At 38.5% G+C, this 68010-nt stretch overlaps 2 protein-coding genes and 1 long non-coding RNA gene across 10 annotated transcripts; 1 reads left to right on the top strand and 2 right to left on the bottom strand.

Annotated features, from left to right (window-relative positions):
* Positions 1-23825: 23825 nt before the first annotated feature.
* On the bottom strand, positions 23826-30029 carry LOC138132620 (ovochymase-like). Of its 7 annotated transcripts, none has more exons than XM_069050192.1 (17): positions 28643-30018; positions 28567-28591; positions 28267-28472; positions 28010-28216; positions 27798-27956; positions 26897-27021; positions 26658-26840; positions 26453-26609; positions 26193-26394; positions 26018-26149; positions 25766-25968; positions 25501-25707; positions 25253-25420; positions 25077-25201; positions 24838-25023; positions 24618-24777; positions 23826-24531 (listed from the first exon to the last, which is right to left on the bottom strand). In XM_069050192.1, exons 1-17 carry the CDS (start codon positions 28686-28688, stop codon positions 24326-24328), a joined length of 2697 nt encoding a protein of 898 aa, XP_068906293.1. In that variant the 5' UTR covers positions 28689-30018; the 3' UTR covers positions 23826-24325. The 7 variants fall into 7 exon arrangements, 5 of the variants coding, with proteins under 5 accessions (XP_068906293.1, XP_068906294.1, XP_068906295.1 ...); XM_069050193.1 differs by having other exon boundaries at positions 26018-26143; positions 28643-30017; XM_069050194.1 differs by having other exon boundaries at positions 28267-28463; positions 28643-30017.
* A 7210-nt stretch (positions 30030-37239) lies between these two features.
* On the bottom strand, positions 37240-49780 carry LOC138132631 (uncharacterized). Its single transcript, XM_069050220.1, has 5 exons — positions 49646-49780; positions 49190-49246; positions 47994-48374; positions 40891-41206; positions 37240-37492 (listed from the first exon to the last, which is right to left on the bottom strand). The coding sequence occupies exons 2-4, from the start codon at positions 49242-49244 to the stop codon at positions 41103-41105; spliced, it is 540 nt and encodes a 179-aa protein (XP_068906321.1). The 5' UTR covers positions 49245-49246; positions 49646-49780; the 3' UTR covers positions 37240-37492; positions 40891-41102.
* Positions 49781-50088: 308 nt separating this feature from the next.
* Positions 50089-61420, top strand: LOC138132637 (uncharacterized). 2 transcript variants are annotated; one of them, XR_011160140.1, is made up of 5 exons: positions 50089-50225; positions 50577-52479; positions 52538-52727; positions 52794-53217; positions 58919-61420. It is a non-coding gene; the product is annotated as an uncharacterized lncRNA (long non-coding RNA). The 2 variants fall into 2 exon arrangements; XR_011160139.1 differs by having other exon boundaries at positions 52538-53217.
* Positions 61421-68010: the final 6590 nt, after the last annotated feature.

Raw genomic sequence — 68010 nt, 5'->3', positions numbered from 1 at the left:
TTGACCTTAAAAATTATGATTTCACTTTCATATTTTGCAGATCTAATTCATTATCCATAAGGCACAAAATATCAAAAAATGAAATTTATAAGTTAATTAGGTCAAATTTTACCATTTTCTCAATTATTAATTGTTTAATTTATTCAACCCTGTATCATATGCACACTCAGGTATTTTCACACAATTTTACCATGCTAAATTAATTTTAGCGTATGGTATTATTGAAATAAACGCATTTTGATATTCAAATTTGTATTTGCTTCATGATTTACGACATAATGTCCAAATATCTTAACAATAAGATTTATTAGAGGATTTTTATTACCACAGCAGAGGGTCCTTTGTGCAATCGAAGAAATTCGCCTAAGCAGGTCAGTTTTACAAGGTAGTCATTGTTAGAGAAAATTTACAACACTAAAAGCCAACAACCATCAATAAAGGCAACTTTTCCATTTAATTCAAAAACTATCAAACATTTTTCGAAACGGATTGCAGATATTGATTTTATACGCCATTAGCCACATTTTGATGCAAAAATTTGAACATAATTTTTTTTTGAAAAACAGTTTTTTATAAATATCTGCTCAATAAAAATTTTTTTTTGAAATAAATTATACCGGTCGAAAGTAAATTTTTCGACAAATTAACTCTGTAAATTTTATAAATTTTTCTCAATTCTTAAGGGTCATTTTGCCACCGGCGGTAAAAGATGAATCAGCCTGTATTTCGGCTGTGAACGTTCTTTTTCGGTCTCTGGTACCTCGGCTTCGCCTCATACACAACCATCAGCTGTAAAAGTTTACTTTCACAGCCTTGACATACAAAGAACTATTTTATTAAACAAATGAAGTACTATATTGCTCTAGTCTAAAGTTGACCAGTCACTCTATCAGTAGTTTCATAAACTTCTATTCCTGACTCCCGATTCGTTGAAAGTTGAATATCTGTCGTTCGAAATACATAATTTTAAAATTGTTCAAAAATAATAAATAACTACCACAGATTATACCGTGTAACTACGTTAAATTGAATCAGTGATCAACCATAAGGTATGTGATTGACTATAAAGTACATACATAATAGTGTGTTTACGGCATCCACTTTTCGTTATATTTTTACGTATAAAGGGCTAGTTGCTTATAGATGTCATATTTCTGAAAATTTGATTGGCTAATCATAAGATTTTTTCTTTATAACATATGTCTCCTATGTTGGTGAAGTTTTTCTGTTCCTAGCTGCAAGGTAGAAAGCAGTACGTCCATTGTTATGGGTATGACTCAGCGTCTATAAATGTCACTTCGGGTGTACCACAGGGCTCTGTTTTAGGTCCTTTGCTGTTTCTGGTTTTTATTAATGATATTGGTGACAAACTAACTGTAACTTTTTTCTTGTTTGCCGATGATGCCAAGTTGTTGAAACAAATTAGCGAATGGTCTGACTGTGTTACGCTACAGGCAAACTTGGACGAAATAATGAACTGGTGTACAAGAAACAAGCTCAGTCTCAACATCAACAAATGTCAAGTGATGTCTTTTTCTTTGAAAAAGGAAAATATCAGATTCGATTACACCTTAAGTTTGAATCTCTTGAACAGGCCAGAAACAGTAAAGGATCTTGGTGTCATTTTTGACCGTAAGTTATCGTTTACAAGCCATATTGATCATGTGGTGTCTGATTCTATGAAGCAGCTGGGTTTTTTGATTCGAAACTCGCGGGATTTCCAAAGCAGTCGTACTCTCACAATGCTTTTTAATGCATTTGTAAGAAGTAAACTTCACTATGCTTGCGCCATATGGCAGCCACATCATAATATTCAAGCAGTTAGACTTGAGCAGATCATACGGAAATTTCTAAAATGCCTTTATCTTCGGGATGTTGGTGAATATCCTCCCATTGGTATTGCGCAGACATATCTTCTAAATCGTTTTGACTGTGTCACCTTTGCTACTTCTTGCAAAAAGCGTTAGCAATATTTGCTTTCTAATATGCTGCATAATATTTTAGACTGTTCGGAAATCATCCCAGTTAGCATTTAATGCTGGATCTCGAGGCACGACATCGCGGCATTATAGACTCTTTTATCTGCCATCTCTTAGAACTGACGTAGGCAAATTTTCACCATTGTGCAACATGTGCAGATTGGCAAATGACCTGCATTGCCAATTGGACCTATTTTCTTGTACCTTGAACTGCGTCAAATCGAGAAATTTTAGCAGTATCTGATACATTTGCATATGCAACTGATGTCAATCTAGAGCATTTAGGCTATACAGATACTTTTCTATTCTCTTGATGTCATTAAATTTTTAACAGAACCCTATAATTGGAATTTTTCTGTTGGGTTCTTTGAATAATAATAATAATAAGGCAGAATATAGCCTAAGGGAGTCCGTTTCGGTTCAGGGACGCGAGGGTCGCGGGTTCGATTCCGACCCAGGGCGAAATAAAAAAAAAGGCTATATTCTGTCTCGTGATTCGGAAGTCACGTTAAGCCATTGGTCCCGGTCTATTGAGTTGGTCATCATGCCCCTCATAGATTTGTAAACCAGTCCTAGACTGTGTAACAAATTTTTGTTTATAATAATAATATGAAAAGTGTATTTCCGCAAACACACTGTTCAGTCTTTAGTTATTTCGTTCACGTTCACAGTTTATTTTTCGATATTTTTCACATCCTTTATTTCGATCTGAGTGAATCTAGGTTCAAAACCAAATGCTATGAAAAGTTATTAGAAGCATTGGCTATGAAAACCCTGATAAAAGTGATATAAAACTATAATTCGCATTTTATGTTTTAACTCCGTGTATCTCGACAACCAAACGGTTTGAAAATTTGTTCTTAGACTTTTTTGTACTACAACTTTGATTTTTGCTTCACACCCCCTTTAAGTAGATACCTCTTAATCCTCTGTAACGATAGGGATTAAAGAATTTTACCTATTTACCTATCCCCGTTGCAAATAATGTTCGTTAATTTCTAATCGGTTTTTCTTGGGACACGAAAGTGATTATCATCGAAATGCTTAGAAAACACTACTTAACTCTTCTTCGAGAAATAAAAAACCTACTTCCCGTTGGCGTTGCACAACCACAGACCATCATGACAGATTTTGAAATAGCAATGATAAATGGCATACTAATTGAGTTCCAACAAACCGCACATCGTGGATGCTTCTTTCACCTTTGTCAAAGTATTTTCCGCCACATTCAAGAAAACGGCTTAAAAGGGGAATACGAGCCAAATCCAGAAGTTGCGTTGACGTTAAAATTGCTTCCAGCCTTGGCATTCGTTCCAACGCAAGATGTAGTTGAAGGTTTTGAGCACCTTTGCGATCAAAATATTTTTTCCCCTGAACTGCAAGTTATTATTATTATTATTATTATTATTATTATTATGATCAGCGATCGGGCAGAGGCAGAAGCCTGTTATGCCCGCGTTATTGGTATAGGCAGCGCTTAGCGTTATGGTCCATCTGGCGGTCTAGACTTTAAGAGACTGTCATATTTTGCTTTAAAGGAATCAGTGGTTTTACAGTTGACAATCTCTGGTGGAAGAGAATTCCATTGGTCAAAAATTCTATTTGTAAGAAAGTACTGTCTTGCAGTTGTCACGAACCTGTCCTTTAATAGTTTCAAAGAGTGTCCACGTGTGCGACCCCCTTCGTGCAGAGTAAACAAATGCCTAATAGGGGATTGTTCAGAGGACAAGGCGCGAAAAACTACCAGGAGGTCACCTCTCACACGCCTAGCTGACAGACTCGGAATGCCCATCAAAGAAAGCCTGGCTGTATACTGGGGTCTGCTTCTGCCAAACGGCACTCTAGTTGTTCTCCGTTGAACCGACTCAAGCAATTAATATCCCGCTGTAAAACAGGAGTCCAAACACAGTTCGCAAATTCCAAGACAGGCCTGACATATGTCTTGTACAGTTTCGCAAATATTGCTGGACTACTTTTGCGGAAGACTTTGTTTAGAAGGAACAGCATGGAGTTGGCCTTCTTAGTTATTTTTAGAATATGACTGGACCAAGACAGATCAAAGGAGACTGTAACACCCAGATCACGATAGTTGTCAAAACTGGCCAGTTCCTTGCCGTTGATGCGATATATATGTTTGGGGTTAGTGTTACCTATGTGCAGTACGCCACATTTATCCGAGTTCAAGGGGAGTAACCAGTCACAGGACCAGTCATGAATGGCCAAGAGATCCTGCTCCAATGCCATACTTTGGTTGCTTATGTTGTATACTTTGATATCATCAGCATACATTGCAAAAGGCGATCTCAATATGCATCCAAGGTCAGCAGTATAGGCTATAAAAAGCAGGGGTCCCAGCACTGAACCCTGCGGCACCCCACTGTGTACCCTGACAGGGCGACTATATGACTCGCCCACCCTTACACAAAAAGTACGTTCGCTTAAGAAAGCGTTGATCCACGCCAAGAGATTTTCTGATATTCCCAGATGCTGTAGTTTGGAGATTATCCGTCGCTTAGGAACCCGATCAAAAGCCTTGGAGAAATCCAAATACAGTACATCCAACGAGTTGCCATTATCAACCTCCCTAGTCCAATCTGCCAGACAGGCGAGAAGGTTAGACTGGATAGATTTACCTGGTAGAAAGCCATGTTGCTGCAATGGAATTAAACCACAGTCAAGAAGAAATCTAACCACCTGGTCGTAGATTATCGACTCCATCGCCTTGACCACTAGGGAAGTTAGACTAACAGGTCTATAATTTGCAGCGTCGAATTTGTCACCTTTTTTAAATATGGGACGCACTATTGCCGATCTCCAGTCCGGAGGTAGAACCCCCGACCTAAACGACTGCTTCATCAAAACAGACAAGTGGACACTGAGTTCGGCGGCACAGTTTGAGAGAACCTTGGCTGTGATAAGGTCCGGCCCTGGAGACTTAGACACCTTCAATTTCCTGATTTTCTCGCACACTATTGTTTCAAGAAAATCGATATCCGAGAGAAAAGTGGAATTGGGCGGGCCAGGGACAACGGGGATCCGGTCCCGTGATTCTTTCGTAAAAACTTTAGAAAAAACATCGGCAAAAATGTCGGCGACAACATCGCTGTTGTCTGTCACGGAGCCAGTAATATCTCTGACCTGTGGAGTTCCCACTGGACCCGACAGTTGAGTGCAAATGTGCTTGTGAAAGTGTTTGGTATCTTTGGAATTAGCAATACTCGCCTCATATCTAGTTCTAGCCTCCTTAATAGTGGTGGAAAGTTTATTAGAGAAAGCTCTATGGGTCTTATAATCAGCTTCAGCCCCAGTCCGCCTGAAGGTACGCCACAACGATCGTTTTTTCCTAATCAACTTTAGAATCTTGGAGTCGATCCAAGGCTTCTTTGATGATCTTTTAAAAGTTACTCTCGTAGTGTGCTGCGCAATCGTGTCTTGCAAAGTGGTTTTGAAAACTTTCCAGTTATGTGTCATAGAAGTATTAGAAAGTAATAAATTCCAGTCAACAACTGATAGATGCTGATTTACCGCAGCCCATTCTACCACTGTTCTCTCAAATGAAACAGTCTTCAATCTGGGACAAGAATAGATCTGAAGCTCGATTCCCAGGGTCACGTGATTTGAGATCCAAATTGGACTCAGGTATTTTAAATTTGTGAGCGAATTATCATCTGAGGAAATGATAAATCCAGAGTGGATGGTGTCTGATTGAGTCTGAACCTTGTGGGTTCCGATACAAGTTGACATAGGTGGCTGTTAATAATTAGATCAGCCATTAGTTGAGATGAGTTGCTGAATGGCCCGCTGGAGTCCAAAGGCCACAGCAAGTCCGGCATATTAAAATCACCGAAAATGAAAATCTTTTGTGATGTGTCCGCCAGAGCTTTGATGAAATCAATCAAGATTTTGTCGTCACTGATAGACGACGAAGGTGGCCTGTATACGCAACCCAAAACAAATGATACAGTTTTGCTGTGCACCCCAAGAAACAGTGCTTCAATCCCGCGGAAGTCCCCGGATATTGGTTGTATCTTAAAGTTGGTCAGAACTCTGTTCGCAAAGTACATACAAACACCACCACCCCTCCTGCCGAACCGATCCCTCCGGAATAGTGTGTAACCTCCTATGGAGACCAAACTGTCGGGGATAGAAGATGAGAGCCACGTTTCGGTCAACAGAATGATGGACGGCTCGTCCCGACCCACAAAAGCACAAAAATCATCGTATTTTGCTAAAAGTGATGCGATGTTGGTGTAAGCTATACTACAGGATAAATAATTTGCGTCTGACGTGAATGTTGTTATGTTAAAATAATTGCCCTTACTAGAATTTACGGCTCGCCAACTATGGTACTCAAGTTCAGGTCATCGGCGCTCACCGAATCCTTAGACAATAAGGCTTTCCGGATTCGCCTCTGTATTTTTCGACACTTGTTTTTGATGCTCTTGTGGGGGACCACGTTGTAAACATCATGCAAGAGGTTAATTACGCCTTGAGTATCATTTGTGAAAGATCGTACCAGAGCAAGTATATCCGTTTCACCGCTGACTTTCTCCATGAACTCGACCATTTGGTCGAAGTCAATTGGATACTGCTCAGAGTTATTAACAGCGTCTTTTGCAAGCATTAACAGTTCAGAAGTAGAGGTCAGGCTTTCCACTGAGTCACTGGATCTTATCTTTTTGGATTTACCGGTGCTATCGGAATTCGCGTTCGTAGGGTTTGAAGGGCTTAACTCTGTCTCGTCGTCATCCGTCATTTGCCGCTTTGCTGCCAGAGTGTCAGCCGTAGCATGCGTTGTAGGGTTGTTATTAGGGGTAGATGTTTCAAGGTCAGCATCTCTGTCCTGTGGACAGTCGCTCGCATAATGGCCAATCATCTTGCACTTAAACATATATCGTCGAAGGTCATAAATATACGGTAATTTGTATTATCGAACTTTAACACGACCGAATCTGGCAGCCCGATAGCGTCATCCGGCTGTACATATATTTGTCTGCGAAAACTAAGGACATGTGAATATTCATCATCTAGTATTCTTGCCCTGACAAACGACATTTGCGAAAGTACAGTAAATCCAAGAGCTCTAATTTGATTCTCGAAAACATGATGGGGAATTGATGGACAAACATTTGACAAAATAATACGACGCGCAGGGTTTATTAACCGACGTACCCCAACGACCTTGTCGTTGATGGTGATGGATGAGTGGTTTAAGACCACGTCATCAACCAAAGACTTACTACTTAAATAGATGCAAATTCGTTCGTTAGAGATTCTCGATGCAAATAAAACGTTCTTGGGAGATACTATACTACCTATAGCTCTCACATAGTCCTGTAACATTAGTCCGTCGGTAGCATTACTACCGCCTGCTCTTTACCAGGGAAAATTGTTGGCGAGTCGCTCGCCATCTTGCAATATGATTTGTATTAGCGCTCCAACCCGGGGGCGAATCCCGGAGCACAAAAATTTAATTTGAGGCGAATACTGCGAAAGGACGTAGTCATTCGCCTCCCGGCCTGCCGTTAAAAGAAACTTATCTCCGGTGAACAAAAACTCGGGCGATAATACCAGCAAGTAAACGCCACCAATGTCATGAATCAATTAACTGCTGCAAATCACAATTGCACCAATTTGGGTGTTTCTTATGAGACTCACGAGGAATCGACGATATACGAAATTAGATGTAAATATACTTGCGTAAATCACAGTATGAGCGCTAAAAACGGAGAGCACGAAGAACACGTCTTCGATTGAATTTGACTCATACATAATCCCTATTGTAGACTATTTCGAGGATACCTGGATCGGTCGCACTCAACGGCGTGGGCGTCAGCGCCGCCCGCCTCTTTTCGCGCTCAACATGTGGAATTGCTCTTCAATGGTGTCCAACATGGACTTCCTAAAATAAATAATTCAGTGGAAAGGTGGCATCGAGGTTTCCAAATGCAACTATCTGCTGAACACCCGAACATCTGGAAATTTATTTCGGCATTAAAGAGGGAGCAGAGTTTGAACAAATTACGGATAGAACAATATGTCAGCGGTCAATAACACACCCAAAGTCGAAGAATATATGATGATAGTGCACAGAGACTTTTAAGATTAGTGAATGATTATGGACGTCGCAGAAAAATATATGATTATGTCGGTGGAATAGCCCATAACATATCATATTAAAAGCATGTAATATTTGTATTTCATAATTTTTAACTTTTTCACATACCTATACCTATTTTTTGTTAATAAAGGTAATAATTTATAGTTTCTGCTTTTTTTATTATTCCTGTTACAAATTACAGAACTAAGGGATCGTGAACTGAGGAATAGTGTTACGGCTAGTCCATGTTGTTTCCTTGTTTTAAAGCATATTTCCTATAGGTTACTTCGCATTGGCCTACATTTTATAAAACATGATATACAAGGGTGTATTTTTACAATGTGCCGAAATTTTACCTACGAGGTTGTAGGACAACGTAGAAAACTAAAAGCAATTTAAAAAAATTGTAGCTCAAAAAATAAATGTCATTTTATTTTTTGACATAGAATTTTTTAAATATTTTTTCCGAGTTCTACATGAAGCCAGTAGCTCGTGATTAAAATATCTGCACAACTTTCAAAATCACCCTGTATATATAGGGTGTCTCAAAAATGGCGCCAATCTCTTGAGGGGTTAAACTATTTGAAAGTTGCGTTCAATTTCGTTGTGAATTTTTTTTCCTTTGACTATTTTCTAAGTCATACACATTTTAAAATAAGCAAATTTGGCAACATCGGTTGGTATGCACAATCAACTAAACCAATTCTCCTTTGAGGTCAATGTTGCCACTGTTATTTTAGCGTATTTTGGTAGGTCATTACTCATTACTCTAAAAAGAATTACTTCGGTGTTGTTCCACTACCTAAAGGGGTCTTAGAAAAAGTAACATTGTAAAGTAATTTATAATTCAGCTGTAAAATTTGGTAATAAAGGAGATACATCTCTTTGAAATTACCATATTTAAGAGCAAGTTATACAAAATCTGTTGGTCCGATCAAATTTTGTATTGAGATTTACCTTCCCAGACCCTTAAGACCTTTAAGACCCTTAATAAAATTAAATGGTATAATGGAGGATTTTTAGGAGGATTTTTTGAAACTCCTTATTTTTCCGTGAAAAATACTATGTCTTGTAAAACAATAATTCTACACCCGGTATGTAGAAGTTATGTAGCTTACGGCCGGTTTCATAATGCATTTTAAAAGCGGTTTTAAATTTAAAACCACCTTTAGCTAAAAATTGTGTTTCATATTCATTAAAGGCGTTTTTAAATCCTTAAAATCCCCTTTAACTTTAAAAGCTCGTTGTCGGCCTTTTATCTCGTTAAAGGTGGATTTAAATAGGGAACATAACCTCAATTGCATGACAAGTGACATTTCTCTACTGCATTGACACAAATTGCTGCATTTTTTTGTGAATTATTAGGTACCCAATAAGTCAATTGATTATAAATTAACATAAAGTCGTTTTCAACGACATCGGTGCTGTCAGTGTCATTTTGAATATGTTGGTGCAGATTGTACACACAAATTCATAACCAGTATATACAGAGTATAAGAAAATCCTAGTTAAAAAAATGTCAAACAAGAAATTGAGGCTATGGTAAAAGAAAATTTATATTTCGTGAAACGATAAAACTCAATCTTCAACATGGTGTAAAACATGGTTAAACGAAGTCATCCTCGGAATCCGAATCAGACTACATTTTTTATCGGAAATGATATATAATAATTTGAATTTATCAATTTGCCGCGTCATGGTAAATTGCCAAATTAGGAAATTCAAAATTACTAAACTGAAACAGCAAGTGATGCCAACATACTGTCATACTGACAGCACGGGTGTCATTGAAAACGACTATATCGGAAACTTGTAGGTATTTAGAAAATAAAGATATTCCATGAATTCATTGCTCAATTGTTTTCTTACTAATTCAATCTGTAAGTCTAATACTTAACAGATTTTTCCTTTCATGTTCTTCTCTTTCATCTGTTCTCTGTAAGTGTAAGATCTCATTTTATACAAGTTTTGCTTTAGATTTATAAAATTCTTCTTTCACTTGAAAAGTTGGATTTGGCATCTTTGGTCGCAATCTTTTATTAATCTGCTGTTTTAATCTGGCGCTGCTCCCCTAGCAAAATGTAAAATGCAGAATGTAAACAAAAATTAAAATAGTCGAAATACAGTTCAAAGTCCGAGGGAAACAGTTGCGAGTTACCAAAACTTTTAAACGTTTACTGTAAAATTCCCTAGAATTCCCTAGGAAAATGGCTACGTAAACACGGTGGATGATTCGTTTTCGAACTAATGCAAATTTTAACTAATGTTTCGATCGTGCGGGTTTATGAAACGCAGTCTCCTTTATTTTAGATTTAAAGTCGCATTTACCTTAAAGGCGCATTTTATTAAAGGAGACTTTAGGGACGGATTCTGAAACCGGCTGTTACATCAATTACAATTATAAAAACAGTACTTGAAAATGTGTTTAGTTTTTTTTCCTGGAATTTTCTATAATTCTTCAATTTCCCTAATTCGTCATCCACCCGGTCCGGGACGTTACGAATTATCGAGTTTCTACTGTATATCATCTATTCATTTTAATTGTGACCACTCCCTAGTAACTTTTTAGTTGCTAGGTTATTGATAGGGAATTTTTGATAACACTAAATCTAGTCGCAGTTGGCAACTGTCGGAGGCGCCATTTTGACAGAAACGTCACGCTCACAGAAGACAGAACGGAGAACGACTTGCGCAAACGTTTTTCGACGTACACTGTGCGCATATCTATAAAACTGAATTTTGGTACAAAATTTTAGAATTCAAAAAGAAAATGCCACGTTGTCTTCTCAAAGTTGGGACCAAACGGTTAATATTGACTTGTTTCGAGACATTTATTGAAGCTAACGGGAAAACAACTCACAAAGAGGAACATCACCAATAAAGTTAACTCTATTTGTGCTTTTTTGCTGTAAGTGTTGTAGTTTAATACCTTCTGCCTTTTCATCCCCTGTAAATCATTTTTTTGAATTTTCTGTCTGATAAGTTTTTATCTGAAAATATTTGTATTAATCAATGCTAATTGAAAGTTCTGATTACCTTTAGTAGGTAATCCCCAGGCATTTTTCGCGTTTGTCTTACTGCCAAATGACCATTTCCTTCGTTCTTCATTAATATCGAGAATTGCATGAGGTGATTTCCAAGTTTTTACGTTAAATAATCTGTACCTGGATATAACCCGTATAACGCCACTGTTCAACAGACGTGATCACAGAATCAGACAGACGTTTTTAGTTTCTCCTACTTCAAATATTGATTTCCGTTATTAATATTGATAAATACATTAAAATCATTGCTTTACTACCATGGTCAAGTTTTGACAATTCTGACATTTTCACATCATATTCACACCACACAAATATTTAGTGTAAAACGTATGCAGCACACAGCTAAACAGCGCCTACTATATTTTTCGTTGTGGTCACAATCAAAGTGAATAGATATTAGGTACCCATATCATTGGTGCATTCGTGATGGAAAGGATAAAATTTGTGTTGCTTTACATGGGAGATACTTTAAAAAACTGGAACAACCAGAAATTAATATTCAGGCTTCTCATGCATGGCTTAAGAAATCAAATATTCACCCTGAGACGGAGGGTTTCATATTTGCAATACAAGATCGTGTTATAAATACAAGAAATTATAAAAAACACATATGCGGTTTGCAATCGGTCATTGTTAATGTAGGATTTGCGGAAATGAAGGGTAAACAATTGAACACATAATTTCTTCTTGCACCTTTTTGGCTCAAAGCGAATATAAGAAACGTCATGAATCATGATATATTCGCTAAAACTATACACATGAATTTAGCAGTTAAATTCAATTTATTAAAGGATACACAACCACATGATAGTTATAAACCAGAAAGTTGCTTGGAAAATGATAATTACTTACAAATTATATTTTGATCGAACAGTTTTAACTGACATTCATATTAAGCATAACAGACCAGACATTATTATTTTAAATAAACAACAAAAGCAAGCATATCTTTTCGATATAGCTGTTTCAAATTCACACAATATAACAGACATATAACACAAAAATTAATAAATATTTAGAGCTCTCCGTTGCTATGAGAAATCTTTGGTGTTTAGAAAAAAAATCGATTTTACCACTTATAATTTCAGCAACGGGAATAGTACCGCAATCTCTTTTTAAAACTTTAAAAATTCTGGATTTAGGAAACACATTGGTAGTTGAAATTCAAAAAGGTATATTATTATACTCATGTCATATCGTGAGGAAGTTCCTTAACATTGACACAGAACATAATATAAAAACACAACAAAGTCAAAATGTGGAGGCGAGACGCCGGTAATTATGTTGATTAGCACTGCACTATTACTTGATAATAATATCCGTAATAGTGTATGTACTCCGGCAAAATTGCCGTGCCGCCGTGTGGTGGAGAGAAATAAAAATAATAATAATAATAATAATAGCTTTTATTAACCCAAGAACAAAACTGTCCACAAAGGGTAAGAAATAATAAATAATGTATATGTATATTCATAGGCATATACATAAATAACAATAAAAGAGAAAAGAAAAGGTAAAAAAAAAACAACCTAGAAAATAATATAATAGAGAAAAATTAAATAAATAAATAAATAAATAAATCCCCAACATAACCAGCAAATACATCAACCACATCTAATTCAACAAAGACAATGCTTCAGACACAGATTACTCATATAAGCAGATAGTGCACTTGACCAGCAATGCATTTATTGTAGCGGTCCAAGATTCTTGCCGCGGTAGCTTTCGTTTGGTTCGCGCGAATTTAAAATGTGAACCGATCAACGCGGAATTCTAAAATTGTAAATAAAGCAAATAAAACCAATATATGAGTTCTAATCAATTCTATTGATGTTATGTCCATAAAAATGATACAGAAAATAAAACCAGAATAAAATATTAACGTAATATATCTTTCAGAAAGAAAAAATAATAAAAAAAGGAATACAATTCAAACAAATCAATTATTCTAAATAAAACAGTCAAAATGAAAACGGGCTAACCCATACAGATTTAATTGTGGCATGAAATAAATAAGTTTAAATTTTGTTGTAGTGAATTTAAACCACAGTTTTATTTATACCAATTAATTGTAAGTTATTATTAGGCTTTGGTTCTAAAGATATTATGTTATAGTCAACTATAACTATTATATTAAGTATATATTTCTCTATTTTCTGGGTTAGGCCGTTTTATCTTTTACACTACCTCAAATAAATGCTTCACAAAGTCACAAATGCGATACATTCAATAACTTTCTGTTTTTAAGTGTTGGACAATTTATGTTGCGGTTGTAATATTTTAATGCATAATAAATTCTCATGTGGACATACAGTTTTAGAGAATAATCTAAGGGAAAATTCTTCTTTATCGTATTTATTAACAAAACCAACTAAATAGGTTTTTAAATTCGTGCGAACCAAAACAGAGACTTGCGCACTGAAACTGGAAACAATTCCAGGTCCGAGTGCACTATCTGTTTATATGAGTAATCTGTGCTTCAGATATTCGACGACGGAATGTACCAGCATGATATTCAAATATATCAGCAAATAGCTGCAACTGGTTATACAACGTACACATAGCAATAATTGGTGAATTTTGATGGTAATTAGTGATTGAAAGTTGATTGCAGAATGTAGCACTATAACGAATTCCCAATTTTGGGATTCTAAACTTTAACATTTCAACTAATTCCGAACAATCAATCTTGCAATGCACGATTCTGTGTAAGTACAAAACAGATGTAATCTGACGCCTGACATACAAGGGTTCCAGCTGAAATTCATTGATTAAACATGTGTAGGCATAACCCCTAACTGGATAAGCACCAAATTTAACAAGGTACAAATACTTTAAAAATTTCCTTTGTATGGACTCAATGGAAGAAACATGAGTTTGATATCTAGGGTTCCATACCACACAAGCATATTCAAGGTGAGAGCGAATGAAAGCATAGAATAATAGTTTAAGGCAATCAATACTTTTAAAACTCTTAGTGTTCCTAATTATAAATCCTAACATTTTATAACATTTAGAAGATAGATGTTCATAATGTTTAATAAAATTTAATTCTCGGTCAAAAACAAAACCCAAGATAGAAAAAAGATAAGTACATATTGTAATGGATCACATAGGTTCGCTAAATTATTTTTTCCACGATTTCAATGAAATGTTCTTAAGAGCTATACAGGGTGTTACGGAAGTCCACGTAATAAATTTAACCTCCAGTAGGACTCGTTAAAATAAACTACTATTTTATTTATAATTTTTTCTAAAAAATTTTAAAAACAGAGTTAAAATTAAATATGATTTGACCCTAAAATTCATACCAGCTGATGTGTTTACACGTCCATTGCCAACGAACCACGAAAAAAGAATTACTCGATTAAAACACTCGAATGAAAAACAGTAAAAACTGTTGGTATTAGAACAGCGATCGTTCTTTTTTCAAAAAACTGGTATAGTATATTTCAAACCAAGGTAAGAAAATGGTTTCTTGCAGACCGCAGGCAAAGATTATAAACCGAGTCGTAGACGAGGTTTGTAAGTGCCTAAGGTCTGCAAGGACACTTTCTTAACAAGGTTTGAATACAATTTTTTTCCCTACCGGCACAACTTTGTTGAAAAAAGTCAAAAAAGATGGTTATATTCGTGATTAAAACGAAAATTTTGAGAATTGAATAGTAGGCTGTGTTATTTGTTTAATTAACTTGTCATCGCATTTGAAGATTTGAGGTTTGTTCGAAAATTTGATATAAACAGGGTAAAGTAATCTACCTACCTAGCTTATCTGTTTATTTTAGATTATATGATTGACCTACCAACTTACTTCATTGAATTGGCTTTCATTTATCAATAACTTATTTCACTTTTGACACTTTTGACATTTGTATTTTGGTACAGTTTTACCATAAACATTTCATGATTAACTTTCTTACCTTAGCGAGAAAGTTGAATTTTCTCACCTCAAATGAGGTATCCTGGTATCCACAGCCTACATTTCCAACCGGTAGGGAGAAAAAGTTTTTTTCCGCACAAAAACATTTCCACTCTGTGTTTCGTTTCAATTGATGATTATCCCATGAGCGAAGTGTCAAATTAGGGGTTAGAAAAACGTATTACATATTGAGATAGGTTAATAATAATTTCACTGACCTGATTTAATCATAATAAATGTTCAAAATGGCGGCCTTCATTATTCAAGCAGACTTGTGACCTTCGGGACAACTAACATTTCTGGATTTTCACGTATGTTGTCGGCCGTTTGCATCACACGGGCAGTTAATTCTTCAATGGTATTAACCGGATCATTCAGCACATTTTTAAGAAATTTACCTATACAAGTTTTTTTCCGTGAACAGGTCGTATCAATCGAGTGAAAGCCGCAAGTTATTATTTGCATGATTTATTGTAGGTAGGTACACTTGAATGCGAACATTTCAAAAATTCCTGTGTTTTAATGAGTGATATTGATATTACATATCAAGACAGGCGGAATTTTGAAAACACCAACTAAAAGCTGCGCGCTGCCTCCGCGAGGCGGCGCGACAGTCTTCAGAAAACGATATCGGGCAAGCGTATAGGATGCTGCAAGACGGGAAATCGACGCTTGAGTTGAACAAAACACCCCTAAATAATGACGCGTTCTGTTTTATGTAGGTTATTGTAGGCCACTTTTGCAGGAGTTGCAGGTTCTTTATGTGGTGTCCTGGATCACTGAGAAATCTTTAAATAAAATAAATAAATAAAATATTTGCATCCTGTCGTCTCTTCGTTATGTTCCAGAAAGTGTTCCCCTAACCATTGTACATTTTCTTCGCTGAAGCGATATAACTTGTGATAATCTCCATTGCGACTTGTAACTCTTGGTGGATAATATTTTTGAGATCTTACATGTCTGAACGCTGCCACTTTCAGCATGACTAAATTTTTAAGCCAGGGGGAAACCAGACCTAAAACTTTTAAGTTTTTACCTTATTATGTTCAGCTTTTACTTGTTTTATTCACACCGTTTTCAGTAAATGCTGGAAAAATTAGTTTAAGCTTAAGGTATAAGATTTTGCTTTTTAGTTTTAGCAAACGCTGAATTTTTATTCAACCAAAACAGCTTTTACTTAAAAATTTTAAGTAAAAGTACTCGCTTAATTTTTATTCACACTGCCCAATGATAACATTGTAAAAAGCGGTCGTTCTTTTTTCAAAAGACACTGTAAACTTATTATCGCGCAAAAACATTTCACTTTCGCTTTCGTTTCAATTGATCCCATGAGCGAAGTGTCGAATTAGGGGCTAGAAAAATGTAAACTAGTATCGTGCGTTCAAATAAAATGAAACCATTTAGAACAGTGTAAAGTTCGAAGTTCCCGCCGTTTGACACAAATGGCATTTGTTTACGTTTAATCGGGACATAATTGAACATGTTTGTTTTCAGCAAAGGGTGCCCCTATACAGGATGTCTTAAAATTATCGTATTCCGAGTTCGAGGCTTAGTAGGGGACATCCTGTAGACCAAGTAAAAATGTTTAGAAAAAAATATCAAAGTTGTCAATATTTGTTCAAAAGTACCTGATTAATATTCTAGCTATGTTGTACTTCCCTTTTGAACAAAAATTGGATAAATAAAACTTTTATTTTTTCGAGATAAAGCGGTTTTTTCAAGAAATGTCTTTTCATTTATATTTTAATATTTTACATAATCATCCTCACCATATTTCAAAATGAATGTCAACCATTTATACACTGAGTTTTTTTTAAGTCTGGCCATAGAGTTTTACATGCTAATTTTTCAACCCCCTGTTAACTTTTGTTCCGATAAAAATATTCAAACCATTTTTGGAACAAAGTTGGAAGATTTTTTAATCTATAGGATAGATTACAATTTAATATCCCAAACTGTCGAAAAAGTTGTGAAAAAAATATTTTTTAGGGCGCCGAAATAATAGTACGTCGAGCGGCCGCCAGAGTAGCACCATTGTCGGCTCAACCAGCACCTGACGATCTCCACTTTTGGACGCTTTCGGCGCGTTAAAAAATATTTTTTTCACAACTTTTTGACAGTTTGGCATATCGAATTGTAATCTATCCGATAGTTTAAAAAATCTTCCAACTTTGTTCCAAAAATGGTTGAATATTTTCATCGGAACAAAAGTTAACAGTTGAAAAATTAGCATGTAAAACCCTATGGCCAGTCTTAAAAAAAAACTCACTGTATATTTTATTTGAAGAAAACATAATGAAAAGTTTGAACCTTCAGACCCATATATCTTTGTAAAGACCCCCCTTAGATTCCTGAGATTTTTCCCTACAAAACCCCCGACTTGGAATACGTTAATTTTGCGACTCCCTGTATATTTGCTTCGAGAATAGGATTCGTTAAGTTATTCTATTTTTAATGTAAAACATTGCAAAGAAAGAAACAAAGAAAAATTGTTTTGGCTCTAAATTTTCGGTTAGCTGTCAACATGCTACGCTTTAAAAAAGCACAACAATTGGCGGTTTCCAACGCCTTCCCAGCCTAGGATTTTATTTGAATGCGTGATATACAGAGTTATTCTCGAGAGGGGTACTTCTGAATTTTTATTTTGCCGCAACCAACAATACAATGGCAGTGACTACTAAATCAAATGTGTTATTTCTTTTAAATTAGAAATCAAAGTAAGTTGAATAGATTTGTCAGAAATGTCAGATAACCTGTATTTAATCAAAATTCAACAAATAAATTAACAAATTAAGTTAATGTAAAAGGTGTTCGAAGTGTCTACCATCGGCTTGGAAACATCCGCAGCGGCGTCAGAATTCCTTCCACGCTCTCCAAAATGAGGATCATATCAGTCTTTTCGTCGTTATTGTAAAAACATTTTTTTCGAATTGACAAAGATTTTTTGCTTTAACGTCAAAGAGACAGGACTAAGAGCCGTCGTGGATTCAGTTATAATTATTTTCAAAATTTGAAATCAAGATATTGTTGCAATGTGTATAATGGGTTGCGGCAAAAAGAAATTCAGAAATACCCCTCTCGTGAATAACCCTATATTATATTGGGTGATTCAAAATGAGTGTGGATAAGTATGGCAACTATGTACGAAAATTTAAGTGAGAACTCTGTAGGTAGGATATAGTTGACATTTATTTGGCAGTTCATAGTCGCGCACTTTTGAAAATTGTGAAATCAATATGCAATGATATAAAAAAATCACATGCACGCTAATGAAATGTCATACAAATGTCAATTCTACCCCACCCACACAGTTGCCACATAAATTTTCGTACATAGTTGCTATACTTATCCACAATCATTTTGAATCACCCAATATCATAAAGAGTAGAAGTGAGTCTTTTTGTGCCAAGCCCAGAAATTGAAGACCGAGACGCTGTCGAGGTCCGCGGCAACTGGGCGAAGCATAAAAAGACCTTCTACTCTGAATAATATACTATTTTATCTTCAAATGGATCACAAAAAAAATCGAACATGAACTCATTTATTTTTTTTTCCTGCAGTTGCATTAATATTACAATTTTCAAATTTTAAGGCAACAGTAATTCCTACTTCCCTTGTAATATTATTTGTACTATTTTTATAATATTAGTAAAGTCTACAACACCACCTAAATTACTCGATGTACTTCCAACAAATTTCCAGGTAATAAAAACTTTCTCAAAATGGTGAATGATCGCGATTTGCAATTATTAGTATCCTAAACTTTAACTAAGATAGCAGAGCCCAAATTTTCGATATCTCTCATTGAATTCTTCGCATCACAAGCGCCGGTCAGATATAACCTACAATATGTAATATTTATAATTCTTCCTCTAGGGAACTCAGAAATTTTACCTTTTTAGCCAGATACTTTTCATCATGAGCATTATGTAGCAATCATACTTTTCGGGACTTTGGTGGGACTACATCCTACATAGTTTGCCGCGATCCGCGTCAATTATTTTTCTGGAGGCGGAATGTATATCGGAAATCAGTTATTCGCTAAATATAACAAAAATTATCGAAATGTGAATAGCAAACGATTACAATTTACAGCTGTTTACTTTTTAATACTGAACGGTAATCTTGAGTTATTTTTTAATTTTGACATCATGACATCTGACATATACAACGTGTCTCAGAAATAAGTACATTAATTTTAACCAGTGACAGTTCTCGTCAAGAACAACAAAATTTTTATGTACCATTTTTTCGAAATATAATTTTCATTTCAGTATTTTTCCCTTCCCCATAAATTAACGAGCTGTCTATTTACTCACATTTTCTATTTGACCCAATGACAGTGACCGTGTAATACTTTTTGTAAAATCAATGAAAAACATTGTGTGTTTAGAATAGTTTTTCCGCTCTGCGGCCGAGGTGTAGTTTTTAGTTAGTTTTGTGAAAATGGCGAGTTTATTTTTGAGTAGTGAATACATAGATATTGTGTTGGTGTATGGTGAAACGTCGGGAGTGCTCCTCGAGTCTAAAGAATTTCCGTGCTACTTCTCCTTGTGGGGTACATGAAGGACTTGGTATATTTGGTCCCAATTGATACTACAATTGAAGTTTTAAGAGAACGAAAAATGCTGCCCAACAATTCGCAATAACAGCTGGAAAAAGTGGAAGAATCATTTCGTCGGCGCCTTCATTATTGTATTCACAATTTAATTCATACACTAAAAATCCCATAAGCAGCGGTGTTTTTGTCATTATGACAGCGAAAAAAGTTTGCCCTAACTTTTCCAGCGACAAAAATTGTCTTACCGAATTACACTCAAGCTTTTTTTGTGTGTCGAAGTAAACTTGACATTTATAATTCGAGTTTTGTTGTCTGGCAACAAAATTCTCATTGAAATGTCAAGTTTACTTCGACAAAAAAAAGCTCTCGGGTAATTATAAGTGACAATAACGGCGGTCACTTTGAACATTTCTTGTAATGGTTAGTAATTACTAATTAGTGATTACTGTGATTACTCTAATTAGGTACTTCATGAGAATTTGTACGGATTAATACACTAATTTCAGGAAACATTTTGTCATTATTTGGGTATGGTCGATTCATTAGGGTCAGTTTAAAAAATTTATTATTAAAATTGTTTTCATTTAATATCTACCATATAATTCTCTTTTTTCTCTTCCACCCTTGTCAAGGGTGCAAGGGGCGCAGCAATTAGCCGCTGTACTTAAGTTCGCAAGAAACATGTGAAAGGTTTCTTGCATTTGTTTTTTGTTCTTCGCTTATCGGCATCGGCGAAGCAAGTAATCCCCATAGGCAGGTAACGAAATTTGTGCCAAATCTTTCAATAATTTTAATTGAATAACTATAAGGTTTAGGAAAAATAGTATATTAAGTATAAAGAACGATAATGACAATGTACCGATCGAAGACAATTGTTTGGAGGAGGAGCGCAGCGACGACTCCAAATATTGTCTGAGATCGGTACATTGTCCTTAACGTTCGTGATGCTTATGAGATTTTTTGCGCGATTGAATTTTTATTACAAAACATTTATATCTAGAATAGGCCCAATGCGATACGTGTTTATACCCTTCACATCGTGTTGCCATAACGTCGATTTTTGTATCGCGTTTCTAAGGCAATCTACAAACAGTTACCGCCATTGCAGTTTTTGTGCGCAAATATCCCCAGTCGTGTTGAAAAAGAAGCAGTAAAATGAGTGATATTAGTCATTCCGAAAACGCAGTAGATGTAGAAGAAACTTGGAATGTGGGATGCGTTCAACTCTGATTTCTGAGAAATCCAGACAACGCTAGGACTAGGAGTCACTCGTTTCCTCGAAGTTCAGCTACATTCTTAGCTAATAAAGATGAGGACCTTCTTGGACTGAAAAGACACAGAGGCTGGAAATCTTCAAGTAGGTACAGCTGAAGGCTACATTGAAAATTGTGCGAATATCTGTTATGTTGGCGGTGTTGGTAGATGGAGGAAAGTTACCTCCTTTTATCATTTTAAAGAGAAAAACTCTACCGAAAGAAGAATTCCCACCTGGAATGAACAAAATGTCTAATAGTGGATCGTGTAAATTACCTTCTGATCGTTTTGGTTGCGTTTGTGGACAATTTATATTTGCAAAAAAAGGAAGACCAATGTCAGAAGCACTGAGATCAGGATATCTGCATTAATTTGGTTTTGCAATAACAAATCACAAGAAGAAATGGGTTTCACACGTTTTTTTGTGAAAGCTGCAGGATAACTCTAATATGATGGGTATCTGGAGAAAAAAAAATATTTCTTCGATTTGGAGTTCAAGTATTTTGGCGAGAGCCCGTGAATCATGCAAACGACTGTTATTTATGCATGAAACGGACTAAAGGTGTCGGGTGTTCATTTAATATTCTGGTAGCATCACCTATGGAAATCTGTTGTTTTGAAAAACGGATGTCGCAGCGTTAAAATACGACATAACCTCACTATAAAATAACAGCATGACACGAATTATGATAAAAATTAACACAATTACAATTCACGCACAAATTAATCAATTTATTAAATGAGGTGCTTCGCTACACTTTAATGTTCGCATTTTTAATGCATTTATTACATTTTCTAACATGTTCGGGGCGTTATTAATTTCTTCAATTTTTCCTCTAATTTTTCCATCCTGTTGAAAGTATTCTTCCTGCAGTTCATCAAAAAATGGTTCCAAAATTTTCTGTCGATACTTTGCTGCATTTATATTGCCTAAAACCAGCAATTAATTTAAAAAAATTGATTTTGAAATCATGAAAATTACCTTCAATTACCACTGTCATACAGTAAGGATACAACTGTACATCTTTTCGTAACAATTTGTGGCACGTTCCTACTTTCCTACACAAGGTTCAGTTTGTTGCGATAACTGACGTATTGAAGTGTGGGGCGCATTTTGCATTATTTCCCTTGCAGTTTCAATACCTGCAGCAGTGCCTTTTAGCGGCCGACCTGTGGTTTTTCTTTGGTAAACGCCTCGAGTTTCACCAAACAACTTTACACACCGGCTCAGGTTATCTTCGAAGGTTTTCCGTCAACAATAACATTGGGAAATTCGGCGACAAACTCTTCTAAGCAGTTTTGTACGGAGTAGATCCATGAACCATTCACTTTCAAACCATTGCGATTGCGAAAATAACTTTCAATCAAAAACGTTTTCTGCTCTAACGTGAACACCAGCAAAAAATAAACGTCTCTGAACGGAAATGTCAAAATGTGACAGTTCTACTCTAATTTTACTAACCGGAAGTTCAAACGACGACGTGCCTTAACAAAAACAAAATATTTCCATAGGTAATGCTACCAGAATATTAAATGAACACCCGATATACATTCCAAAAACAATAATAAAGTTCTTTGTCCTGATGTTCTGTTTGTTACAAAGTCGATTCTACGTTCGGAAATCCTACCCTATCCTGTTTGTCTTTGAAAGAAAAAAATGTTTGGATATCCTTTAAAAATTTTGGCAAAGGATTTTTAAGAAATAGAAAAGATGACTAATATCTGGAAATTGTCCCAGAGTTATTGCAAAATTATCACCAGATGGGTGTAAATATGTCTCTTAAAATACATTTCCTTCACTGGCATTTGGACGAAAACTTAGTTAGCACGAGTGACGCGCAGGGCGAGCGGTTTCATCACGATGTGAAATTTTTGGAGATCGACACGAAGGCTTTTGGGATGAAGGTATGTTAGGGGATTACTGTTGTTCTGTTATAAGGGAAACTGATGCTGAAAATTATAAGAAACAAAGTAAAATAGGTCATTTTTAATTTTGTTGATTTTGGAATTACGCTTGTATTATTATTGTTAATGATTAAATAGTTCTTTAACCTGACGTGATAGAATTTTTTGAATATTTTTTCTGAACTCAGTGTCCCAAAATCTACAAAAAATTACAATTTTCAGCTAAGGCATATAAACCGTATAAACCAGTGTACTCGTATTAGCAGCCGTAGATAAAATGTGCATAACACGTGGGCTAAAACATATTACAGTAAATTCGTGTGATTACAGATGAACTCCGATTACGCCCACGTCATCTGCAATTTTCACACTCGAGTCCTGTGATAATGCTTTTATCCTACCAACTATGTAAATAAATTTTCTATTTCAGTGTTATAATAGTTATTTATGTATTAAGGGCGTAATGAAGGCGTTTGTGGCCCGCGGCGTGACATTAACACGCTAGCGTCACAAACGCTAATTATGCCCGTGGTACATACAAAATTTTATGTCCGGTCGAAGTTTTGAATTTTATAATAATTTAGGTAGATTCAATTTTAAAATAACGACACAAAAATCAGGAAGGTGGAATAAGCCAGTTATTGTTATTACTGTAGTAACGGCATAAACAAGGGCGGCAAAAACTTTTACAGCCCTGGGCCATAATATACTGAATTACGCCCTAAAAACTAGTCCATAAGTAGGCAAAAATCGCCCGATCGGATATAAAGAACATTTTATGACACTGTTTTCAACTGAAAACAATTGGATAAAGTTCAGTTTTATAGCATCGTTTCTGGGGATTATTGAATATTGGGTCGGTATTGATAGTAAATGTCACTGTTAAATTAAATGTGATGTCATTCGAATCGGAATCCATGTTTTGGATCAAAATATGTAAACTATTAAAGGGGTTGATTATTATCGTAACAACATTTGGGAGACAATTTGAAATTTAATTTTCAAGGAAATGACATTGCTTCATCAGTACCAACCCAATTCCATTGAAATAAAAGTCACTAAATAATTACATATTTTATATTTAAAAAATTAGGGAAGCCGAAATAGAAAAATTACGGTCGTCGTGCCCTAAACCCTCTTGTTCGATAGTCTTGTGCAACTTATATAATAATATATTGGGCGATTCAAAAGTGTTGTGTGTGTGGGGTAGAGTTGACATTTGTATTACATGTCATATGCGTGCATTTGATTTTTTTTTTGTTCGACACTGTCAGAATTTGAGAATTTTCTCCTGTGTGAACGGATTTTGATAAATCACAACTTGTCAAAACGAAACGTCAAGCTAATTTTAAAGAATTTAAGCGATTTGGAGCCTTTAAGGGGCTCGTCGAACAAAAAAACCTTGCATTCAACTATGTACATAATTGCCATATTTATCCACAATCATTTTGAATCACTCAACCTACCAGAAGTCCCTTAACGACTCGTCCTAATATTTGCTTACTCGTTCAGCAAAACCTCACTTTCCGGACTAGATACGTAAACTATTATTAAATTAGAATTCTATAAAATATTATATCGAGCGATTTTTTCTAACAGGAAGTTGTCAATGTAAAATTTAACATCAGTATACAAGGTGTACTCATGGGTGACACAATCTCCTATTATAGTCCCTGGAAAAAAACACAAAACTCCCAAAATGTAGAATCTGTTGTTTATATGTTTAAAGACAAGTCCTCCTCCACCATCGTTTATGCAGACAGAAGTTTCTAAAATATATCTGGTCAATTAATTAATATCCAATAATAAAATTATCTATAATTGGTAAAGAGCAATATCTTGCTCAGCGCATTACCATTTTGGTAGCCAGCACATAGCGTTTCAGATGTTAAATATGTTTCGAAATTGGGCGGAAGATGCGAAAGGCAATTTTGACGGCTCATTAAAGGAACTCTCATACTTCTTAGTTCACCTGACAGTTTATTATTTTCAATCGTGTGACCCCAGGCGTTAATCTACAACAACGCAGTTTTATAAAATATAACCGATTTTCATATGAACAGCATCAAACCTACATATCCAAATTCCTTTTTCTCAGAGCTCGAAAAATTGTCCAAAATTTTTGTCCAGTCAACACAGACCGGTTGAACCGTGAGTGAAAACTTGAAAACCTTTTTTGACACCATTATTGCAATATCTCCCGAATTGGAGTAGTTTTGGGATATACCCTTGTACTGCACAGGAACGAAAATATCTTCCACCTTAAACAAAAAATGCAAAAGCGAACTTTTTCAATTTGTTTAACATAATCAACCTCAGAGAACTGCGCTTGATGGGCGTCGCGAGGATCGGAAAAGCTACGATAATATTTTCCAACTGCAAGTGTGTACTCACTTTTGGGAAGCAATTTACCATCATAATCTGTGACACAGTACGCAGCTAAAAAATATTACAATTGCCCTGATAATCGGCGGATTCGGAAATAATCACCTGTCAAAATAATCCTTTCACTTATTAAAGTTCCACTGCAATATAATTTGCTTGTTCCTGGACTTTCCCCTCGTTCATAAATAGCTGCTTGCCAAGGAAATTCTCCTTTTAAGGCTGTACTTCCGGTCACGATTAATGCGGCGCTGGAATTGAATTTTTGACCGCACACTACAAAATTATTCTTAACAAATTCTCTTTATCGATGCCGTAGATGTTTCTGTTCAACATATTTTTTTTAAATGACTAACCTGGGACACACTTAGGAGCAGGTCTTGACCAAGTGCCATCCACACACAGTAGAGGACCAAGATTTAAACTTTTTTCTTCATAAAATGGGGCACACTTGAACTTCGCAATTGTACCATCCTCGGGATCCGTGCAGTTGTCAATCTCTTTGCCTTTAAACTCACAAACCACTTTGGTTGTGACCGTATTCTGTATGGACGAGCAAGTCTCTGAAGTAAGGTTGTCAAAAATGTAAATTAGGTTTAAAGGAATGGTTTCGATATTTACTTAGACATTTGACAACTTTTCCCGACCAACTTCCAGAACGGCATACAAGAAGGTCATGTCCATCCAGTTTATGTTTCTCGTTGCATTGTACTCTCAGAATGGTACTTTTCTCGACAAATTTTCCTGCTGAAAGCAGTTGAGAGGAGTTTCCCAAAACTGACCAGCGACCTGAATCAGGATGTTCCGGCAAAATACAACCACCCCTTAATCATGTTTATCAATGTGTTCTTCCAAGTCGCAATTTTTACTTACTGTGGTCGTTTGGTTGGCTCAGTGGGTTCAGTTGGGTCAAGGGTAGATCCAGTTTCATCAGTAATGGTGGGTGGTGGAGTAATTATTGTTGTGCAATTTTCACACTTGCCATCGTCACCAATAGATCTAAAACTAAAAGGTAATCGAGACATTTCTCTGACTTATTTCAACTCACAGTTTGAATCGAACTAAATTTCTTAAAATAAAATTGTCAGAGTAATTGTAGACTACAGTGTAGAAGCCGTACTGGTGACTGTTACATCTTTTTTCCTCAGTGTCAGCTAGAGGCGAGAAGCTTAAAACACCAGCAATAAAAAATCTGTTTGAATATTTAAAAACTAATCCCCCACCGCCGTTTCCCGTGCAAACCGAAGAACCTGCAACCAGTTTCGAAAATACTACCGTGCCGTACACGGCCGATTGGAAAGTAATTACCATTTTTCATGTAGCCTGCACATAATTTATCATAAGTTACAAATCTTTTATATTCTTTTGATACCTCTTTTTTACACTTTTTCTTAGGGATAGATGGAACTCTTAGTTGTCTGAGAACATCCGAGCTGTTTTCTCGAGTGTAACCCCAACCGCTTACCTTTAATATAGCATAAGAAAACAACAAATTTTAATGCGTAAATCTTACAAATCCCTTTTTACTTTGATCGGAGTTTAATATGGCACTTTCATAATTTCTTGTCCAGTCAATGCAGACAGGTTGAACTCTCACCGAGAGTTTGAAAGTTCTTAACGTAACAATTACAGCAATGTCTGCCAATAAATTCTGAGCATCTCCTTCGTATCCGTCAGGGACGAACATGTCTTGGATCTCGGTAGAAAATAAAATAAAATTAATGTTCCCTCTACGTTCTTAATCCAACTTACGACAGAGGTTTGAGAATGACTTGAGTCGCGAGGATCGTCATATGTAATGTAATGTTTTCCAACTACCACAAGGTAATCTCCCTTGGGAAGCATTTTTCCGTAGATATCGGTTATGCAATGTGCGGCTAATAAATTAAAAAATACAAACGGATAATATCAATACGTAAATGACAGATACAGGGTGTTAGGTAGATCTCCTGTCAAACTTTATAGAAAGCATCAGAATGCTGATCAGATTTAAAAAGTCGTCAGTCGTTTTTGTCTCAACTGCACAGTTTATTTTAAATCTGTTGACAAAAAAAGTACACCAACTCGCCGAGAACCACTGAAAATTGTATTATTGCAGTCACTACTACCGTAAAAAATGTAAAGCAATATCCTTGGAACCGAAACTTTTTCTTAATTGTGATTCTCAAACGATGGGGTACCTTTTTTCCGCAACCCATTGAGAACGAAATTAGCATCCAAATTAAAAATGGTAGAGGAAAAATGTTGCCTGATAATGAACTGTTTACATTTTGGCAGATCATTTACCTAACACCCTGTATGGTTAAGGAAGAACAGGTGAATTCTGATAGTAACTTAAGAGATATGATGAAAACGTATTGGCAAAGAACAAAGAATATTGTTAATTGTCGTAGTAGATTATAAAGCAAAATTATAAATAAAAATTGTAGAAAGAGAATTAATTTGAGAAAAAGCAAAGTCGAGAATTTATTGGAAAAAATTGTTAGTGGAAGAACACTGTGAAGCAGAAAATATTTCGACGTGTGACGCCGTAGATTTAGAAGAAAAGGACTGGATGAAATAAATATGAGGACTCTATAGTGATTGCAGAAAAGAGGAAAGAAGTTTCACTTTCGCTTCGAATGCGGCAACCCCTAAACCGTGAAGAACTTACCAGTCAAGATCACTCTTTCGTTTAACAAAGTTCCTCCACAAAGCAACGATTGATTTACAGAGTGATACAAAGCTGCTTGCCACGGAAACTGTCTTTTCTTGGAAACCCTTCCACCAACGATCAATGCGGGGTGTCTCGTTTTCGAGATCTTGCCGCACACTACAAGAAATCGCAACATTTTCAAATTGCAAATTTAATGACCACGATCGAACCTGGACGACAATCGGGAACGCTTTCACTCCATTTGCCAGCGGTGCAGACCGCTGTAGGTCTGGCAAGACGCGAATCCTCGTAGAAGGAAGCACACCTGAAGTGTGCTATGGTGCCGTCGAGGGCGTCAGTGCAATTGATCGTCTCTTTACCATTCGCGATACATTTGACCGTCAATATTGAATTGGAATATATTGGAGGACATATTTCTAGAAGCGAACTTTGAATTTATTTGGTCGTGTTAAGTCAACTAATTTACTTGAACAATGACCAATGTCTGGTGTCCAGCTTCCGTTTAGACAAAGAGTAATTATACAACCTTCCACTAAGTAAGTTTCCTCACATTCTATTCTTAAAACTGTATATTCTGACACCATTCCTGGTATCAATCTAGATTTGTTGTTTAATATTGACAACCGACCGAAGGAAGGCTGCGGTGGTGGAAGACACTCGCTCCTTAAACAACTCAACGAGTTAAGTTAGGCGGTAGTCATGATAAGCTGACTTAAAAACTACAGTCAATAGCAAACAACACTTGAAAATCTAATCCAGGACTTACCTAGCATTGATTATTTCTTGGATAACTGAAAAAAATATCTGTGTGGAGAAATTATTTTATTTTTTTGCAGACTCACCAATGAAACACAAATAGAACAATTTAATGAGACTCGTTGTATACATATTTGGTGGTTTAACTTGTTTGTGAAACTGTTTCGGTCACTCGATAAATAACAAAACGTCTCTGTTTACCATTTATATCTTAACTAAGTAACGTATCTGACATTTTTTAAATTTATCGTTGATTATAAGGTCACGCGCGTGGTTTTCCGTCACTTGATATCCTATAAGTTCACCCAAATGTGAGATTAAAAATTAAAAATAATAATTTACTTGGAGATTACGTTTCGAAATTTTATTCGTCATATGTACGAATTTATTTCACTATCGAACCAGAACATCTAGGAATAATCGAAGAAAGTGGAATCACCGATAATATTCAATTTTCAATTATTCATCGAAGGGACACCAGATGAAGATGGTGGTACCGACCGTTTCATTGTAATTTTACCTTAAAATATTTTACCATAAGGGTCATTTTTGTCTCATTCTTGTCAAATCAGGTAGAAATTCCAACGAATATCATAGAGTCCGCACACTAAGGAGAACACAGGGAATCCAAATCTGTCCGTGAAGTTTTGTCCAGTGGCGTATCACTTGCGTTCAGAAATGGGGGCATCAGTTTTTATTTGAATGATTGTGATACCGCTTTAATCAAAAGTAACCTCGCTCAAATAAAGAAATAAAAATTATTTCGTTTTGAAAAGAACTGATTTTAATGCAATAGAAAACAACCCTGAAATCATGAAACAACGAAACGAACACTAGCGAAACAGATCACAAATGAACGTACGCCTCTGACGCCGCATGGTCGGTAAGCGGTTCTACTTTCCCACCCTAGAATTCGAAAAATGGACTCGACCAACGTAGTTGCGCCTGCCGCGCAACTTTATTGGTGTGTTCTCCTTAAAGTGTTGGCACTCTAACATCTACAGGGAGCGTTCTTAGTAAATTCAGATTTAATCGTAATACTCTAGGAAATACAACTACACAATGCCGCTCCCTGCATTTGGTGAATATTATAGTTTTATTAGTCGGGCATTCAGAGTCAGAATAAAGCCCTATAGTGTCAAGGTCCGTCGGACAGCAGAAAATGCAGCCACGCCACACTCAATCGGAAAAGGATCTTTGACAAACAGCTGACACGTGAAAGGAGTTGCTCATAAGTCTGATGATATCTTTCCTTTTTACTGTTCCCGATAATGTTCCAATTTTTTTTATTCACACGTCACTGTCCAAATTTTTAGCGCAATCAATTTTTAAAAAATTAATTATTCTCACCTCGAAACGTTTTCTCAGGGTCATCACTGTCTTCTCCTAAATTAAATTAAAACGTACTGTATTAATTCCTTGTTTATTACACTGTTTTTCGTTTGGTTTTCCTCTTTTGTCAATTGTATTTCACTATTTCTCAAAACTAAAGTCCATTCAAAAATCAAAAAAACACCACCTGTTGCTTTGGGCTGGCAAAATTTAAAAAACTCTAGGTAGATATTTTTTCATACTATGTTGGTAACTATAAATTATGACATTTATTTGATTCAAAATAAAATTCAATTGCTTTGAATTTCGTTCATATTGTTTTATTAGTAGCACGTTTCATTTATTGATTCTTATTATTTTTGCTTAAACATGCTCAGAAAAACAAGACACTTAACATTTAATCTCAAAATTACAAGTCTCACCAAATTTTACACTAGACAGCGTTGCCGATAGTAATTATCGAAGAAAATGCGACGTTGGTGGTTTTTTGATTTTTGAATGGACTTTATTTCCTATCTCTATTAAATGTCAAACTGACGCAAATATGAAATAGTTTTGAAAAATAGCGAAATACAATTGACAAAAGAGGAAAACCAAAAGAAAAACAATGTAACGTCCACATTTTTATTCAGACCATTAAAACTAAATAAACAACTTGTTGACATAACAACTATGCTTATGCACCATCAAAAAGATCAGCAAGGGAAACTCTGCTTAAGAAATTGTTGAATACAATTCCGTATTTCTCAGCATGAGAATCTCCATGGACGAATGCGAGATTATCGACAATTTCTTTTTCGCGTTTCGTCATCGCTGATTAAATTTGTGGGAAAAAATTGCCCTTTCGTTTAATTCACAAACAATAGAAGGCATTAATCGGGATGCAAAAGTGTTAAAAGAAAAGTGGACCAATTTGAAACGTGTGACGGTGAAAAACCACGCTTCAACAAGACCAATTTGTATTATGTTGGATATTTTCACGACTTTCCTCCAGTAACAGAACAACCGTGTTTTTGGAAAGTCTAAATCTAATGTAAAATTCTTTGTCGTTCCAATATTCTAAATGATTCCTTCTAATTTGCAGTCGAGAATTTTTACGAATTCTTCCCAAGTTAACCACAAAATCTGCACCAAATTAACACAACTGCCAGCTGAGCTATTTACGCCCCCCCGAATTTCAAATTTTTAACCTGAAAATCTAATACGCACGTGATTGCGCACAAGCAATGTTACCAATGTCTCGAAAATAATGGTTACTTAACCAACATTTATCTAATCAAATATTTGGTACTGAAAAACGGCATCTCGGTTAAAATATTGGTTAACTTTTAACCAGTGTTACTTAACTGGAAAGTTAACCAACCACTGAACAACTGGCTGTAAAACATCGGATTTTTAATTTCATAAAAATCTGTTGACAAATAACCGAGATATTAGGCTCGAAAGTCTAAGATGCTTAGATGGTAAACCTGTAAAGTAAACCTCGTCAGTTTTTTTTGTTCGTTTGTTGTGGTAGTCCTTCAGTGAAGGTTCCCATACCTATACTGCACCTAAAAATGTAGGTAGCACATGATAACCTGATTACATATTTAGAATTTTATGAAGTTTACCTTACAGGAGGTTACAAAAACCTGTTTGTTTTTTCAAAATATTCTAATTGACATATTTACAAATTTATACAGGGTGACTGACGAAAAACCTTTGATGCTGTATCTTGCTTATTTTTTATCCGATTTGAATAAATGACACGTCAAATGAAATAATTTTGAAGGCACTTCAATACCAACTTAATAAAATAAAAATCTTGTGTCCAGTTTTTGACAGATGAACATTAACTTCTTTTTTTCAAATAGCACTGTACATTTTTTTCTATTCAGTATTATAGAGATTTATCTTCTGAATATAAAAATGTAAAGAACTATACCCATTCATTAAACAAAAGTCGAGAAATTAAAGAGTGAATGTACAAAATTTAAAAATCAAATGACCAAAACAAACAAGAGCGAAGATTGTTCTAAATGCTCGAAATGACTAAGTAAGCTGTGAATATTCATTTGTCAAAACAGTTTGATAATAATAATGTTGCTGTGGAAGAAAATTTCCAAAGACGATTTAGTGTTAACGTGTGGTGTGGCATTTTTGGAGACAGAATGGACTAGTGGGTCCCTTTTTTATTGATAGGAGTCTCGATCAAAGAAAATATCATATTATTTATTATCAAACGACATAAGCAACTTTCTAGATGAGATACCATTAGCAGTGTTGAATAGAGTCGTGTTTCATCAGGACGGCGCCATACCACGTAATGCACGCATGAATTTTGTATTTTTAAATCATTTAAATCATTTTGGTGAACGATGAATGGGTGCTCATGGAGCTATTCGATGGCCCGCTACATCCCCAGATTTGAATCCATTGGATTTCTTTATCTTCATTCGAAACTTTCGAGAGAATGTTTATTTGACCCCACCAGGTACCCAAAAAGAGTTAAGAAAGTGGATAGTGCCAGTATGTCAGGAAAAACCCCGAAATTTTTTACTGAATGCAAAAGTGGGTATTTCTAGAAGGTATCGACAGTGACTGCAACAGCATTGAGGAAATTTTGAGCAACTAGAATAGATTTTGTATTGTTTACAAATTTGATTTCTTGATTTTTGATTTTCAATTTTTTTCAATTAAAATACATTTTTTGTTTTTTATTTTAATGCACGAATATTCAGAAGAAGATTCTTTATAAGAACGAATAAAAAAATATATAGAGTGTAATTTGAAAAAAAAGTTGGCTATCGTCTGTCAAAAAATAGATGTCGAAAAAAATATCGAATAGGATAATAATGAAGTGTTTTTTGAACTATTTAATTTGATGTGTCATTTATTCAAATCGGATGAATAATAAGTAAGATACAGCGTCAAAGGTTTTTCGTCAAACACCCTGTATGTATGTTACATTTCAAGAAGGCGGAACAATAAACTAAAGTATACAGGGTTATTACCATGATTGTAGTCCAAGCAGGCGTAAAAACTAAATGTGAAATTTATGGTTGCCGCTCCATATAAAAAACCTTAAAATGATGTGAATAAGTGAATATACACCGTTCACACACAAGGGGTCAATTCTTGACCGTTCGTAACTATGCGAACATTCGCAAAATTGCGGATTTTTTTTAAATCCAATTTTTGACTGTTCGTTTTGTTACGAATTCGCAAAATATTATTAGTTTTTTTTGCGAGCGGAATTATAAATGGTGTAAAATTACGATTGTGACATTTGTCAACATTTAACTGAAAATTAGTGAAAATGGATGATTTAATTAATCTTTTGCCAATCCGAAATTTGGAAAATGCCGAATTACGAAATGGTGCTGTTAACGCGAGGCATCCAGAAGATCCTTTTGTTCAACTGAATGAAAGACAATTTGTAAATATGTTTCGTCTCTAAGGATTTATGCCATTATTTAATAAATGGTTTTGAACCTTACTTAAGTCCACAGAAAAGGGCAACTGATCTTGATTTAAGGTCTAAGGTTAGTCTGAAATTATTCTCAGTGTAAGTATTTTTGCGTAAATTGATTCATAAATATTTTTTCTAAGGTGTTGGCAGCTTTACGATTTTTCGCTGGTGGGGCTTACCAGAGTGATGTTGCTTCAAATATATACAGGCTGGTCCAACACCTACTATTTTTGCGATTACACATTTAATAATTGATCAAAAATTCTGAAATTCGGTAGGCACAATCTACAAGTTAGCTCCATCACAAAAATTTTATTGAAAAAAATTGATCATGCTCAATCATACAGGGTTATTCTAAATGATTGTAGTCGAAGCAGGCGTGAAAACTGAATGTAAAATTTATGGTTGCCGCTCCACATAAAAAAACATCAAAATGATGCGAATCAGTGAGCACACACCGTTCACACACGGGAGTTAAATTGGGTGCAAAACAACTCAATATTTCTGGATTCAATCGTTAATTTAACAAAAATAAATAAAAATCACATCACCGCACTTTTCAACTAAAAAATGACAGTGACAGCGACAAGACTGACAGTTCACATGAAAGCGGCAAAAATGTAATAACATGGGCATGGCCTACTTCGACTACAATCATTTAGAATAACCATGTATAATTCAGCATGATCAATTTTTTCAATAAAATTTTTGTGATGGAGCTAACTTTATAGGGATTTAATATCAAATTGGTTCAAATATTGAAACTTTTTTTGGTCTACTAGTTACAGAGCTCCTCACCTTTTTGATTCATCCATTTCCGACTTTGAATTATAATTAGGTATTAGTGAAAATTGCGATCAAATATCAAGTTTTAGGAAGCTGGAATCCAAGACCGTTTACGGTAGAGCTGAATAGAACAGCTCGTAATGTGATGGCTCCCCAATAAATCTTTTTGACGCAGGACTGTCGGCTCCGCCGAAATCATTTTTCAGGTACTGGTGAAATTCCAGTGTATTTTAGGAACGATTCGAAGCTTTGCTGAACATTTACTGTAATTGATTTATGTAAGTGAGTGTGTACGTAATCGACAATTTATTTGAACTTTTCATCCGTAAAGGATTTTTCTTTAAATAAAAAAACTATATTTTTGCTGGACACTGTCAGCATTTGAGAATTTTCTCCTGTGTAAACGCATTTTGATAATTGCCATAACTTGTAAAACGAAATTTCAAGCTAATCTTATAGTATTTTACAGTAGAAGTCCGTTAGGATAGCCTTTACTGCCGAGCCAGAGATTTTGTGAGACGAGCTCGCAGAGCGAGTCGAATAATACTGGCGAGGCTGTAAAGGCCCTAACGGACGTGTATTGTACAATAGTTTTTGTAATATCTCTATGATTCGTTCACAATTATGTTTTTGAAATACATTTTTTTCGACGCCATCGAAAAAACCGAATGATTAATTGTTTCAATGTTGTTTGTCAGATTTGTTCAACGCTTAACTTTCCGTTGAAAATAAATGAATGAAATCAATAAAAAATCGCAATCAAGATATGCCCGATGTCCGGAAGTGAGGTATCGTTATTGCCTGCAAAATCGCGCTTGTGTTCGTCTTAAAATTGTGAAGTATCATCTTCGATCTTGTCTACATTTGCTGCTGTTTGTCAGATTTGTTCAACACAACTTTCCGTTGAAAATAAACGACTGAACGCAATAAAAAACCGCGATCAAGATATTCCCGATGTCCGGATGGCAGCAGAGCAAGTGAGGTCATCGTTATTCCCTGCAAAATCGCGCTTGTGTTGGTGTTAAAATTCTGAAGCATAATCTTCGATCTCGTCTACATCTGCTAGTGACATACGGATTTCGATTAATTCAAGGTGTGTCCCATAACATTAAACATTAATTATTGTACCAATTGTAAAAAAGTTGAAAAATAAAATTTAGATCTGCGTTGCTATAGTTATTTAGTCAATCATAACGGCCGCTCCCGCTCATAACGGACACCCTTAACGGACTCCGACCGTTATGAGGTTGTTTACATGGTGACAAACAATCCGGAAAGCCACCTTTAACAACTAGGTATTACAAAAAAGACTTTAAGCGATTTGGAGCCTTTACGAAGCTTGTCGAACAAATTGTTTTTCTGAATAAACTTCTTAGGTACCTGGTAATAAGGTTCGGTTGAATTGCAGTTTACAGGTAAATGTTTATTATCTAAAACATTCCAGGAATAATTAGGTAGTGTAATTTGGTTAAAAGGATATAAGAATTGGTCATCCTATTCTAGATTTTAGTGTTTATCACAGTGCAGTGCAGTTGGTTGCTACTTGTGATTCTTTGTTCGTTTTTGTTCTTGTGCTAGTGCTTTCGTTCAACTTTATAAACATTTAATATAAACTTTTATGAAAATTGACCTGCATCAACTGATTGAGCTACGTGAACGTAAGATTTTTGTCATTGGTGCATATTTCAGTCTGATTAGAACATCTGCATTAATTATGCCTTTTCAATATTCTTTCGAAGAAAAGGTCGAAATGATCCTTATTTATGACGAATGTCTTAGAAACGATGTTTTGGCCGCTGAAACCTACGCCGCAAGGTTTCCCAACCATAATCATCCTTCACCGCAGATATTCAAAACATTATTAACATCCTTACGTGAACGGGGAAGTTTTCAAGCCAAGAAAAAGATTGTCAATAATCATGTTGTCGCCAATGAACTCAATCAAGCGAGGGTATTAAACATGATTGAAAATGATCCCCACATTAGCAGCCGTGACATCAGTACCCAACTTGAAATCAGCATATCTAGTTTTGTCAGAATTTTATCTAAGCACAAATTTCATCCATATCACATGGAACTCCATCAGGAACTTCATGGTGATGATTTTCAAAATCGAGTAGCTTTTTGCGAATGGGCGGAAGAGCGGATTCGAAACGAAGAAAATTTTTTTGAAAGAGTTTTGTTTACGGATGAAACCACCTTCAAAATTAATGGAAGTGTAAATAAGCACAATATGCATTATTGGGCTGCAGAGAACCCGCACTGGACGCGACAACAAGACCACCAAAATCGTTGGTCCCTTAATGTCTGAGGAGGTGTTGTCAACATTCGCATAGTTGAAGGTCACTTAAATAGTGATATGTACAGGAACTTTTTACGAAACCACTTAGACGATTTATTAGATGCAGTAGTTCCTCTTAACCAGAGGTATCAATTATGGTTGCAGCATGATGGTGCACTAGCATTACAGCATTACAGTGTACTAGCCAGAGAAGAAGTACAAATGCAATTTGGAGAGAATTGGATAGGAAGGGGAGGACCTATTAATTGGCCAGCTCGGTCACCTGATTTAACTCCCCCCGACTTTTTTGTGGGGTACAATTAAGGAGCGGGTATTTCGAGAAATGCCAACTACACGTGAAGATATGATGGAACGTAGGGTAACTGTCCCAGTAATGAACACTGCGCCAGTAATGGACACCTTTGCTTGAAAATAAGCGCCAAAATGTTTGATTTTAGTAACGTTGTTATTCATGTAGTTCCAATACACATCACCGTTGAAGTTATGCGCATCTAACTTTAGTCTTGTGGGAGTACGGATAAATCTTAAAAATGGCTGTCCTGATTAGTTCCGTTTGAAGTGCTTCAGACGTTGGTGCATCGCTATGTTAAAATCTGAAAATTACTTAAGTGGAGACGTGTTACAGACTTTCGTGACGTGACGTTATAGATATATTTAAGAACACGAGATTGGAATGGTACAATTTTTGTGCGGGGTGACCATTATTCACACCAGAAATTCAAGAATGTATCAGTAAAGGACCCTGGGGGTGTTCATTACTGAAGTAAAGAAATTTAGTAATGGACACCCATCTAATTTGAAGTTAAATGATAAACTGATTTATATTTTTATTTGTAAAGCAATGGCAAAAACAAAGGGAAACGGAAAATCGAAAAAGAACCAGGCAAAGAGGACTTTTTTGCATATTCTGATGACAACATGCAAAAGGTAAACAAGCGATAACGGAAGGCGGCTTGAGTAGAAAAAAAGCTGCCCAACAGTTTGGGATTCCCTGGAATACCCTGAACAGAAAGTTGTCAGGTACTGTTCCTCTTCAGAGAAAAATGGGCCCTCGATCAGAATTATCTGAAACAGAAGAAAATACGTTTGTTACGTGGATTATTGCCATGGCGAAGAGGGGATTCCCAGTCCACAAAACTAATCTCCTTTTGTCAGTCAAAAAATTTCTAGAAGATAATGGTAGAGAAACGCGTTACTTTAATGAGTCTAAAACTCCGGGTCGATCATGGTTTGATGGGTTTCTAAAACGGCATCATGAGATTAAACAAAAACATGCTGAATCAGTAAGCAAGGCTCGAGCTGCAGTTACGCAAGATCGTATTCATGGTTGGTTTGCTGAGGTATAAGATTATTTTAAAGAAAAGAATCTGGAATCGGTTCCTTTGGATCCTAACCGCATATTCAATGGTGATGAGTCAGGATTTGCTTTGTGTCCAAAAAATGGGAAAGTTTTAGGGCCAGCCAGATCGAAAGAAGATTTTTATGAAAGAGTTACTTCTGAAAAAGAAAAGATAACCGTCGTGGACACATTTTCAGCTAATGGAAATGTTGTACCACCAATGCTCATTTTTCTTTACAAAAAGATGCCAAAAGCCATTGTTGAATCTGTTCCACACAATTGGGCACTTGGTAGGTCTGATTCTGGATGGATGGACACAACGCAAGCAAATATTTCCTGCAGTTGCGTCAAGTGAAAAGTATAGGGAATATTATCAAAATGAACTGGATAAGAAGTTGCTTCCTAAGTCAAAAAAGAAACAAAAATCTAAACCTATTGCTGAAAGTTCTGACTCAAATGTTAGTGTCACATACAATGACGAGGATCTAGACGTGAACGACATCGAAAATTTAAATTTGACAAATATGAAAACACGTATTACCCTGGTGAGTGTGTAGTGCTGAAAAAAATTTGTTGCATTTTTTTTAAGTCTAGGTACTAGATTCACAACAGTAGTATATATATTATAGTTATATATTATCTTTTCAGGAGTTATCATGAAGAGTGACGCTTAAGGGGCAGAAATTTGATCAATGGTTGGGCTAATGGATTCATGGAAGTGGCCAGTCAAAGACGATATACTGTATTATTTTAAAGAGTGTAGGGTGGTTTCGAATGTATATATTTATTGTAAATGTATAAAAGTGTTTCAAAAACACGGGTCGAGCTTCCACGGAGGTGTCGTCAGGGGGACCTGGTGATGCCTTCGGAGAAGAGGGTTCGGGATGTCAGGGTAAACACAGCGTCCACTTGTCGGCTTACTTTAGATTCGGAAAAGACCAGTGACCAGAGAGGGTGCTGCTGGAGGAGAGAGAGAGTTGTGTCACCGAAGCAAGCGCAACTGATGTATCAAGGAAATGATACATTTTCCATTCCCCCCGAAGGAGAGCGGGCTGCTGAGGCTTTCCAGAGCCTTTTCAGCCACACTGACGGGAAGATTCGGGATGGGTATGGTGAGGATGGGTGCAGAAGGAAGGTGGTAGGTACTGAGAGGTTGATACTGACCCAGCATTCGCCTTATCTGTGATATGAGACATACCACGATGTGATGGTGTCGGGAAACCTCTGAAGAAAACCCACACCTGGTCAGGCGGCACCGGGGTTAGAACCCGGGACCTTTCGAATGCAAAGTGGCGCGCTAGGCGCTTAGCCACAGTACTCGGTTGATGTATCTAATATAATAATAATTTGTCTGACGTTTTACGGAGTTAGAATCCTAGACTCATCTTTCCCCAATCTGACTGGCAGGCACCTACGCATGAAATGGTAGGGCTGTGTGACAGACTTGTCAAGTACCGAGTTACCGTACCCCCTTGCTGGTCGACTTCCAGTTGCGAACCCAGCAGGTCGAGAGTACGGTGGGGGGATTGTTGGAAAAACAAATCGCGAGAAGAAAGGGGGCTGTAGATGGCGTCGACGGAATGCTCCCGCTTATGTGTTACAACGAGGGGAAAAACTGCAGAAAAAACCCCTCGTCGAAACCGAAGAAGAATGGGGGAAACGCTCAAGAAAATAATTATAGACGAGACCATAAAAATTAACTCGGTTTGATTACACTTTTACCTGGTCCTTTGAAACATACTCGGGAGAGTTCAATTAATAATTTGCTTCGAAGAGGCTACGCGTTACTGCGGAGTTCTGAAACAAAAGCAACGGACAAAACATCGCGGGGGACAGGAAGTGGTGGTTGCTCTTCAGTCCTGTCGGAGGAGCAGACACTTCGGCCGTTTGTGGGGGAGTGGCAGGTGTTCGTCGTAATCGACGGCGTCGCGTACAAGTGGGTTTGGGTGTTGGGCCGCATTCTCAAAGAATTAGGAAATCAGTGATGAATGGAAGATTTGCTTCCCGATGGAGTTGCGAATTCCTCGAATTCGCGTGCTCGACTTGGGGAATGAATGTTAGGTGGTTGTCGAACTTGACGCCGAGATATTTGACGACGGGTGTCCAGGGGATGACACGGTTGAACATAGCGATTTCGCCGCCAGGTCGGAAATGACGCTTGGTAAACAAAATCGCGTTGCTTTTTTCCGGATTCACGTCGATTAGCCAAGTGCGAAACCATGATTCCAGACTTTCCACAGCGCGTTGAAGATCTCGCGCTTTTGTTGGGGGCCGGATTGACTTTGGTTTGAGGATTTTTTCCTCTGGTACCCTCGAGGGAACCTGGGGCATCCCCGATAGCTGGCGGTGTGTGCGCCACCGCAATTGGCCGGGACAGTTTTAGCCTTTTTGCAGGCTTGCGAGTCATGCTTATCGCCGCATTTCACGCACATGGGGTGGGCGCGACAGTGCTGCTGGGAGTGGTGAAATCTCTGACAGCGGTGACATTGAGCGGTGGTCCCTTTTTTGTGGGGCCGCTCGACGGTGATCAAGAGGTGGCAGACCGACCTCAATTGAAAGATTTGTTTCTGGTCTTTTAGGACCTCGACCAGGATCAGAGGGAGGGGTTTTTTGGACCTGGTGGAGATCATCCTGGTCACCTTGATTGGTGCCAGGCCTTGGTTCTCCAGGTCGGACTTGACGTCGTCGAGGGGCACCGTTCGGAACACGGCACGGAGTGTTTTCTCCTCGGGGAGAGTGAAAGAATGGAATGGCACTTTCCTCTCCTCGAGCAGGTGGATCAGCGCGCGGAAATCGTCGGAGGTCACCGGGTTGACACGGATGCCATCGACGCACGACTGAGCCTTTGTGAAGGCGATTTTCTTTTGTGTCATCGCGCTTGAGACCGACGACCATTTGGACGCGTCGCGGATGATCACAGGCGGAATTTTGCTTTCCGGCGGGGGCTTTTGTTGCACCACTGTTTTGGCGGGCGCGGGCCGGGTTGGCTGGGTCTGAGGGACCTGGGGGTTGGTCCGCTTGACCTTTTTGGGAGCCTACGCTGATGGAGACTCTCTACTGGGGCCAGAATTGACCGTCTGGGCCACGGGGTCTGGGTTCGAGGTGGGACGTTTTCGGTACCTACCTTGGACCTTGGTGAAGGGGGCCTCTGTTTCAGGCTCGACTGTCTCCTCCATCTTGATTTCCGAGTCGGGAGGTTCGGCCTGTTGAGAGTGGGCTGGGGCAGGCGAGAGCGGTGGTGAGACGTTGGTCAAGCGCTGGCTCTCCTCGAGGAGGGCGAGTCGAGCGCAATTTGTGACGAGATGATTCCTCATTTGCTCATGTCCTTGTTTCTCCCTAGGGAGAAGCTGGACCTCTTGCCTGACGGCGAAGAGTTCGTTCCTCATAATGAGGAAGTCCTCCTGTGAGATCTAGATCTCCGTTGGGGCCATTGCAGGCGTCTGGAAAAATTAAAAATTAATTTTTCCGCGCAGTGCTCGGACTCCGGGCCGGTTCCGACAAAAGTCGGAGCGGGCGCGACGAAGCGCTCGCTGCTGAATTGTTTATCCGAATGACGGACTTTTGCACAAGTGCGTTTTCTTAAACGACAATTATGACGACCGAGGACTGAACACTCAACCAACGTGATACCGCTCTTCGCGATTAAGTCCCGATTTTGTAAATATTGTACATAATTGTAAATAAAGAACACGTAGGTTAAGTTAGTTAAGTTAGATAAGTTAGGCTAAGTTTGTAAATATAGATAGGTTTCTTTTTCTGTTGTGAGTCGGCCGGGGCGAGGTGTTGTCGCGGCTGTTCCGCCGGCTTTATAGGCACAGGTTTTCTCTCGGCTGCGCCACCAAAGTTTCCGGCCGGACCAATCAGGAGCCGTCCTTGGCGCCTCGGCCCTCAGCCGGGCGCATATAAATATGGGGCTCATTTTTGTAAACGACACTCTCTCGCTTGCTTGTGATTAATTTTTTTCTCTCGTTTTAGATCGTCTGCCTGGCTCAACATCGTGCTCCGCCGATGAGTCGGATGACGCTCCGCTCTGAAAATTCTCGCAAGGGAGAAAGAAGACCAACTTCAGGAATGGCCCCCAGCCACGTCTCTCAGGCTCCCAGCCGCGACTCTCGGGCTCCCGGCTCTCACGCCTCGGGCCCCCACGCCTCGGGCTCCCGCGCCTCGGGCTCCCACCACTCGGGCTCCACTACCACAACCACAACCGAGGAATCAGACAGAACGAGTTCCTCTCGAAGATCCTCAACCGGTGAGTCTACTAAAACTAAAAAAACCGTAGCCTCGCAAAACACCCACGACCGCGTAGTTCAAGCGCTAAACCGCCCCGACTCGCCCACACGGAAACCCACTCTTTATAAATACACTATAAAAAACATTCCGGAAGAATTCGCGACACAAAAAAAATTCTACAATCTCTTAACTACTCACCTCGTCACCCGAAACATCCAAAAATTAATAGTCAACTGGAACCGTACCGCGCTCCTCATAACCTCTCTGCCAATTGACGATAAATTCACGGCCCAACTGAACTCAGCCACCGGATCAAAGAACATAACGTGTGCCCCCATCAATCAAAAAACCGCGATCAACCCCAACTCGGACAACCCCCGCAAGAAACCCCAATTCTCGGTCGTCATCACTCAGGTCGAGCACAACATCGACGAGAATGACATTAGCCAAACCCTCGCGTCTCTGGAGCTTCCGTTCGTAAGGCTCTGGAGAATCAAATCGCGACAGACAAACAAATTCACGAAATTAATTCGAGTCAACACCGAAGACACCGTGACAGTAGACTTTCTACTGAACAACGGTATAAACCTGTTCGGCAACCACCATCAGTGCGAGCCATCGAAGCCCCCGGAACCCACCCCCCTTCAATGCACCAAGTGCTACCAACTCGGACACCCCGCGACCGCCTGTACAAACAAACCCGCGTGCCCCAAATGCCCCGAAACTCACGCCCCCAACAACTGCGAGGCCGCGACCCCTAAGTGTCTTCTCTACGGAGGCGCTCACGCCGCCTGGTCACGCAAGTGCCCCAAATTCAAAGACACGCCCATCACTGACGAGGCCCCAATAGCTCCCAGGTACATTATCAACCCCCCCGCCGAGTTTGCCGACCCCGAAGTCCTCGTCGACGAATCCGCGGAATTTAAAATCAATACTAAACAGACCGTCGTTTTTGTTACAAAAATCTTATACGATCTTTGCCCCAAAATCCACTAATTGGTTGAACTCGCGTCGCGTCAAATACTTCGTACTAAAACGCGAATCAGCCACACCGGTCAGCGCATCTATTTCACTTTCGAGTAGTTGCCGACGCCCCCACGCTCGTCCGTCCTAACTTCCCCCCGTTTATGTACAGTACACAGTTTATTTACAAGCTCCGAAGAAGATAGCAGCATGGCTATTGAAACGTCAGCTACCCAGCAATCCAGACGACCGCGGCACAACCCGGAAAACAATAACCCTATAGTACACCTCCCAGTACTGGCGGCCCCAACCCCACTCCCCACCCCAACAACATAAACATAGCCACCGTGAACGTTGATGGCATCAAAACTAAATTTAACGCCCTCAAGGCCTTTATCGCGTCGGACCAAATTAAAATACTTTCAATTACCGAAACACACACGCAAAATCCGATTCACGTTCCCAACTTCAGCTCTTACAGCAGACCATCTAGATTCAACAACTTTTACCGCGGAGTAGCCCTTCTCATTGATTCAAATATAAACAGTATAAAACACGACCTTCCACCCCACCTCTCGGACCTAGAAGCGGTCGCCGCGGACGCGCAACTCAATAACAAAACGATTACAATAATTTCGTACTATAACCCCCCCTCGGAACCAATTTCACCGGAACTTTTCCAATACGTCTCCAGCCTCCGCTATTGCATAATACTAGGTGATTTCAACGCGAGACACACCGACTTTGGCGATAGAAGTACCAACGCGAACGGCCGTAAATTTTCCGAATTTATTAGCGATCTTTCAATTTACCGTCTCGAGAACCGCTCGGCAACATTTATTAGTCACAAGAACGTGGACGCGCAATCGATAGTCGATCACATCGTAATTACCGCGCACGTAGACTCAGAATCCTTCATAGGCACCACCGTCACATCCGACCACGAACCCCTTGTCGCGAAACTCTTCTTTGAGTTTCCACCTCCCCCCCCCGGAATTCATCCAAATTTTCCAATGCAAAAACGCCGACTGGGACAAGTATCGACGCGAAATAACGAGGACACTCACACACGCACAACACCCGCGAACACTCCAGACGAAATCGACGAACAAATAAACACATTCACAAACCGAGACACCGTTTTTAAACCGACAACGATCCCAAAAAATCGCACTCCACTACCGGCTAGAATCGTGAAACTAATTAAAGAAAAACGCAAAGTATACCGCGAATTTATCCAAACACGCGACCCCCTTCTCAAAACGTTATTTAATAAACTCAACGCGCAAATCAGACGCGACATAAACACATACCGCGAAGAAACGTGGATAAAAACTTGCGAATCTCTCGATTACCGCGACGACAAAAAATTTTGGAACAAATTTAAAGTCATTACCGGACAAAAACGGAAAACGAACCACTATCTCGCGACCGACGCGCATATTTACTACACGCCAGAAGAACGCGCCAACTGTTTTGCCGAAGTATTAGACGTAATTCATCAAGTCCCAAACGACCCTAATTTCAACGCCAACAACGTTCACGCCTTCAAAAACATCCCACTCATCGACCCTCTTCCTCACCCCCTTCACGACGAACACCTTACAGACAACATAACTACCGACGAAGTCAAAACTATCATCTCTCTTTTAAAAAACACGAAAGCCCCGGGACCCGACCAAATTAGATCCATTCATCTCAAAAACCTTCCCGACTCCGCCTTCCAAGCTCTGACTGACATCTTCAATAATTGCATGAATAACCTCTATTTTCCCACTGCATGGAAAACTGCCCACACTGTCATGATCCCCAAACCGGGCAAATGCCCCAACGACCCCAAATCTTACCGCCCCATCTCACTTCTTAGCATCACTGGCAAAATCTTTGAAAGAATCTTAACTAACCGTCTCCAACTCACGCTAGAATCTAACAATCTTCTTCCCCCCGAACAATTCGGCTTTCGTGCTCAACGCTCCACTCACAACCCCCTTGCAGAACTTCAAACCGATATCACAAGACACGCCAACCTTGGCGAGTGCACCGTAGGTGTCTTCCTCGACATCGAAAGAGCATTCGACAAGGTCTGGCACGACGGACTCGTGCAGAAACTCCTAAACCTCCGCCTGAACCTCAAATTCACCAAACTTATCTCCTCCTTCCTAACCAACAGATCCTGCAGGATCAAAGTAAACAAAACCCTTTCAAATACCGTCCACCTGAAAGCCGGAGTCCCCCAGGGCTCCGTACTTTCACCACTACTGTACATTGTATACTGCAGAGATTTTCCCATTTCAGACATCCAGAGGACCAAGACGAGAATGTTCGCGGACGACACGGCCATCTGGTGCTCCCAGAGAAGCTCCGAGAAAGCCACGAGCATCGTCCAAAAAGAGCTTCACCGCATCGAGAAGTGGACCATTGGCGAGTAAAGATCAATCCCACCAAAAGTCAATCCATCCTTTTCACTTTCCCTAAAGCGCAGAAACAAAGAACACTTTTTACGCAATCGAGACTCATAATAAACCGCGACGTAATTCCTAAAAACAACACCGTCCAATATTTAGGCATCACAGTTTCCTCCACTTGCACTCTACACGCGGATCTCAAGGCCACACTTAAAAAAGCGCGAAACCGAGCTAACTTACTTTATAAAATCCGAGGCCGACTTCGCGGCTGCGCCCCCGAAACACTCCTGCATACATACAATTCATTCATTCGACCGGTATTCGAATACAGAGCTCTCCTTTATTCAACACTCCCAAAACGAGCAGCATTCAAAATTTACTCATTCGAACGGCACATACTCCGCGACATGTTCAGACTCCACCGGCAACACCCATCCAACACACTCTACTCGTATGACGTCACTAAAACAACACCGATCTCCGAGCGCCTCACGCTTCACCAAGCACGCTACGTTGAACGCACACTTAACGGCAACAACACCATAGCTAAACAAACACTACACACTTCACATAAACTCCCGACAAAAAACGGACTTCTAAACCGCGTTCCAAAAAAACCCAAAGTAAAAATCAAACACCTCCCCACGGCCATACTCTCCTCAAAATACCCCCATTTTCCACCTGAACTCCAGCTACTCGTCGACGAGACACCTCTCTCGATGAGATGAAGCCGTCCACACTCCCAGCTCCCAAAGGACGAGCCCCCCATCTCCCTTCCCAGTTCCCCACTAAAATCTGTTTCAGGTCACCAAGCTCCCCCAGGACCTAGAGGACATCAACCAGGAACCTAGCCACCACCGGAAGCGACCAAGGCCCAGGACCAGGACCAGGACAAGCACCAGGACCCAGCCCAGGACCAGGACCAGGACCAGGACCCAGACCAGGACCAGGAGCCAGACCAGGACCCAGACCAAGGAATAAAAACACAGATTTATATAGAGCCACCCAAATTATCATTGCATTGTATAGAGTCACTTAACCCAGAATTATTTTTTTTTGCATTACTCTTGTCAATTCATTTTTATTCACATACTTTTCTTTTTTATTTATTTTTTATTATATTTAAATTCGACCTCGTTTCCACTCTGCTGAAAAGGCCATAAGCCTCAGCGGCAGCTTCACTGCACATTATATTGTTACAATAATTTATCATGACATGTATTACATAAACTTCTGAATAAATGTATTTGAATCTGAATATGAATCTTGTAAACGACACTCCGGATCAGATCGAGAATGAGGCTAGTAAAGATCAATCCCACCAAAAGTCAATCCATCCTTTTCACTTTCCCTAAAGCGCAGAAACAAAGAACACTTTTTACGCAATCGAGACTCATAATAAACCGCGACGTAATTCCTAAAAACAACACCGTCCAATATTTAGGCATCACAGTTTCCTCCACTTGCACTCTACACGCGGATCTCAAGGCCACACTTAAAAAAGCGCGAAACCGAGCTAACTTACTTTATAAAATCCGAGGCCGACTTCGCGGCTGCGCCCCCGAAACACTCCTGCATACATACAATTCATTCATTCGACCGGTATTCGAATACAGAGCTCTCCTTTATTCAACACTCCCAAAACGAGCAGCATTCAAAATTTACTCATTCGAACGGCACATACTCCGCGACATGTTCAGACTCCACCGGCAACACCCATCCAACACACTCTACTCGTATGACGTCACTAAAACAACACCGATCTCCGAGCGCCTCACGCTTCACCAAGCACGCTACGTTGAACGCACACTTAACGGCAACAACACCATAGCTAAACAAACACTACACACTTCACATAAACTCCCGACAAAAAACGGACTTCTAAACCGCGTTCCAAAAAAACCCAAAGTAAAAATCAAACACCTCCCCACGGCCATACTCTCCTCAAAATACCCCCATTTTCCACCTGAACTCCAGCTACTCGTCGACGAGACACCTCTCTCGATGAGATGAAGCCGTCCACACTCCCAGCTCCCAAAGGACGAGCCCCCCATCTCCCTTCCCAGTTCCCCACTAAAATCTGTTTCAGGTCACCAAGCTCCCCCAGGACCTAGAGGACATCAACCAGGAACCTAGCCACCACCGGAAGCGACCAAGGCCCAGGACCAGGACCAGGACAAGCACCAGGACCCAGCCCAGGACCAGGACCAGGACCAGGACCCAGACCAGGACCAGGAGCCAGACCAGGACCCAGACCAAGGAATAAAAACACAGATTTATATAGAGCCACCCAAATTATCATTGCATTGTATAGAGTCACTTAACCCAGAATTATTTTTTTTTGCATTACTCTTGTCAATTCATTTTTATTCACATACTTTTCTTTTTTATTTATTTTTTATTATATTTAAATTCGACCTCGTTTCCACTCTGCTGAAAAGGCCATAAGCCTCAGCGGCAGCTTCACTGCACATTATATTGTTACAATAATTTATCATGACATGTATTACATAAACTTCTGAATAAATGTATTTGAATCTGAATATGAATCTTGTAAACGACACTCCGGATCAGATCGAGAATGAGGCTAGAATAAAATCTCTGACCCAGTTCGAGTTTTTTTTCTTACCGAGAGGTCCCTGCGTTGGCACTATCGCCCAACCACGTCCCGCTTCGCAAAAAACGACATCTTCTTCTCCGACAAACCGAGGGGTCCCTGTGCTGGCGCTATCGACCAGCCACCCCTCATACCAGCCGCCGTCAACAAGGGGTCCCTGCGCTGGCACAATCGTCCAGCCACCCCTCGTCTGACCGCTCCAGCCCGTCACCGTCGTCGCTGCTAGACGCTCGGTGGCCCCGAGTGGACTCCATCGTCCCGTGGCGCTTCGCCCCTTGGCGCGTCGCCCCCTTGGAGCTTCGCTCCCTTGGCACTCCGCCCCCCTGGGCTCCGCCCCGTTGACGAGGACGTCCCCCCATAACAAACGGCACGACACAATTCTCGCAGAGAACACTGAAAACACATCCGAACTTCACTAAAGCGACGCTCGAACTGTTGAACCCTACCCGTAACGCTTACAAAAGGTGAGCCCATATTTATGTGCGCCCGGCTGCGGGCCGAGGTGCCAAAGGGCGGTCGTGATTGGCCGGCCGGGTAGTAAAGGCGACGCTGTCGAGAGAGGGTGAGAGCCTACAAGGGGGGCGAAACAGCCGCGCGCGCTCACTATAGGACGCACCCCCGTCGACAGCACATCGTTCCCAGTCGGCTCACAATGAAAAAGAATCCTTAACTATATTTACAAACTTAGCCTAACTTATCTAACTTAACTAACTTAATTAACTTAATCTAACCTAACCTAAACAAAATCGGGGCTTGGAAACCTAGCGCTGCATCACCACACAGGAACGACGTCGTTGCACAGCACACCTACACCTAACAATCGCTTTAACGATCACTTGGAGCGCACTCGACAAATCACATCCGTCTCTCACGAAAGCAAGATTCGACTGGTTGATGTATCAAGGGGATGCAATTTCTTTTATACCCTCGTCCGGTGGCCTGAGGGCATGCAAAAGAGCGCGTGGAAACTTGACCAATGGGCGAGAGCCTGGCTAAGAGCGAGAGCCGCACCGGGAAGATGGAGTCGCGCCCTCGAGATCGTACTAGTGGAGCGTCGCGGAACTATTCCCGGTCGCGAGGGTGTATTTGCGTTACAAGAGGATATAATTTGTAATATTGCAGAGCCCAAACAAAAAAAACAGAGGGGTCACTACAGTGTGCCTGCAATGGCTAAATTTTTAAAATAAAAAAAAGTGTTCATTACTCACCCAAAATGTGTTCATTATTGGTGTTAGTGTGTCCAGCACTGGCATATGTGACCATTGCTTAAAAAATATTTTATAAAAAATTCAAATAATGAATTTATAAGCTTAAACTTATGCTAGAAAAAAGTACACAAAATTTACTTTCTTTTGGTGTACGTCAAATTTGCTTCCATAAAACTTAGATTCGATCTAAGTCTTTGTTGTTACGCCACTGCAACGATTTACCGAACCGTTCCGTAGCACCAATCGTGGTGCGCCGGCTCTCGCCATCCTAAAACGCGTGGACTGTATTTTGTAACATCTGTTCGTTGATGTTACAACAACATTTAAATTATTCATTAGTCGTTTATACACTTCATTTTTCAAGTAGCCGAACACAGAAAAGTCTAAGGGAGTTAAGTCAAGTGATGTAAATGCAAGTTCTCCTCTAACAATTTTATGACAAGTGGGTATACCTACCAGTTTGGAAAGACAATCTAGTACGGGATGTTGTCAGATGTGCTTCTAAATAATGTCGTATATTTTCAACTTCATCTTCTTTCACCTTGGACGACCTGACGATTTCCCCCTTTTCAATAGGTACTACTGATAGTAACAAAATTCCGTTTCGGTTTTGCGTGGGCGCTCTTCACTTTTTAGGGGGGGCGAGTTAGCGGGTGATTTTACCGACCGATAACATCGTCACAGTACCTACTCGCAACTGCAACAAAATATCTGTTGGAACTGTAAGACCGGTTTGCACCATTGTAGATTAAAAGTTAATCCACGGTTAAAACCTTAAACCTCGGTTTAAAGTTTTGCACGACATTTAAATTTAAGCTTAAACTTCAGTCTAGTTAATCTGTTGAGTTGGTACGGCTTAAGTCTCTAAACTGAAGATTACGTTTGAGACGCATGTGCAGTAAGACCGTGTACGCCTGGTGTACGCACTGTGCACATGGTGGATGCACACTTGTCAACAATCTGATTGTTGGAAGTTAGATGCCATTATTGCCATTGTGCCATTTATTTTGTAATCATCCGTGATTTGTTCTAAAAGGTGAGTAGATAGTGATTTCCAAGTTTGTTATTAATGGTGGTTTGCACCAACACTAGTTAAATTATTTCATAATCAGCCTAAAGTTACTTTAACAGTAAAGTTACCATTTACCATAGAAACATATTGTTGCAACAATCCATTAAAGTCACGTTAAGATAAAGTCGACTTTAAGTTTATTATGAAACTGGCCCTTAATCTCTGATTAAGAACAATTGTTACTATGGATTTAATCAGAGATCAAATTTAACTAGTGTTCATGCAACCCACCCTTAATCATTAAAAAATTACCTATGTGTAAGAAAGTAGAAATGTGCGGTCAGAATTTGGTAAATATGTTTAATTTTATTACAGAAATGGATTCACAAACAGAAAAGAGAATGCGAGGGGCAAATTTTTCTGCAGATGAAAAAGCGCTGTTATTAGTAACCGTGCAAAAATACAATAATATTATTAACTGCAAAAAATCAGATGCCACTACATGGAAAGAAAATGAAGCAGCATGGGAGAAAATTGGGAAAGAATTTAATGCCCAAAGCCCAGCGCGCATTTACCGTGAACTTCCTTCATTAAAGACTATATATAAGAACACGAAGGGGCTTACAAAAAGAGTAGCAGCAAATGAAAAAAGGGAGAGCCGTGCTACAGGTGGTGCACGAGCCCCAGAAGGGGATAAGCCCGACTTTTATGAACTGGCCTTGGGAACAATTGATAGAGATACAGTATTTGTCCTACCGGAGAATGGGGGTGATATCTCATCAGAAGAAGAGAATGGGCATGAAACATCCACCACCATAACACAATCGACAGAGAATCTACAGGAAGTTGCAACAACTTCCATACAAGGTGAGACAAATTTTACAAGAAATACCGGAAATGAATGGAACGAAGATTGGAGATGGAGTACGTCAGGGTGTGAAATTGTGAGAAACAATAGAGAACTTCGATAGTGTCATGAAAATCCCCAATTTTGGAAAGATCATTTAAAAGAAAAATGAAAGTGTCGACTGAATCAAATAGTTGCATAGCGAGTGAGAATAGAGAACATAGATTAGAGAGGGGGGGTTGGTTAATAGAGAAGCTTCAACTTCAACAGCTACAGCTGAGACAGTTCCATCCATTACAGGATCACCAGGCATTCCAGTTAATGTGGAGATTAATGAAAACAGATCTCTTCTAAATTATAAACCCCCAATGTTAAAAACACCTGTCCACAAAAAATTGAAAATGTCGACAAGGATAAGTGAGATTCATGGAGAGAATGTAGCTTTGAAGGGAACAACTCGCATAAATAGTTTCAGAAGAAGGGCAGTGACACAAACACTCCATTCTTTTAAAGTCTGTGAAGTTTACGAACAACTAGCTCATGAAAAGTAAATTTAGTACGAAGACAACAAGAACACGCAGAAGTCGAACATAAGGAAAGACTGCTTGAAATGCAATTAAAGGAAAAAATTCTTTAAATTGAACTTGAAGTAGAAACAGAAGAACTTGCACAGTTGAGACAGTAGCTTAAATTTACTTAGGTAATAAAAATTCATTCTTCTACTGATGAGAGACACTACGCCACGGTCTAGAAAACGAACCAGAAGAATGACCTTATAAATAACTGTCGCAATGTTTACAAAATGAAAAATACCAAAAGTCCACTGTACGTCGTCATCGCGGACAACAACACCACACTCAACGAAGTAACCGAAAAAGCAAGGGCCGTGCAACAAGTTATACAATGTCGCAAGTGCTAAAGCTGGGCCCACTCAACAATAAACTGTTATGCAAAGATAAAGTGTGGGAGGCCTCATCTCACTAACGAGTGCGTAATTAAGAAAAAAAGACAACGAAGAAGATCAGAGAAAAAGCAAATGCGCGAATTGCGGCCAGGGGCATCTGGCCAATAGCACGGAATGCGAGGTATACCAGGCCAGGAATCAACACTTGGAAAAAATCAAAGCTGCAGAAAAAAGAACGAAGAAAAACATCACCTACGTCCAGGCACCGCTGCCCACAGAATGAGACCACTGAAGCAGTTATGCTTTATCTGAGTTTGTGTAAAGCATGTGAGCAAAAGGCGAAAGGAAAGAGAAAATGACTAGTTATAAAGCCAATTCTTGTTAGTGAGCTCAACTCTAGGTATCAGGTAGATTTGATTGACTTGCAAACGCAACCAGATAGTGAGTATACGTTTATCCTCAATTATCAAGATTACCTAACCAAATTTGTAGTTTTAAGACCCCTTAAAACTAAAACTGCTACTGAGGTAATATGTATAAGATATAATTTCACTTTAATGTCAAAGCTAAATATTTTGTTTGTAGGTTGCTGAAAATTTGTAAGACATCTTCACATTCTTGGGTGCTCCATCTATTCTTCAAAGCGATAATGGGAGAGAATTTGTCAACAAAATACTCGGAGAACTCACTTCTCTTTGGATTGTTCACGGTAAGCCAAGGCATTCTCAAAGTCAAGGATCTATAGAAATAGCCAACCATGACGTTGTTTGACCCGGTGAGGTCGAATGTTTTTGAATAAAGACTTGTTAATAATAATAACAATTTATTAACGTTTTATCAGCTCACTCCGTTCGAAGTGTGCTGGTTGAGGTACAGATCTCGAATGTTGGTAAAAGGGTGGAGAGGCTTAAACTAAATTTACAATTGCAAGGGGGGAGGTAACGGCCCTTTCAGGTATAAACGTAGAATTTCTAGGATTATACAGGCGTACAATAGTATATAGTATATAGTTTATAAGGAAGCTCCAGGTGTAACGATAACCGTTCGGACGTATCTGCAGTGGTCTGAGTGATTTGTTCCAACTTTCGGTGTTAAGTGCAGAGCGAGCATGCCCGCTCGAAGCTCGGCGCGCGGCCGAAAGGGTGAAGAGCCCCCCAAAAAGCCAGCACCTCCAAGATGCTGTCGAGAGAGACCCCATCTCCGCCTCCAGCCGCTGCTGCGTCAACCCCATCCACCAGGTCCATGACGTTGGCAAAAAAAAACCGGTGAGTCAAAAACCTTACCAACCATAATTGAACGCACCCCAACCCCCGAGCTCTATCTCTCTAACTCGAGAGTCTCGTCGCCGACCCCATCAGCAACCTCTTCGAAGCCACCTTCTCCCGCAAACCAACCGGCCCGCGAATTTAAGTACACAGTCAGGGAAATTCCCGCCAACCTCGCAACCCAGCTGAGGGTGAACAATAATAAAACCGCGTTGGTCAAAGCCCCTCTCGCCCCCAACTTCGTAAAGACCCTTCAGGTCGCCGCGAACAGCCCAACGATCACCATCGTCCCCATAAATCGCAAAACTCCCGGACCCGGTTCTGCCCCCAAAAAACCCACCTTCTCGGTGGTCGTCCGTGACGTCCCCCAAGATATCTCCGCCGAGGAGATCGCCACCCTTTGCCCTTCACTGTCGATAGTGAAGGCCTGGGGAATCGTCTCCAGGAAATCTAATCGCCCCACCTCCTTCATCCGCGTTCTGACGACCGATAAGCTTACCGTTGATTACGGCCGCACCTTCGAGTGCGAGACCTCACACCCACCCACCCCCACACTTTTGCAGTGCCCCAGGTGTTTCCAGTTCGGCCACGGTCAGGCCGAATGCACCAATAAAGCCATCTGCCCCAAATGCCCCCAAAAGCCACCCGCCAAACAAATGTCCCGCGAAAGAACCCTCTTGCTCCTCTTGCAACGGCCCCCATCCTGCATGGTCGCGCGCTTGCCCGAGTTTCAAACATATCCTAGTGACTGATGAAACTCCCGTTCTCCCCCTTAAAATCATCGACCCCCCGACCGCGATCGCCGAACCGACCGACTCCGATTCGGACCTCGAAAACGACACCACCATCACCATCATCAAGAGCTTGATTACCTTCATGACCAAGACTCTGTTTGACCTCTTCCCCATGCAACGGTCTAAAATTCAAACTATCCTCGAAAACACCTCCAAATCGGTTTTCAACGTCGTGACAAAAGTGTCCCACTCCGGACACAAAATCCACCTCACTTTCGACCAGTGAAGTGGCCCCCACGTCCCCCCCTTTTTCAACTGTCATGCATAGATGGCTCCGATACAAATGGGATGCATAAATATCTGCGGCATAAATCGTAAACTAAATAAATCCCCTCAAAAATTTTCTCGCGCAGGATAAAATTTCAATTCTGGCCATCTCGGAAACTCACACGGTAAAATCAATAGTCGTTTCAAAATTTCACTCCTATCAGCGGAACTCTGAAATTAATCCCACCCGCAGCGGCGGCGTCGCCCTCCTCGTCACCCAAAACCTTGCCTCCACCCCCTACACACTCCCTAACCACCTTAACCACCGAGAAGCCGTCGCAATCAACCTCCACTTCCAAAATATGTCCATTACATTTTTTTTTAATTTCTGATTGCCTAAAATACCTTCCCAAAATTCGTCATCAGCTCTCGGACTAATAGGTAATGGAGATAGTAGTGTTGTTAAAAAAATTCGAATTGGCAAACCCTACGGACCAAATTACTTTGTGTACAAAACTGAATGCAGAAATCACATTTTACTAAATTACTGCAGTAAGATTAGAGACATTGCTAAAACACCAAGAACAGATGTAAACATCAGAAATTTTCTTCGTAATAGCATTTTGAAATTTAGGACCGAGATTGTAAGTGCTATAAAGTATCGTAAGTAAGAAAATTGTCCGATCAACGTAAGAATTTATAACATGAAGAAAGATATTTTGAACGGTCCTGCACATACAGGGTGTCCCAGAGTTGCGAAAAAGCTCCATAACTTGTTTGTTATTAAAGATATCAACTTTTACTTTTTTCTAGATAATAGCTACGCTTCTACTGCACATTCAGAAAATATTGCGATATATATACAGTGCATCTTAATATCATAAAAACACTAAAGTTATGTTTTTTTAAATGGAACCTACCCAGTTTGATTTCATTTTTGGATTCTACGCTAAATTGTGAATCAAATCTGCACAGGTCGTTTTTACTTATCTGCCATCGTTTTTGACCAGTGGAGCTTTATTTACCAGAATTCCGAATTGCAGGGGTCCTTTCGAAAATTCGTACCTTCCAAATAGTTACACACAAATTAAAATAACTGACGCTGTTTGATTTCCGAATGTTTGCTGTATCTGTTACTCCATAACGTGCTGAGCCCCATACGCCTACTGCGATTTTTTAATTATAACAAACTAAAAATGTCAAAAACTCATTTTTTTCAAATGGCACCTCCCATTTATTATTGCACTAGTCGAAAGCTTTTTTGACAAGCTTTCCAACAGTATAGTCGAATATGAAAATCTAGGGTGCTATCTTAAAATCACTAAAAATCACTGAAATAATTAAATGTTTAATTGTTAAACACTGTTTTGTTGGTTGATTCATCTTTATGGAGTGACTATTGTGTGATTATCTTTTGTTAGGCCTACTAGATTTTTGCATTGTATTTTTAAATGAAAAATTGCACCAAATTTAGTGATTTTAGGATAGCGCCCTAGATTTTCAGATTCAGCTATACAAACCTGATATTGTTCAAAAGCTTGTCAAAAAAGTTTTCCAGTGCAATAATAAATACGGGGTGCCATTTGAAAAAATTGATTTTTTGACATTTTTAGTTCGTTATGTTTAAAAAGTCGCAGTAGGCATATGCGACTGAGCAGGTTGTTGAGTAAACACTCAGCAGATGCGGCAAACATTCAGAAATCAAACAGCGTCAATCACTTTAATTTATGTGCAACGATTTGGAAGTTACGAATTTTCGAAAGGACCCCTGAAACTCGAAATTCTGGTAAAAAAAGCACCACTGATCAAAAACGATGGCAGATAAGTAAAAACGACCTGTATAAATATGATTAATAATTTAGCATAGAATTCAAAAATAAAATTAAACTAGGTAGGTTCCGTTTAAAAAACATAACTTTAGTGTTTTTATAATATTGAGACACACTGTATATATACCGCAATATTTTCTGAATGTGCAGTAGAAGGGTAGCTATCATCTAGAAAAAAGTGAAAGTTGATATCTTTAATAACAAACAAGTTATCGAGCTTTTTCGCAACTCTGGGACACCTGTATATTTGACGATCACACAGACTGCATTGTATTTTTTTAAAAAGAAATTCTACATTTTCTAGATTTTTGAATTCCAGCTTGGCGTTACCTTTCACACAAGCTTTAAATAGGGTAGCGAGTTTATCATCTAGTCTGCTTTATGACGTTGATAATAATTCGGCAGAAAGTTATAATTCAGTTGTAAATAAATTCGTTGGTGGTAAAAGAATCAATTTCTCCTTGAAAGGTTCATACTTAGGCAGATGTTTAGCTGCTGCAATTAGCTACAATAACAAAGGTATATTTCTACACAAAATGTTGTCTAAGATTTGTGGTCATGTTGGTGTATACACAGAAAAATTCTCAACACATAAGTCAAAAATGAAAACCAAAGCGAAATCTATCAAGAAGAAATGTCGTATACATTGTGCGGACTCTGATTACGGTAAGACTGACGAAAATAAAGTAGATTCAACAATTTCTGATTTGCCTTTAGAGGTATATGAGCAACGAAAAATATTTTTTTTAGTAATTTAGAGAAAAGTGATATTAAATTAATTCAGGAAAAAACTGCTAATCAAAACAGCGATGACGAATGGCGTCAAGAACGAAGTATACGTTTAACAGCAAGTAATTTCGGAAGAATATGTAGAATGAAAGATAATACAAATACAGCAAATACAGTGACAAATATTTTACGCGTCCGCGAATCAAACGAGAAACTGCCACTGGCAATACAATACGGAATAGATAACGAAAATATAGGTAAAGAAAAATTTAAAACAACGGTAGGGGTTGAGGTTCTTTCTTGTGGTTTATTCGTCGATGAAAAAATAAGATTTTTAGGGGCTTCACCGGATGGTTTAATAGGTTCCGATTCAATTTTAGAAATAAAATGTCCGTTTGGCGCAAGAGATCAAACAATTGAAGAAGCTGTCACAGCGAAAAAGATTAGCTATTGTACAATCGATCCCACTCAATATGCAGGCGAGAGTGATAAAAGAATTATACTGAAATCTACGCATGTTTATATGTATGTATGTAAGTGCAAGGCCAGTTACATATTACAAAGCGGAAACAGTGTTATTTTGTTGTCTACACAAAAAAGATTTGAAATATGGGATAGTTCAAAAAGATGATGACTTTTGGAGGAAATTTATGGTACAACAATTAGAAAAATTTTATCTGGGAGCTTTCTTACCTGATTCCAGGCGTGCCAAAAATAGGCCTGTGAGATCCATATTAAAAAAAAAAAAAAAACTATAATAGCAATGATTAATAGCATGCAACTATTACTGAATTGCGCGTATTCAGCATTAATTAAATTAAAACTTTTGTAATTTTTAGTATTTTAAATTTTATATATTTGTTGGTTCGACACTGTCAGAATTTGAGAATTTTCTCCTGTGTGAACGGATTTTGATAAATGTGAAAACGAAACGTCAAGCTAATTTTAAAGATTTTAAGCGATTTGGAGCCTTTAAGGCCGCTCGTCGACAAAAAAACGTTGTATTCAACTCGTTCGTGTGTAAATTGGGCCTTTTTTGGCACTCGTGGGCCTTTAAAACGCTCGTTTCATTCGCGTTTTAAAATGGCCCACTCGTGCTAAAAAGGCCCAATTTACGCACGAACTCATTAAATAAACTACTACTTTGGCAGCTGATAATTAAATTTTATTGTCGCGTATAAAATACATTACATTTTTGTAGAGCATTGTGCATTATGCCTATCGGGGAAACCACGTTAAAAAAAACGCGCCTTTTATTCTACCTCTATGGTGGTGTGGAAAAGAATAAATAACAAAGATTATTTCCTTCATGTGTTTAGCAACCAACTGCGTGACAAATATTGACCAATTAAAACGAGAAAACAAAAAATAAAAATAGGAAATTTTTTTGCTAATGAACTCAAACATCTATAAACTATTCGGTTAGAAGACCAACTATTATCAAATAAAAGCCATCGACTTCGTCTCGTGCTCTTATTTGCTAATAACACTAGCTACAAATTTTGACTTTAAAAAGGTATTCTCCGCGTAAAGTACTTTTTTTTAATTTATCTTCATATGCTGAATACAAAATTTATAATAAATACTTACAATTAGTTTCCATTTAACATAAAATAACATTTTTAATTTACAATGCGAAAATTTCCGATAATAATGCGGAATCTGGAAAAGTGCCCCTAATGCTTGCAGCGTTTCCACGTTGAATGGCAAGGGAAATCCTCTCAAAAAGGAAAAAAAATTACAAGATATTTTCAAAAATTAACAGAAAACATACTGTTCTTCTATACATTATTCTGTATATATTGTATTCTGCTTCTGTAACATCTCGACAAACAGTCCAGCAATAATATTCGTCTACAGTGGAAAAATATTCGGAATAATTTTAACTAATTTTTGCTTGTCTACCCATGCTGAATACGAGTGGATAAGTAAAAGTCATTTATTAGTTTAAGTTTTCACGATACCTGATATCTTCCAAATTTAACGATCCTAACCTTCTTGAACTTGATAATATTGATATTTACTTAGTTAGTTGACATCAAATGTCGAAAATATTGTGTTTTGGTGCTCTGTTCTGTATTACTAAGTGATAAGAGTGTTAAAAGAGACATTTTGCTATAAAATTTATTTTATTTTTACTAGAAGAGTGCAAACAAAAGCTTGCCATCACCGATCCGGCGTTATGGCGCGAAAAAGTGGCATCACGATTCCGGAATGGGGCAGCAGAATGGTGGAATTTCAACGCACCATTCGCCCGATCCTTCCAGGACCTGGAGAAGGCCATCACTGGCAAATACGATCGCATAACAATGAAACAGAAACTCATCAACGAGTTTCACGGCACCAGAGTCAGAGTTCCTGGTGGTTGACAATCTGGTTGAGACCGCCATCCTCGGTTACAAATTCCTGGATCAACACCTAGCATGCCTGGACCTCCGCCGCGGCTGCCTGCACCTCGGCGCTGAAGAGAGAAGCACAATCTTCCTGGGCGCCGCCTCGACAGAGCGACCCCAGTCCCTACAGGAGGCGGTAGCAGTCGAGGACGTCCAACACGGCTTCCCGAAGCAACTGGAGCCGGAATTGCGCCAGCTCTTACGCGAGTTTCGGGACGTTTTTAACAACGACCACTACAGCCACGACAAAGCACACAATTCACCTGAGAGACCACACGCCATTCCGGGTGCGGCCTTACCGCTACTCGGACAAGAAGAAACTCCTCATTGATGAGCAAGTGGAGCAAATGCTGGCGGATGGCATCATCGAGCCGGCCACATCGGAGTACGCTTCACCAATCGTGATCGTAAAAAAAAAGGACGGCAGGCCGAGGTTCTGCGTGGACTACCGCCGGCTGAACGAGGTCACTAAAGACGAAGCGGTTCCGCTCCCAATCATCCACGAGACGCTCCGAGACTTGGGGCAAGCGAAGGTTTTCACGTCGCTGGACCTGAAGTCGGGGTACTGGCAGGTACCGCTTGTCTTCGACCACCCACATTTTCTTTGCACAAAACTTGTATTATAAAGCGTTACTTCTACTTGAGCAGCTAAACGTTCAAGACGCCTTGTAGTTATCACAAATTCGCAATAAATTCATTTTTGTTAAGTTTAAATTCGTTTATATTATTTAATAACAACATCGTATAATCGTACCGATCGAAGCGTACGATACAACACATTGGTCCTTCGAGCCGGATTTAAACCGAATGATAAAAAAGTAAAAAGTGATAAAGTTCTCGAGTGAGTGTCGTCTTCGAGGATTCCGACCCTTGGTTCAAGAAGCGTGGCAGCATCCAGAAGCTTGGTAAACAAACCTAACGCCATAGTCTCCACCCAGGAAACCAACAGGCAGTCAAGGACAGCGAGACGTACACCCTCATCGTGGACAACAAATCCAGGTCAGAGATATCTGTTTCCTTTTTATCAACCATCCTCACCCGTTATTGCCATATTGTTTTTTTTTTTTTTTTGTATTGTCATTACGCGGCGTGAGAAGTTTGAGTTGCAAGTTCGAAATTAGATTTAATAATGCCGGAAATGGAAAATCCAAAAACTAGTCGTTCCACGGCAAAAGGTAAATTAACGCGAATAGAAAAATACGTAAACGAGGATACTATCGAGAAAAATATAAACGATTTGACCATACGTTTAAACGCTTTAGAAAATATTATAAAAGACTTTGACAAAGCACAAGCCGGTGTCGAATCAATGCCCGGTATCGAATTACCGGACGAGGAGGACGAACGTGATTCCTTCGAAGGGCTTCAAAAATTAACACTCTTATTCAGAAAACTCAAAATAAGGAACAGGCGATCACAACAGGTACATCTGTCCGTTCGGTATCAAATTCAAATCGCGATGATTCTTTAAACATGTGTATAGCTTGCCTACATTTTCTGGTTGTTATAAAGACTGGCTCTCATTCTCAGATCAATTTAAGTCAGTTATCCATGAAAACGACAAGTTAGATAGTTGCAAAAAATTCCATTATCTAAGAGTTTGCCTAAAAGGCGAAGCGCTTAAGACCGTAGAATCGTTATCGGTGTCAAACAATAATTATGAAATCGCATGGGATCTACTCGAAAGACGTTATGCCAACGAGAGATTAGTAGCGTAGTATGCTATTTTAAAATTTCCGGTAATTACGCGAATTAATTGATATGTTGAACACCAATATGGAAGCGTTAAAAATGTTAAAAGTACCGGTAGATAGTTGGGACGCGATCATTGTTCCGATTATAACCGAAAAAGGAATGGCAGAGCAAGGTCGATGCATCCATTCCCCAGATTTAGGAGATTCTCACGCTGGTGCTGTAAAACGTTTCCGGTCACTAGAAAGTAAACTCAACAGACACCCCGAATTAAAAGAACAATATTCGAACTTTATGATGGAATATCGGCAGTTGAACCACATGGAACTTCTAAAGGATCCGACAATCAATTTTGAAAATTCTTGTTACCTGCCGCCCCACGCGGTCCTTAAGGCTCCAGTGGAGTAAAATAAAATTCCAGTTTCGGGGAATGTGGGTTGTATACTCTGTAAATTGTGACGGGTGTCAATCAATTTGCCCGGGGTCCTTCGAGCAGAAGTTATGGTCATAAAATGCATGCATTTCTGTCAGGTAGAAATGCCGACACTGAGGACGGCCAACAAACCCGTTCCCGTTATCCCTCCCATAAACCATTATTTCGGAATACTGACACTACAAATACCGTATAGTTTTCCCATTTATAATTTGGTTTTACTACCAGCCCTGTTGTAAGGGTGTTAAATACCCCGACAATAGGCAACTACCGCCATCAATCCTAGGACTGTAAAAGAAGGTCTGTTGTCTGACCAGGTTACAATATCTTCACTATCGCCAAAACCACAACCCCAGCCCCTAATAATTAATTGCACTGCCATAAAACCAAATTATAAATGGGTAAACTATAAAAGAAATTTTGTATTCAGAAAAATCATCCATTCCAAATTCTGTGACAAAACAAAGCGACAGAGAAATAGGAGCACATTATCGGGTTGAATGTTAAAAGTTGTGCCATGTTTATTGATAAATATAAATCATTTTTAGCAAAGAGATGGATTAATAAATTCGAATGCAGTTCTTGCAATAAAGTGACCATATTCCACACGTGAATTAACAATTGAATAAGGTATCAAAAATAACATTACTGATTTATTTAACGATGGATCATGAAAACCATATAAAATTAAAAACATCGCATCCTTATTATAATTAGGTATGAGTACCACAAATATCACCAATCGTGATATTTGTTACTTCGTTGTTTATATACTGCTACGAAAGAGAAAATCAATTCTGATTTAAAATATTGCATAATTAAAAGGGACGATAGATTCTGGCATGAAATTGATAAATTGAAAATCACTTAAACATTTTATTTTGGGACTTTCTTCCAGAATTAGTGGATCCTAGACATCAAAGAGGTCAGCCAAATACTAAAAAAATAGTTATAATTTTGCATTGTTAATATTTTAAAATCAACTCAATTCGAATTTTTATTCATTTAGATAAGGCGTTAAATCTATTTTTTTATTTTTATTAAAATAATAAAAAGAAATTAATTAACGAAAGTTGATAAGTTGGTTATGTGAAAAAATTGTAGTAAGTAAATAACACTATGTCGATGTCGATATTCTCTACCTTCTTGTTTACCTGCAATATTTTTGGTAAACATTTGGAAGGGTCGTTTCACTTATTATACCTGCATCTTTCATATTGTAGGTAAAAAAAAAACATTTACCAATTGTTCGTGAAGTTTTGCATTTTGTCTTGTGCACTAAGAAGTTACTTGAATATTTACACGAAAAATATTGATAATCTTCCAGGATTTTAATAGGGCCCATTATGGTCGTATGAATCCAGATATTGCCAGTAATCGGCTGGCTTAGAAACCACTGAAGATTATATTCTGAATCAATTCCAATTTTAACAATGGAGCAACGCAATAATGACGAGTGAGAGAGGCTAAGAAATAACAGGTTAACTGCTAGTAACTTTGGAAGAATAATAAATATGAAAATTACCACGGACATTGCAAATACGATAAAAGATATTTTATGTCGCCTCGAAAAATCAAAATCTAAAAAATTATCTGAATCACTGCAATGGGGTATTGACAACGAAGAAAAAGCAAAACAAAAATTGGAAGAAATAACGGGTCTATGTTCGTGCGGTTTATTTGTAGACACTGAGAAAACATTTTTGGGGGCATCACCAGATGGATTGGTTGATTTGGACTCAATTGTTGAAATCAAATGTCGATTTGCTGCTTGAAACACCGACATCAAAACGGCAATAGAAAAAAAAAATATTTAGAAATGAATCCCAGGGATGATGATAAAATATTATTAAAAGAAAATGACAATTATATGTACCAGGTTCAAGGTCAACTGCTTATGAGCAATCTCCAAAAATGTTATTTTATACATACATATAACAATTTATTATAAGTCTTAACTATGTACCTGTACCTACCTATAAAAAATTGAATTCTCTGACCAAACAACGATTCAATAAAGTTTTTATTTAATAACAGCAAGAACCAAAACAAATGTCGTAAATAATACCTGATTTCGATGGTTCCAAACGTTTGCAGCTTGATAGTCCGTACTGGAAATTTTATAATGTGTACCAGGAATTTTGACTCTTTCGATAACAAATGGATTATTGGATTTTCTCGGTCCTTCTAGGTACTTACCTAGGACCCAAGTAACTGTACGGTACGGTAATAACGGTGAAAAGAGGTAGGTTTAAAATTAAAAAAATAGCTATTTGTGCAATAAGTTAGGAAAAGTGATTTTTTTCCGTACGACATGCGGGATTTTTAATCGAGACGAAGTCGAGATTAAAAACGCGTCGAGTACGAAAAAAACACTTTTCCTACGAATTGCACACATGATTTTTTCTACTGGAGTTTGGAAAATACATAAAATTTGGATATTTTTAATTTAGTATTAATTATTTCTAAATTAAAAAGCGAAATCAAAATTGTTCTGCTTTGGTTACCATAGAGAAACAATTTATTAATGAAAAATTGTGAAGGCGTTTAAGCTTTTGTCTCAATTAAATACCAGTTTTTACTTTACGTATTCCAGGAAACGACCAAAATTGAACTTTTAGTGTTGAAATATTATTTCCGCCCTTAGTAGGAAATTTTTCACTTTTCCTAACTCAAATTAGTATTACAATGTTGAAGTTTTCCAAACTCTAGTAGAAAAAAATAAAAATAACAGTACCTAGGTAACATTCCTATCTATCTCAAAGTGAAAGTAACAACACTGAATGAATTTGGGGGAGTTCATATTGTTGGACCGTTTTAATTTATTATAGTATAACAGTGTTTTTCTTTTGGTTTTCCTTTTTTGTCAATGGTATTTCACTATTTCTCAAAACTATTTCATATTTACCTCACTTTGACATTTAATAGAGATAGGAAATAGTTTTGAGAAATAGTGAAATACAGTTGGTACAATTTGGTTTTGTCCATTTATCAATTAATTGTCTACTACAGTTGACAAAAGAGGAAAATCAAAAGAAAAACAGTGTAATAATTTTATAAATATTATTATTCGACGGATTTGGAGACCGATTAGGTTACTATCTAGCGGCTTTTGGTAAAGAGTTTGAGGCGTTTGAGCGTTTAAAATACTAAAATATTTGTCAACCTCTTTACTTTAAAATTTATAATTTAGATTATAAATGTTTCATTAACTAAAATTGTTCCCTATGGTTCATTGATAAAAAAATTCACTGTATATTTCTCGCAGAAAAACATATTCACTCATTCTTTCATCAAAAATGACGCATAATATTTATGGCACGCGAATCAATGAAAATCCTGATCAGTGCGACCTGTTTTTATAATATCGCAAAAATTGCACAGCACAAATGCGTTGAAGACCGCCTGTAATAAATGACGGCCCAAAGCAATGGACTGGCCGAACCCTCGGTCATAAAAGTATTATGGCCGTTTGCACCGTCAATACTAAGTAATACTTAAGTATTGGACCAGACTTAAGTTGCCGATTTCATTTGCACCGCTACCAAATGGTTTCTTAAGCTGTGCCTAAGTTAAGCCCCCGAATATTCCTGTCCTAACTTTTAGGCAATGCTTGGCACATGCGTATAAGATATTTTGTTCGGACTTGTGATGTTGATGGCGCTGGCGCGAAATTATCCATTTCTTGTCGGTTGTCGAAGCTTCGCATCGGCGAATCTTTTACATTAAATTATTAGATCAGCAAATTTGTTGCTATTTTATCATGAGTTGCCAGTTAAGGTTATGGGACAAACGGCTGTCTATAGCCGAATTAACTGAGCAGCAGCTGAAGAGGAATGTGGAGTTTGACGAAGAAAAACGAAAAATGGAGATGCAAATTCTACAAGTAGAATTAGAGTTAAAAAAAGAACAATTAAAAAAAAATGAAGAACTGGAACAACAATTCTGTATTGTAATACATTTTTTATTATAATTTTTTTTTTAACCGTTCTCTGTAATGATAACAATAACAGAGAAGTGGTTAGAAACACCTGTCAAAAATCTAGTTTGTAACTAAGTTTATACCAACCGCCGCCAATATTACTAGAATTTTGCTGTGTTGCCAAATTGAATAGACCTTACCGTTGCTTACATTTAAGGAGTGCTTAACTATCTACGGTGCAAAGGATGAGAGACTTAGGTAAGACATAACTTTAAGTCTTTCCTAAGGTAAGTAATGCTTAGCTACAAAACGGTGCAAACGGGCATTAGTGCGTTATAAGGACCTACGTAAGTCGCTCTCACTAGCCATAAACTATGTCCGAGCGGCAAGGGCCGCGTCGTCTTAAGTACTTTTGGTTGCCTATTTTCGGATTAATTTTTTTTAATAACAAAAAAACTACGACAGTAAACGAAAAAAGAAAATGTTATCGACCTCCGTATTTTAATTATCTATCAAATGAGTGTTTACTTACCGCGAAAAAACGTTCCAGGACAAAAAAATCCGAAAAAAATGTTTTCGCGTTTTTATTTAATTACAAATTAATTATTATACTTTTTTTTTAAATAATATGCTATCGACCTCCGTTTAGGTGCCTACTAACCAACCAAAAGTCAAGCATTGTTTCAAAGTTGATTTTGTAGAAAAATTCCGAAAAAAATAACTCCATGTATTTAGTATAGGCGCTACGTGAGGGATCGTGGATCCCCAATCAAGCAGTACGACGAAATTAAGAGCGGTATTTGACGCCTCTTTCATAACGACAAATAATAAATGCCTAAACGACAATTTACTTGGGGGTCCGGTAATACAAGACGATCTCTTTTCTATTTTGATGAGATTCCGAACGCATCGTTACGTGAATACAATCGACATCGAGAAAATATACAGGCAAATCCTAATCGACTCGGTAGATACGGATTATCAGAGAATCTTGTGGCGCGATCACCCCAACGAAGAATTAAAAACGTACAGACTAACGACACTCACGTACGGGACGAAACCAGCAAGTTTTATCGCGACGTGTTGTTTTATCGAATTAGCCGTACAAAACCAAAATGTGAACCCGTTGGCCAGTTCAATAATAAAGCGTGATTTTTACATGGACGATCTGTTAACGGGTGCAGATACCATTTCGGAATTGTCTACAATTTGCGAAGACGTATCCACCATTTTGCAAGGAGGTTTCAACTTGCGCAAGTGGACTTCAAATGTACCACGGACCTCCCCTAAGATAAACAACAATTGTCAAAAAAACGGTATTGTGAACTTGGATAACGACGTAACGAAAACCTTAGGATTGCTTTGGGATTCAAAAAATGATCTTTTAAAATTTGACACCAAATATCCGATCTTGTTGCCAAATGATCATCAGGTGACGAAATTAATCGTTGAACAAGCTCACATTGAAAATTTGCACTCAGGAATCGAAGGCACGTTAGCGGCACTGAGACAAAATTATTGGATAATCTCACCGCCTAGTCTCATTCGACAAGTCATACACAGATGTAACTCTTGCTTTCCGTGTAAAACGAGTGACTCAAATGATGGGAGATTTACCTGCATGCAGGCTCGAATCGAATCGCCCTTTCCTTATTTCTCGAGTCGATTACTTAGGACCGATCCTGATCAAGGAGTCAACCGGTCGCGGAAAAAGAAATGTAAAGGCTTACGTCTCGATCTTCATTTGCTTAGTAACCAAGGCAGTACACCTGGAATTAGTCGGTAACTTGACAACCGAATCATTTCTGGGCGCTTTGCACAGATTAATCGCCAGAAGGAGTCACGTCCGGCACTTGTACTCCGATAATGATTCGAACTTTATCGGAGCCGCAAATCAAGAAACCAAAAAATTCAAGTCATTTCTAAAGTCTTCAGAATTTCAGTCCGATGTGATAAACAAATTAACAGAAAGAAACACCGAATTTCATTTTATCTCAGCGCGATCACCGCACATTGGCGGATTTTGGGAAATAAACGTCAAATTGGTAAAAAATCACATGAAAAGAAGCATCGGACTTAACTCCAACGTTCGAAGAGATGTACACGCTCCTCACGCGAATGGAGGCAATTTTAAATTCTCGCCCCCTTACACCGATTAGTAACGACCCCAATGACCTCGAACCATTGACTCCCGGACATTTCCTTTCCCCAGGTGAATCTCTGACCGCAGTCCACGAGGGTGACATCACCGAAGTTAAAACCAATCGACTGTCCCGTTGAATTTATGTATTTTGATTTTTTATGTACATATTTAGATTTAGTTTAGATTTTTTGATTTAGATATTAGTAACATGTATTAGGTTTCTCTTATTCGTCTTTAGACGCATCAAAATTTTATCTTATAGGTATTTAAGTTTTGTATCATTTTTCTTCTCTTTAGGTTTTATATCTTCGTACCTCGTTTACCTTGTATATCATCTTACTCATGTTCACTTAATTTAATTTTTCTTATTTTTCATTTTTTATAATTTTTTTTCTTCTTGTATTTAATTTTGTCTTATTTTACTCATTTGAAATTTATCATTTTATTTTGTTTATTAATTATTGGAATATGAAATTGATTAAATTTAGTGTTGAACCCTGGAAGGCTTCAAGGCCGGCGGCATGTCTTCGACCACCCACATTTTCTTTCGTATTTTAAAATAGCGCAGATGGGGGTTTATGACTGCTACTCTTGCAGCTTCTTTAGCGGCTGCACAAACCTTGTATTATAAAGCGTTACTTCTACTTGAGC

Source organism: Tenebrio molitor, chromosome 6 (genome assembly GCF_963966145.1).
Source record: "Tenebrio molitor chromosome 6, icTenMoli1.1, whole genome shotgun sequence".
NCBI lineage: Eukaryota > Metazoa > Arthropoda > Insecta > Coleoptera > Tenebrionidae > Tenebrio > Tenebrio molitor.
The sequence above is the reverse complement of the archived record's forward strand: the minus strand, read 5'-3'. Positions and strand labels throughout refer to the sequence as shown.

Coding starts and splice junctions, on each gene's coding strand:
- LOC138132620 (XM_069050192.1), bottom strand. CDS start 28,688: ATGTATACAACGAGTCTCATTAAATTGTTCTATTTGTGTTTCATTG. Junction 28,473..28,566: donor CAAGAAATAATCAATGCTAG/GTAAGTCCTGGA, acceptor TAACTCGTTGAG/TTGTTTAAGGAGCGAGTGTC. Junction 27,957..28,009: donor CGTTCCCGATTGTCGTCCAG/GTTCGATCGTGG, acceptor GATTTCTTGTAG/TGTGCGGCAAGATCTCGAAA.
- LOC138132631 (XM_069050220.1), bottom strand. CDS start 49,244: ATGGTCACATATGCCAGTGCTGGACACACTAACACCAATAATGAACAC. Junction 48,375..49,189: donor CAATAATGAACACATTTTGG/GTGAGTAATGAA, acceptor ATGTGTTTTCAG/TGTTCTCTGCGAGAATTGTG. Junction 41,207..47,993: donor GCCAACGCAGGGACCTCTCG/GTAAGAAAAAAA, acceptor TAATTTTTCCAG/ACGCCTGCAATGGCCCCAAC.